The sequence below is a fragment of the Mustela lutreola genome, chromosome 5, assembly GCF_030435805.1.
Source record: "Mustela lutreola isolate mMusLut2 chromosome 5, mMusLut2.pri, whole genome shotgun sequence".
Classification (NCBI taxonomy): domain Eukaryota; kingdom Metazoa; phylum Chordata; class Mammalia; order Carnivora; family Mustelidae; genus Mustela; species Mustela lutreola.
Genome location: NC_081294.1, coordinates 42,580,694 through 42,631,792, shown reverse-complemented (window position 1 = coordinate 42,631,792; position 51,099 = coordinate 42,580,694). Strand labels below are relative to the sequence as shown.

The 51,099-nt window shown below is 38.1% G+C and overlaps 1 protein-coding gene, 1 long non-coding RNA gene and 1 other non-coding gene across 5 annotated transcripts in view; all 3 read left to right on the top strand.

Annotated features, from left to right (window-relative positions):
* The window catches only part of LOC131831783 (zinc finger protein 300), a 10,449-nt gene extending 8,434 nt beyond the window's left edge, over nucleotides 1–2,015 (top strand). For both annotated transcript variants that reach the window (XM_059174064.1, XM_059174065.1), the window contains exon 6: nucleotides 1–2,015. This exon is cut by the window's left edge. In XM_059174064.1, coding sequence (XP_059030047.1) covers nucleotides 1–1,008 — 1,008 coding nt within the window. In that variant the 3' untranslated portion in view covers nucleotides 1,009–2,015.
* Nucleotides 2,016–14,954: 12,939 nt separating this feature from the next.
* On the top strand, nucleotides 14,955–50,703 carry LOC131831782 (uncharacterized). Of its 2 annotated transcripts, none has more exons than XR_009353800.1 (3): nucleotides 14,955–17,551; nucleotides 33,139–33,415; nucleotides 49,858–50,703. It is a non-coding gene; the product is annotated as an uncharacterized LOC131831782 (long non-coding RNA). The 2 variants fall into 2 exon arrangements; XR_009353799.1 differs by lacking the exon at nucleotides 14,955–17,551 and adding an exon at nucleotides 31,625–32,222.
* On the top strand, nucleotides 32,631–32,735 carry LOC131832838 (U6 spliceosomal RNA). The gene has a single exon (XR_009354200.1). It is a non-coding gene; the product is annotated as a U6 spliceosomal RNA (small nuclear RNA).
* Nucleotides 50,704–51,099: the final 396 nt, after the last annotated feature.

The window sequence follows — 51,099 nt, the reverse complement described above, 5'->3', positions numbered from 1 at the left end:
ACCTGTGGAAAAGCCTTTGCTAAGAAGTCACAGCTCATTGTACATCAACGAATTCATACTGGAAAGAAACCATATGATTGTGGTGCATGTGGGAAAGCCTTCAGTGAGAAGTTTCATCTCATTGTACATCAGAGAACTCATACTGGGGAGAAACCTTATGAATGTTCTGAATGTGGAAAAGCTTTCTCTCAAAAATCATCCCTCATTATACATCAGAGAGTTCACACCGGGGAAAAACCGTATCAATGTAGTGAATGTGGGAAAGCCTTCTCCCAGAAATCCCCCCTTATTATACATCAGAGAATTCACACTGGAGAGAAACCTTACGAATGTAGAGAGTGTGGGAAGGCCTTCTCCCAGAAGTCACAGCTGATTATACATCATAGAGCTCATACTGGAGAGAAGCCATATGAATGTACTGAATGTGGGAAAGCCTTCTGTGAGAAGTCCCACCTCATTATACATAAAAGAATTCACACTGGGGAGAAACCCTACAAATGTGCTCAATGTGAGGAAGCCTTCAGCAGGAAGACAGAACTCATTACACATCAGTTAATTCATACTGGGGAGAAACCTTATGAATGTACTGAATGTGGAAAGACCTTCTCCCGGAAGTCACAGCTCATCATACATCAGAGAACACATACTGGAGAGAAACCCTATAAATGCAGTGAATGCGGAAAAGCCTTCTGTCAGAAATCACATCTCATTGGACATCAGAGAATTCACACAGGAGAAAAACCTTATATATGCAGTGAATGTGGGAAAGCCTTCTCTCAGAAGTCCCACCTCCCAGGGCATCAGCGCATTCATACAGGAGAGAAACCTTACGTGTGTGCTGAGTGTGGAAAGGCCTTTTCCCAGAAGTCAGACCTTGTTTTACATCGGAGAATTCATACCGGGGAAAGACCCTATCGGTGCACTGTATGTGGGAAAGCGTTCATCCAGAAGTCACAACTCACTGTACACCAGAGAATTCATAACGGTGGTAAAATCATAATGAACTGAACACAGAAAAGCCTTCTCAGTATTAGCTCAAGCCTTAATAAATACTAGGAACCTGATTGATACTTATGAGACATCTTTATAGATAAAATTTAATAAGAGAATTCATGTCTATAGTGAGATGATACCTAGCTCAGCAAAGATGATGGAAAATAATCTTAAATGAAGAACATTTTCAACATGGTATGTAAAAATTTTTAAAGTCATGGTCTGTAGAACAAGTTATGTATATAGACTATTGACAAGTGACATATTCTTTATTATACCACATTAACAATAACCAGACATTGTGAAGTTGCTAATATTAGCTTGGCATAATTTTGGTCATACAGTAAGTCCCAACAAAGGACATGAAGAAAGCTTGAGAAAAAAAAAAAAAATCCATTCCTAGAAACTACATCATATGGAGGGCTTAGCATGACCCCTAAAGATATATATAAAATTCTTGTACAAAGATGGAAATATGGGTGAGTCAGATTCAATACAGGTGATGTTTATGCATTTTCCCATTTCAAGCATATAAGTTGACCTGTCTCTCTAGAAGGATCCTGTACTTTGAAATTGATGCACCTTGACCAGGTCTCCATTTTATTCTTCTTCCCTGAGAGTTTGATATTGTGGAAACGGTTAGGTACTGAGCCAGATGGCCTTGTGTTTTACTCCTGGCTCAACTGTTCACAGATTGTGTGACTTCAAGCAAGCCTATTTCGCCAATCTGAATATTTTTTCTTATCATTAAAAAAAAAAGTATAATATAGAGCACGTTTTCAGTTAATATTGGTTCTTTTTAACTTTCTATCCTGCAACTGGATGCTAAGACTAATGTGTAAAAGCTGCATCTAAACTTCTTTGCATTTCAGATACTCTGCTTTTGATATCCCATTCCCATGACTGTTCATTTGACTGTCTTTGACCCTGGTGGCCTTGATTTTTGGCATGTTAAAGTGACATTTTATTATACTTTTATTATTTTTTACATACATTTATATAAACTGTGGTCATTACACAGATAGAGTCTGTCTAATGTTTCTTCAGTTCTTTTCTGACTCCCACCCTATAGCCCCAACTGTTTTCCCTGGGAACAAAGGACACTTGCAGAGCAAAACTCCTGGGATGAGAAATTATGCCTGCCACAGGTTTGAGAACTTGGTATTGCTGAAATATCTCCTGCTCTCCTCCCGTGCTTCTGCCTGTTGCTCCATGAGCAGCTTTAGATGAGGACCCTTGTTGGAGGTGTCTACAGAAGAGCAATACTTGGCAAGAATGAGGGCGAATCTGTATACTTGTGTTCACATAGTTCTTCATATAGTTCCCACTTGGTTCCTTCACATTTCCTGCCCACCGGATCCTCTTCCTGAATGGCTGACCTGTCTCTGGTGAAAAGATGGGGATCCTCTGGGTGAGAACCTCTGCAGGGGAGAGGGCACGCCTAATAGGGATGTGGGAAATCCTTAGTCTGTGTGGACAAATTCTTGGTTTCATTATGAACAGTGAGCTGAGAACACTGATGTCAGATGTAAATTGACCATTCAGACTTGGGAAAGGAGGCCTAGGTGTACATCTTTTAGGTTGAGCTACTCTGAGGTTTTCTCATGGAAGATGTCCCTACTGATCCTGATGAATGCATGAGAAGGACAAAGAAAGGAAAAGGGAAAAAAAAAGATAATTGTGTGAACACAGAAATTTAGGGAAGAGTGAGTTCTATGTAGTGACAGCTATGGAACTAATGTAGATATAACAAAGATTCATAATTCCTACTTTACAGGCCTCCCATTTGGTTTTCCACTGTCACAAACCTCCAGGCAACCTTGATCTGATGCTGAGCTTCTATAAGTATCCCAGTTTAGACTTAGCACCTACTGATTTAATACTTCACTTCTTTTTTGAGCATTTTATTAAAGGAGCTGATCAGTGCAATGAAGCAAGAATAGGAAAATGGGCATAAGGATTAGAAAGGAAACAGTACTATGGACATTGTAGGTTATGGAATTCTAAGAAAAGCAAGAATATATTGATTAAGTATTAGAGATAAAGGAGTTTAGTTGCTTTATACAGTTTTAATACTGAAAAACTAATTCTACATACTAGCAGCAGACTGAAAATTTAAAGAAAATTTTACACTAGCATCAAAAATATGAAACACCTGAAATAAATCTAATCACATAGTGTAGGATCTAGGACCACTATATACAAATTATAAAATATTACTGAATAAATTAAGGCTTAAATCAATTGAGAGATTCATCAAGGCTGAAAGACTCAATATTAAAGATGCCTATTTCCCCTTAAAGTGATTTATACATTGGGGAGTCAAGGAAAAGAATTAAAATCCAAAGGAATAAGCCTATCATAAATACAGAGTTAGCTTATTTTATTATTGAGCAGCAATATATACCATATAGCATGCAGGTAACCAGCAACTGGCTACAAATTTCTGTGTGAATTTTTAGCTCTATTATATGGAATTAAAGCTACACTTGTTATGAATCATCCTACTGTTAGTAAATGGCAGATATTCCATTTTTACCAGTAGTTAAAATTCTGTATCAGGCTTATTTTGATAGTCTATTCTTCATAATTTTAATGGTACCTCTTCCTATTGGTTGCCCATGGCACTGGATGTAGCACATGTGATTATTCGTATGCTTTGGCATTCCTCAATAAAGATCAATTTCCCACAATATTCAATGCATTTCATATCAAAACCTCTTTTTGGGGAGGTTTTACAATTTAATTTTAAAATCACATATGGAGATGCTAAAAGGCCAGAACAGCCAAGATACTTTTGAAGAGCAAATTTGGAGAATTTACCAGAATAAGATTTCCCATAAACTAATAATAATTAAGACAATGTGATATTGCTCATGGGTAGTCAAATAGACCAATGGTAAGAATCTAGAAACAGACAGTTACCTGTAGATCTTGAGTTATGACAAAGGTGGCAATGTAGAATAGTAGGAGAAAAGTGGTACTTCAATAAATGTTTCTGGTTAAGTTATTCATACAGGTAAAACGAAAAATGAAAACTTAAATTACTGCAAACTATTCACAAAATCAGTTCCACCCAAACCAGTGATAGAAGGAAATGTATTACAATAAGTGTAGATCAGGCAAGAAGAAAGCCTGAAAATATCTAAGCATCCCACGCAATAGGTTAGAATAAAAATATTGTGAACTAAACTCCAAGAAAGTAAAAAAGGAAGTGAAAAAAAGAAGATTAAAAATAGAGGGGGAGGGGCAACAATGTTGTTTTGTCCTTCCTATTTTATGGGTGCCCCTCTGCCTTTGGCTCAGGTCATGAAAGGAAACAGCATCGCTTCAGAAACCAATTGGTGTACTTCATCATGTCAGTAGCCTAAATAAATAAATAAATAAATAAATAACTATATGATCATTTCAATAGATCCAGGAAAATTATTTGACAAAATTCTACATCTACTTAGAATAAAAACTCAGCAAGCTATAAATAAAGGACAGCTTCCTCCTATTGCTACAAGGCATCTGTAAAAAAAAAAAATCTAGTCATCATATTTAATGGTGAAAGACTAAATGCCCCCAAGCATTTTTTTCTTTTTTCCAAAAGTCAAAGCTGTATGCTTTGTTCTTCCTAGTGAACTCCGTGCTGGTGATCTTAGCTACTGCAGTAGGGAAAACAAAAAAGGAAGTTGGGCCGGGGTGGGGGGGGGGGGGAAGGGGGGGAGTAGTGCATACATTTGGGAAAGGAAGAAATGGAATTGTCTCTATTTGCAGACAACACGGTCTTCTACACATAAGATCTCAAAAACTACAGAAACCCTAATAGACCTAGTAAGTGGCCTTTGTGGGGAATTTAAGAAATGAGCAAAGGATGAAAAAAAGAAAGAGGCAAACTAAAAAACAGACTCCTAACTATAGAGAACAAACTGAAAAAATAAACCCAAAGTGGGTGGGGGGGGGGTCGAAATAGGTGAAACAGGTGATGGAGATTAAGGAGTGAACTTGTGATGAGCACCAAGTGATGTATGGAAATGCTGAATCACTATATTGTACATCTGAAACTAATGTTACACTGTATGTTAACTAACTGGAATTAATTTAAAAAAAAACTTGTTAAAAAGTGGCTCTTGCAAAATATCTAAGTAAATGGAAAGAGACACTGTGTTTATGGATGGAAAGACTCAGTGTTAAAACATTAATTCCCCTCAAATTGATGTGTGTATTCAATCTCATCACCCACAAAAAATTCCAGGATGAATTTTTGTAGAAATTGACAAGCTGACTCAAAAATTTATATGGAAATGCAAAAGACCTAGAATAAACAGAAAACCTTTAGGGGAAAAAAGAGAAAAGATTCATATTACCTTATTTCAAGGCTTATAAAGTTAGAATAATCAAGCCTGTGGTATTGGTATAGGAATAGATATGTCAATGGAACAAGATAGAGAGTCTAGAAACCAAACCATGCATATATGGGCAACAGATTTTCAACAAAGTCGTCAAGGTAATTCAATGAACAAATGTTAGTCTTTTCAACAAATAACTGGAATAATTGGAAATCCATATGCAAACAACAACAAGAAGAACTTTAATCCATAGTTCACACCATATACAAACATCAACTTGAAATAGGTCATGGACATACATGTAAAAGTAGAAACTATAAAATTCTAGAAGGAACAGAAGATAACCGATTTTTGTTATGCAAAGGTTTTTCAGGCAGGACACACAAAAAGGCATTAAATTAAAAACTGGTAAATTAGAGTTCATTATAATGATAACTTGTGCTTTAAATGGATTAGAGAGGTTCTAATACTTTTCTGCCACAGGGAAATAATGTTTTTCTGAGTTGATGGGACTAAAAATCACAGATTTCTCTAGGAATTCACTCAGTTACTGTCCAACACTTATTCATGCAAATCTGGATTTGTGAGAGATCTCAGGTAATCCCTGAGACGGTTATATGGAATCTTCTCCAGTTTCCTGAAGGACTATACCTCTTTCACTCCACGAGGAGTTTCATAACTTTGTTGACAATAGACTGCAAACCCGTCATGACTTATACCTTCACCACATCGATGCATCCCATGTCACCACACCCTCTTGGACTCTTTTCACTGACTAAGACAGCATCTTCATACAAAGGCTGATATCAATATTTTAAAGCAGGAGAGCTGTTTTGAAGCACATATTTTTCTATCCTCAAAACAAAACAAAAAGGTGTTTTTAACTTCTTTGTTTTATACCTAAAAGAAAGCCAAAATATCTAACAAACAAAAGAGCTACTTAGTTTTAATTCATAACTCAAAAGTCATAACTCAAAAGTTCATAACTCAGAAGTCATAACTCAAGCCCAGGTATTCTGATTTCAGAGTCCACACGTAAAACCACTGTGTTGTGCTGCCCTTCCTGCTTGGCTCTCCCTTCTAAACTGTTCTTTGAGCTAGTTCATGATTTGTGATGCCTGCAGAAAGGCAGTATATAATTGCCTTCTATTTAACCAACTTACATTTTTGACAAAAAAAAAAGTCTGCACTAAAAAAAAAACCAACTTTTTAAATCACTATTTTAAACAAATCAAAATTTTATCTTAACCCTTAATTTTGGGTGTTCGAAAGGACCCATCCTATGTCCTGGCAATGAGAGCTGATTGGAAACACATAAACGTGGAAATAGGGCTGGATTTTTAAATAAGCTAAGAGAATCAGTGCATAAAGAACATTGGGGAAGCCATTGATGCTGCATATTCAGTGAACCCCCTTAAGCATGGGCTTCGAAGACTGGACCATCTAGAAACATAGTCCTTTGGGAGGTATGGAGGTATGATTAATGATACTCTTTTTGTTTCAGGGGGTGCCAAAAAATTACCAGCAGACACTGGCTCTGGATTTTGTTGATGTGACCAAGAGGAAGCCTTATTGAATGTCTCATATTGCTTTGAGATTGCTTATCTAAGGAAATCCTTGGTGAGCTCCTGGATATGGCTGTTTGAAGAAGGTCATACCATCCATAATTATACCTGTGAAAGGTAGGCCAAGCCAGTCACTGGAGGGACCATAAGGCATAATATTAAAATATTAAAATATAATACATATAATATTAAATATAATATTATTAATATAAGTAAAATATATTAAAAATAATATTTTTCGTAATTATGAATATATTGTAAGGCTCTCATACTGCACATGAAGTGTTATATTACTTGCAGGTAGATTGGGACAAACTAAAAGTATATAGTAGAAATGTTAAATAATACACTAAAATAACAAAACAGTTATCACTTATGGTCCAAAACTGGATAAAATGAAATCACAACAAATATACAACTAACCCAATTGAAATCAGAAAAAGGGAAAAGATAACAAAAAATAGATAGGACACATAGAAAATAAAATTGAGATGATAGGCTTAATTTAACAATGTAAAACAATTGTATTAACTATAAATGATCTAAACACCAGTTAAAAGAATAGATTGTCATATTGGATAAAAAAGCACAGCCCAACTTTATACTACCTACAAGAAACATGCTTTAAATATAAAGACACAAATAGGTTAAAAGAATGAAAAAAGATATAGCAGACTAACACAATTAAAAATGAAACTGAAGGAACTATAATAATATTAGACAAAATATATTTCAGAACTAAGAATAATTACAAGGAATAAAGAAAAACACTTCATAATGCTAAAGGGGTCAGTATATTAAGAGGATGTAATCCTAAAAGTTTACATACCCAGTAGCTGAAATTCAAAATGTATGAAGCAAAAACTGATAGAACTATAAGGAGAACTAGACAAATTCACAATTGTAGTTGGAAATTTCAGTCCTATCTCTTAGTAATTAATTGAATAAAGACATAAGCAATCAGCCAGAATATAGTAGATAGATTTGAACATCATCACTACCAACCAACTTAACCTATTTCGCATTTGTAGAACATTCCACCCAAAGATGACAGGACATATTCTTTCTAAGTGCATGTAAAATATTTACCAAGGAAGGTCATATTCAGGGGTCATAAAACAAGTCTCAATAAATTTAAAAGATTAAGTTGTGTTTTCTGAGCACAACAGCACTGAGTTAGAAATTAGTAACAAAAGTTATCTGGACAATCCCCCAATATTTGGAAATACAGCCTTTAAATAATCCACTGGTCAAAGAAAAAAATCAAAAGGGAAATAAAGTATTATGAACTGCATGAAAATGAAAATGTAACATACCTAAATTTATGGATTGCCTCTAAAATAGTACTTAGAGGGAAATATGAGGCACTAAATACCTTTATTGGAAAGGATGAAAGGTCGTAAGTCAATAACTCACTTTCCATCTTAAGAAACTAGAAAAAGGAAAAAGAACTCATGGCAAACAGAAGAAAGGAAACAATCATTCAGAGAAGAAATCAAATGGAAAAAAAATAGAGAAAATAGAGTTGACTGTTTAACCTTGTGGGGTTCAGAGGTGCCAATCCCCCATGCAGCTGAAAATCTGCATATAACTTTTGACTCCACCAAAACTTAACCACTAATAGCCTGCTGTTGACTGAAAACCTTACTGATAACATAGGCAATTAACACAATTTTTAACACATATTTTGTATAGGTATTATATACTGTATTCTTCCAATAAAGTAAGTTAGGGAAAAGAAAATATTTTAAAGAAAATCACAAGGAACAGAAAATATAACTAGAGTGCTGTACTGCATTCACTGAAAAAAATAAATGTATAAAGAGACCCGCACAGTTCAAATCCATGCTGTTAAAGGATCACCTGTAATGGAACGCAAAAGCAGGCTTTCTGGGGAGACTGATGTGAGTCACAGTCTCATCAGGATACAAGAGAGAAGACAAATAATCACAATCAGAATGAGAGAAATGATGTAACTACAGGATTTGCAGATATCCAGATAATAATAAGAAAATATTATGGATATCCTAATGCCAGGAAACTTGATAACTTAGATTAAATGGGCAATTCCCTCGAAAGATCAAAATACAAAAATCAAATGTACATCCACATACTAACAACAATCATAAAACTGAAATGAAAAAACAGTAATAATAATAGCATAGATATATCTAATAAAATATATGCAAAATCTATACACCAAATATTGTAGAACATTGTTGAAAGAAAAAGAACCAAAATAAATGGAAAACGTATCTGGTAGGTTGGACAGTAGACTCAAGATATCAATTCTCCTTTAATTGATCTATATATTTGACATATCTTAACAGGCAATTTTTGTTCATTTTTGTAGAATTTGATGGACTGATCCTAAAATTCATATGGAAACATGAAAAACCTAAAATATCCCAAAAATTATTGAAAAGGAAATATAAATTTGGAGAGCTTACTATACAAGTTCAATACTTTGTGTAAAATTACAAAATTACAGTATGAGGACAGCATGGTACTAGTTTAAAGTTCGTAAGATATGTATGGCCCCACTTCAATAAGGCCGTGGAATAGGCTAAATTAATCTATTGTATAAGATATCAGAATTGTACATCTGAAACTAGTAGATCACTGTATGTTAACCATACTGGAATTAAAAAAAAAAGTGACCATAGTGGTTACCTCAGTGAGTGGATTAACTGGGAAGGGACAGGAAGGAACATTTTCGTTTGATGAAAATGTGCTGGTATGCACAATACGAGCATAATTGGGTATACATTTCTTAAAATCCATCAGTGACAGTGACAAAGTATTCTGGAATGTGAGAGGGCCAAAAATGAGGGAGGTGAACCTAATCCCTATCCCCCAAGATCCAGTCTAGCAAAACCTTCCTGGCCACTAGATCCCTCCTGGTTCTTTCCATTTTCTACCTACAACCTACAATTTTATTTTCTACCTAAAATTTGGCATATCCTATGTATGTTTATATACACCTTAGTACAAGTTTCTCTTTACTCCCATCTCTAACCCAGATATTAGTGGTTTCTGGTTCCTCCCTGGACATATAGGCTTGGACCTTACTAATTCCACAGCCTTTGGAGGTCTGCAGACCTCCCAGGAGTTTTTACTAATTTCCAGGCTCTATTTTTAAAGATATATTTTTAAGAAATATAATGCACAGAAACTGAAAATATATTCAGCAGGCAGTATGATGAATCTTCACACATTAAATATACTGTGAAACTAGCACCTATATTAAAAGACAGATTTTTTCTTTCAGGCCTAAAGTCCTCAGGTCTGTGCTCCCCTCCTCACCTCTCCTCTTGTGTGCTGAGGGTAACCCCTACTGAGCACTCTAACATAACCAGTACTTTTGCCAGGCACACTTTTATGCCCTTCATGTATATTTACTCATCTAATCTTTACAATAACCATATGACTTAAATATTATTATTGTCCTCATATTACTTATGAGGAAACTAGGAGCATAGGATTTAAGCTATTTGCCAAGATTGCGCAGGTAGTAAATAGCAGAGCCAATATCTAATCTGGGAACTCTGGCTCCGGGGTCAAGTTCTTTACCACCAAGCTGTGTCATGTAACCTATCATGCAGGTGGGATCAACAGTCCACATCAGTGTAATTGGATGTGTTGAAGATTTACCACTTACCTCCATTTAGCACTTAGCACATGATTTCAAATATACCCTTTTTAAAAAAGATTTATTTATTTGAGAGAAGTGGGGGAGGGACAGAGAGAGAGTGAGAGAGAATCTCCAGTAGACTCCCCACTGAGCAAGGAGCCCAGTGCAGGGATCTATGACCCTGAGATCATGACCCAAGTCAGAATGAAGAGTCGAGTACTTAACCTACTGAGCCACATGGGTGCCCTTCAAACACACTCTTAATTGACACAGTTAGATTTGTGGCTCAGGATACTGTGGGAAACATGAGACTCTGAGAAAGGGACTTGCCCAAGGGTCACAATTGTTAAAGAGCGGACAGATCTGAGCCCTCAATAGATTAGGGTGCATTATTTTCTTCTCTATTTCTCAGAGGACAGGAGCAAACTGAGGCCAAGAGAGGTTGAAGGAGTGATAGTGCCCTGTCTCTAACTTGTCCAGCTCAGCACTCTGCATGTGGTTGTTGCTAAACTTGTATAAAGTCTCTCTTAGCCCTGGTGTCTGTCCTGAATATTTATTTATTTAAAGATTTTATTTATTTATTTGAGAGAGAGACAGTGAGAGAGAACATGAGCGAGGAGGTCAGAGGGAGAAGCAGACTCCCCATGGAGCTGGGAGCCCGATGTGGGACTCAATCCTGGGACTCCAGGATCATGACCTGAGCTGAAGGCAGTCGTCCAACCAACTGAGCCACCCAGGTGCCCTGTCCTGAATATTTAGATGAAGCTTGACCTTTGGGGAAATCTGGGTTCTTGACAGCATTTATGCAGATAATAGATTTTCCTCCCTGTCCACACAGATACTGCAGAAAGATGAAAGGAGAATTAGGGATATAAAGAAGGCAGAGAGTGAGCAGGATATAGCATCTCTGTGAATTTGGGGATCCAGTAGGAGTGACTTGCGGGCACTTGGCCTGTCTTTATAGCTACAACCACTTTTGGAAAGGAGTGAACAGTAACTACTTAAGGTTGTGGGGCATTGGGGCTTCCATCAGTACACCTGGGCTGACATCCTAGCTCTGCAAGTCACTAGTTGTATACCCTGGATGGATCATTCCATCCCTCAGGGTCCTGCTTTCTTCATTTTTAAAGTAGTGTTGATAGTATGACTGCTCACTAATACGACAGTTGGATTAAATAAGGTCATCTGTTATTTACCTTATAGATGGCACAAAAGAGGCCGTCAGTACATTTTGTTTCTCTTCCCCATGTCCTGTCTTTGTTGAACTCTCTTCCCTTGATACTGATTTAGGGTAAGTATTGATGACATCTTACTCCCTTGCAAAAGAGAAATGAAGTGAAAAATAATGTTTGTTTTTTTAAAGACCACTTTATTGAGGTATGATTGACATACAAAAATTGTACACATCTAATGTATACAACTTGATGAGTTTGGAGATAATAATAAGGCTTTCTTTAATATCTTTTCTTTTTTAAGATTTACTTATTAGAAAGAGAGAGTGCATGTGTGAATTGGGGGAGGGACAGAAGAAGAAAATCTTCAAGCAGACCCCCTTCTGAGTGCGTACCCCAATGTGGAGCTCGATCTCACAACCCATGAGGTCATGACCTGACTCAGCTGAAACCAAGAGTCAGACACTCAACCCATTGAGTCACCCTGGTACCCCATCTTTAATGTCTTCTTAGTGTTGGGTGTTTTCATCAATCTTACAAATGACTGGCAACAAGGCCTAATTTAGATATATTGAGTGGGGAGAAAAAAACATTGGATATACAGAGAACACTGTGAAAGAGAAAGATGTGTTACGTACCACTGAGCAAGGAAAAGAATGACAGGAAACCTGTCAGTGGAAATAATACCAGCCAGAAGGTAGTGAGGTAACTTCTTTAAAGTAGTGAGATTTGAAAAGAAAAGGAAGAGAGAGGAAGGAAGGGAGGAAGGAAGGGAAAAGGGGAGGAAGAAAGGAGAGATGGGGAGGAAGGAAGGGAGGGAGGAAAGAAAGAAGGAAGGGAGGGGAAGGGAGAGATAGGGAGGAAGGAGAGGAAGAAGGAAGGAAGTGGGGGAAGGAGGGAGGGGAAAAGGAAAGAAAGAAAGAAGGAAGAGAGGGAGGGGGAGGGGAAGGAAAGAAGGAAGGGAAAAAAAGAGCAAGAAAGAAACTGTTGATCTAGAATTCTTCATTCAGCAAAAAATATTTAAGAAACAAAAGTGAGATGAAGATGTCTTCAGACCTACAAAAACTGTAAGATTTTATCACCAACAGATGTGCACTACAAGAAAGGTTGGAAAAGTCTTACAATCACAAGGGGCATGCAGCAGATTCAAATCTGGATCTATTTGAGGAATGAAAAGCATATAAATATAACACTTTCTCCCTTTACTTAAAAATCTCTTCAGAAGATAATTGCAAAAGTAATAATTGGCAAAAGTAATAAGATGTAGCAAAAATAATGACATGTAGTCAGTAACAACACAAGATGTATGAGGGTTTCTTAGCATATGTGTAAGTAATATGCATAACAAGAATAGTACAAAGGGAAGGAAGAGCTATTAAATGGAAGTATATTACTGTATGATTCTTAATCTGTACCTAAAATGGTATATTTCTTGAATATAGTTTGAAACACATTAAAGATGTACACTATAAATGTTTGGCTAAGCATACATCAAGAAATAAAACAGAATTATGAAAACTACTGAATTCAAAATTAAGACCAAACAAGACCTCCCCAAAAGGCCCCCAAAAATATAGCAGGCTGGTAGATTTAAATACAAACGTATCATTAGTAACAGTCCAAATGATTGAATTAAAAGCCAGAGATTTTCAAATTGAATATAAAAACCACACCCAACATTACAAATATAAAAAAGAAAAAATTGACTAAAAGCAACAAAATGAAAAAAATATGCCATACAAAAACTAATTTAAAGAATGAGTAGCTATGTTACTATCAGGCAAATTAGATTAGAGTGTAAAATACAATCAAGGATAAAAAGGGTCATTTCATAATGATAATGGGACCAATTTATCGAGATGAAGAAACAATACTAAATTTTTATGCACCAAACAACAGAGTATCCAAATACATGATGTAAAACTGATAGATCTGAAAGAAGAAATAGACAAATCCACAATTACAGTGAGAGAATTTAATACCAATCTCTTAGTAATTGACAGAACAAGTAGAAAGAAATCCTGTGAAAATGTAGCAGAATTAAAAACTTTCAACTACCTTGACCTAATTGACAGGTCACACTACCAAATAATGGCAACATACCATTTTTTATCATGTGTGCATGGAACATTTACAAAGATAAATCACATTTTGTGCCGTAAAATTAAGAGACATGGGGCGCTGGGTGGCTCAGTGAGTTAAAGCCTCTGCCTTTGGCTCAGGTCATGATCTCAGGGTCCTGGGATCAAGCCCCGCATCGGGCTCTCTGCTCAGCAGGGAACCTGCTTCCCACGCCCCCTTCCTGCCTCTCTGCCTACTTGTGATCTCTGTCAAGTAAATAAATACAATCTTTAAAAAAAAAATTAAGAGACATAATCAAATATAAGGTGTGGACCTTATTTGTATCCTGGTTAGTATGAACTTACTGAAAAAAAAAAAAAAAGAGGAAAGTGAGAAAGGTACTAAAACAATAATATTAAATAATGATTGTTAACTTCACATCTTCCTCTATTTATTTTGGTGTCTTGTCCTTCATCATTGACCCTGCTCAGAACCAATTCTTTTCTTCTTTCTTTTCCTATGTTATATATTTCAGGAGAATTTTAGCCACAGTTAAAATATTAGGTCAAATTATCACAAATCTACTAAGCAACATTATAATTTCATGTAAGATAAGCAATTCAGATGGTGGTTTCATGTGAATTTTTTTAAAGTTGACACATCTGTTCAACTGAGTTATATTGACACAGTATGTATTTTATCTTTTTTTGAATACTTATTTTAGAGAGCGCATGAGTGGGAGAAGAGCAGAGGGAGAGAATCCTCAAGCAGCCTCTCCACTGAGCATGGAGCCTGGCCTGGGGCTTTATCTCATAACCCATGAGACCATGACCTGAGCTGAAACCAAGAGTTGGACACTTAACTAAGCAACCCAGGTACGCCACAATATATATTTTCTTAATGTTCTTTGAATTAAGACATTGATTTGTTGTCCAAAAGTGATCTTTACATATGACTTATCAATACAGGTTAAGAGGTACAATTAAATCATAAAAATGAATTTTGAAAGTTAAGTATTAAAATGTTCTTCTAACTACCTAGCTATGCAAATTTTGTACACCAGAAAAAAAACTTATATTAAAAATTGTGAAGCAAAATACATATGCTGTTTTCTGTATCTTTTAGAATTCTCTCTTCAAAAAAAGGCTATTTTCCAAATATACATTCTTTTTTTTTTTTTTTTTTAAGTAGGCTCCATGCCCAGAGTGGAGTCCAATATGGGGCTTGAACTCAAGACCTGAGCTGAGATCAAGAGATCAAGATCATTTAACCAACTGAGCCACTCACATGCACCCAAATATATATCCTTAATCAATACATTTTATAATGATAATTTTATAGTAACCATGATACCAGAAATTACTGAATTAAATTATTTATTTTAAGGCTTTACAATCTATTTTTCAAGCTAACTGGCTAAATATTAACATTTACCTACAATGTATGGATTCATTTTGCACACACTATTTTCTAAATTTTCTAATCAAATTCCATTCATTCAGGACTGGTTCTTCTTCAGGTACAGCAATGTCTATATTTACACTTTCAATTTCTTTTTGGTATTTATTACTTGTCTGAGTTACTAATGTCTCACTTTGGAGTAATTCATCTTTACAAAACAGAATTACTTATACAGAATATAACATTGTCTTTCTCTAGTGAGATATTCCTTCTCCAGACTTCTAATAATCCCCAAACAATAAATGTTACTAATAATCTTGTATATTTCTTTTCTGGAGAGTTTTAAGGGGTGAAGAACTGGTTGTCTTTGTGTTCACTCACATGGCATAATGGTGTGTAGATGCTGTATGTAGAATGGTTAAGAGATTTATGTTTAAGGAAATTGAAAGCTTCAAAAAAGTGAGTTGAGTTTAAAGTAGTATTTTCCAACTGTGTGCTACTGCTATTTCCTAAGCAAAATCACTAAGAGTCCTTGAGGAAAAAAAATAGATTTCTGGGCCTGACCTAGAAATTAAAATCAGAACTTCTGGAATTACGATCATCAAAGTCTGAGAATTAGTAGTAAAAACCATGGTTCAGGATGGGCTTTAAAGAGTTCAGAGATCAAATTTGGACTTAGCACTTGAGCTAACCTCTGGTTAGGACTAGCTTAGAATGAGAAAAATCTCCATTTCTAGAGAATCACATTCTCAATATGTAGCCTTTTCTCTCTCCCCCTTCTCAGTCATGGGCCCAAGGAAGGGATGGGTTTTCTGCTGGGTTAGGGTGGCCCTGTGAGATTGGGGGCAAAGAATTGCAAAGAGTAGAGCCACAAGTAGGACAGGGTTCACTTTCCATGGGGGAGGGGGACCCGACATCTAGAGAAATGTCTGCCCCAAGTTTCTGACAAGCTGGGCCTTTTAAGGGGTTCTTAAGGGTAGGAGAGGGTTACAGCTGCACCCATGGCTGGGTGTGGGGTGGGGGTCAATGTTTGGCCAGGTCAACCAGAAGGCAGCAGGTTTTTTGACAGGACTCTGTCTGTGGCTCATCTGGGATGTGGGTTGCAGTCAGGCTAGAAAAGAATAGGTTTTGTGGCTGGGGTTAGAAAAACAAAGAGATAGGCCCAAGTAAAGACACCTGTGAGTTTTGTATGAAAGTGACTGGGGAGGGGTGGTGCTTTGAATAGATTCCTTTCGTGCTGGAAGTAAACCCAGGTGCTAATTTCAGACATGAGAGTGGAGGAGAGGCGCCATCATGCAGAGAACTCCAAGCAGTTTTCCAGACTCAGGCTTCTCTTAACAGAGGAGGATGGACTTATCGTTTAGTGCTAGAAATACTCCCCGGGGCCTGTGGGAGAAGAGCCTTCTGAATTTTCTTGATTCCTGATTCAAATCTCCCATAAGATGGGAACCGGAAGTTCCAATTGTTGATGAACAATTTGGGCCAGTTTGGGCGCAGTGTATGGACTCCTGCAGGAAGGCAGACAGAGCCCCTCAACAGAGAGTACGTTGCTGGGCCACAGACCAGGCAGAGAAAAGGGTCTAAGAGTACCTGCAGCTTTCCATGGTTCTGTCACCTGGGAATCCCACACAGAAGACCAGTGCCCGGAGAAATAATCCTCCAGGAAGGGAAAGAAGAAAACTATTAGTGAGGACCATTTATTATTTTTTAGTTTATGGCTGTTTAGAAAAGGACTATTACACTGGAGAAGAATAATTTTATATTCTGATCATAGTTCTATTTTGTAAAAATATATTACTCCAAAGTGAGATATTAGTGCCTCAAACAAGTACACGTAAGATTTTCGCATTTCATTGTGTGTTAATTATATGTCAATGAGAGAAATAAGAAACAACAAAAATCATAGAGAAAAAGCAAAAATTTTTAAAGTATCACCAGTAATGGAAATTATTCCAATGAGAAAGGATAATAGAAAGGCTCAACTATTTCATATTTCTAAAGGACAGTTCAAGGTGTTCTCCCTAATATGCTTACCTCTTAGAAAATGATAAAAGAATGTGATTAATGATGATTCATATTAATGATTATAATTCAAAGCAACAGAAATATTTGGAAATAAGAGCTTGTGGGGTTATATCTTGCTTTAGTATATTTATGCAGATATTTCTGTTTTTTTCCTGTGTACAATTTTGACTTATGTTTTCAAATTTATAGTCCCTTTTTTATTAGTTTGCATCAGAGAGGTTCTTTGAATTATATATCATTACCAAGAAAGATAATGGTTTTTCCCCTGTCTTCATAATTTCAGATTGTCTCATCCATCTTTATTGACACTCTTCAACAATGACATCCTCATTCAAGATAAGATCACTACAGTTGTGGGAATAAAAGGTACAGCATAGAGAATAGTAGTCAGTGGTATTGTACCAGTGATGTATGGGGACACGTGGGAGCTCTACTTGTGGTGAGCATGGCATAATGTATAGAATTGTTGAATAGCTAGCTGTATACCTGAGACTAATGTAACCTTGGGTGTCAACCACACTTGAAAAAAAAAAAAAAAAAGTCAACCAGCAGGTGAACTCCCCCATCTCCAGTAACTTCCCACGGGCTGTTTCAATTCAGTTTTAAATTAGGATATGCTGGGACGCCTGGGTGGCTCAGTTGGTTAAGCAGCTGCCTTCAGCTCAGGTCATCATCCCAGCATCATGGGATTGAGTCCCACATCGGGCTCCTTGCTCCGCAGGGAGCCTGCTTCTCCCTCTGACTCTGCCTGCCACTCTGTCTGCCTGTGCTTGCTCTCGCTCGCTCTCTCTCTGACAAATAAATAAATAAAATCTTTAAATTAGGATATATTGATGCCTGGACTAAACAATTGCATTGGCTTTTCTGTTTTTACTAAATTTGGTCACTTTAATACCTTTTAGGTATGCTGCTTGCTACTTTGAAGTCACATTCTTTTCTCTGCCATGCCCCATACCAATCTAACCAAAACACCTGCCACAGGATTTTCCATTTAGAACAGTGAAAATGGCTTTACCTTCTCCATAAGACCATGGAAACTCAGAATCATTGAAACAGATAATCTTGGAACTAAGTGCACAAGAGAGCTCACATAGTGTAATTTCTTACCTTGAGGTTGAAAAGACATCCTTTTCTGATAACGGAGAATATTTTGCCTTATACAGACCCTTAGTTTAGAAAACAGGGAGTAATGTACATCTCACCATTTCACGTAGATGACAAACATGCTAATATATCTTTGTTGCTCATATTTAAATTGAAATAATAGTTATATATTCTGATCAATTTCCCCTCCTTATTGCTAGTAACCTCCCCTTCCTTTTAAGGAGGTCTGTTGTCCAGTGTAGAGTGATATAACAGCTTTCTCTTTATTAGTGTTTGAATGATACACATTTCCTCATCTTAAAATATGTCTAATAGGAGCATATAGTTCCTTAAAAAAAAACTCACTCTATTCATCTTTTTATCATCTTATTATGCCTTTTTGCATAATATGTAGTCTAGTTACAATTAATTAGATTTTGATATATTTGGGTATACATGTAACATCTTACAATATGTTGTCCATTTCTCCTGTTTTTGTTTTGTATATATTTTTATACACTTTAATTTTTATATACATTTAAATAGCCTGAATATTTTTTAATATTTTATTTTTCCTTCCTCTTATTTTATTAGTTATGCATTCCTCTACTAATCCTTTTCTGGTTACCCTACACAAAAGAACATGTAATTTATATTTATTCAGATCTAATATATATCAATACTGCTACCACTTTCTAGTCAAATGCAGATACTTAGAACAATTTGACTCTATTTACTCCCCTCCAATTTATGTTCTCATGTTTCTGTATTTGTATATGTATATTATTTTATGTGTTTATATGCATTGTAGACAGAGAGAGAAAAGGTGTGCAGCTGTATTCCTCCTACTCTTTATAGCCCTGGTTTCTGGGATTTTTGTGAAGCACAGGATACTCCATACACAAAATTGATCATTTGTCTCTCATTTACATTTATCTCATCTGCCGGCCCTCTGTTTCCTCTGTTCCATGCTTATCATTGGCTGTTCCACCACACTAACCTGCTTCCTTCAGCAAACAACCATTGAAATTGTATTTACAAAGATAGTTTCCACTCTTTTTTTTTTTTTTAAGAGTTGGGGCAAAAGGAGAGAGAATCTTAAGCATGCTCCAAAACCAGCACAGAGCTGGATGTGGGGCTCGATCTCACAGCCCGAGATCATGACCTGAGCTGAAATCAAGAGTCAGACACTCGGGACGCCTGGGTGGCTCAGTTGGTTAAGCAGCTGCCTTCGGCTCAGGTCATGATCCCGGCGTCCTGGGATCGAGTCCCACATCGGGCTCCGCAGGGAGCCTGCTTCTCCCTCTGACTCTGCCTTCCACTCTGTCTGCCTGTGCTTGCTCTCGCTCGCTCTCTCTCTGACAAATAAATAAATAAAATCTAAAAAAAAAAAAAAAAAAAAAAAAAAAAGAGTCAGACACTCAACCAACTGAGCCGCCCCGTGGTTTCTATTCTTAAATGGATATGCCAGGATTGGCTACTGCCAATATATACAATTGGAGTTTGGATGGATCAGGACAGATCTGCGAGTAGGCCCAACTTTGTGACAGGAGAAAAGCAGACTGTCAGATATTGTGACTTGGTGTCTGCCATTTGCCCAGTCTGAGGACCAGAGAGCTCAGCTCAGCCCACCAGGGTATGATGCAAGAAGACAAGATGATGCAAGAAGACAAGACCTTCAGATGAGGAGACTAAAGTGTGAAGATATTTGAGAGGGTTGACTAGTAATGAGGGAAAGATTCAGAAGTTAGGAAGGAGTCTGGAATGTATGAAAGAGAGGAAAATAAGAAATACAGGGTTTGGGGGAAAAGAGTTATAAGAGCTGAAAAGAAGGAAATCCACATGGAAGGACAACTTGGGAGGCAAATGGGATGCAGGCACATGACCATCTGGAACATTGCTAGTCACGGGGGCAAGGGCAGTGAGGGTGGCAGACCACACGGTAATTCTAAAAGCTCCTATCACTTTTGCTTCCATTCCATTGTCTTAAATTAGGTTGTATGTTCAGGTCTGAAATATATGGTACAAAAATTCCTTCAACGAGGGGCCTGGTGTGTCAGACAGACTCTAAGATTGACTCTAATTACCTCCACATCTTTTTTTTTTTTTTTAAATTTCCACATCTTGATACTCTCCCCTTGTGTAACTCCTTCTTATGTGGCAAGACCTGTGACTTACCTCTAACCTATAGACTATGACAAAGGTGTCACCTCTGTTATTACATAACAAAAAATGAAAAGGCAATACTAGTGGATGTTCTTCCTTGCTGAGGTGGATGAAGTGTTCTGTTCATTTGAGGGGAGTAATATGGAGAGAGTGCCACTTGACAAGGTGGCTTACGCTAAAAACCAGCCAGGAAAAAAAGAAAAATCCATAGGAAAATGAATTCTGCCAATTACCTGCATGAGCCTGGAAGCATCTCCTTTTCCAGGTGAGCATTCAAATGACACCTCAGCTCTGGCTGACAACTTCTTTATAGCCTGTGAGAATCGCTGAAGCTAAAGACCCAGTTAAATTGTGCCTGGGCTCCTGATTTCAAAATCTGTGAATTAATACACAAGTATTTTTTAAACTACTAGTTTGTGGTAATTTATTATGCAACAATAATTAACTGATATGCCAATATTTGAGGGGTTTGACAGGAAAGAATAGAAAATATTTTTGAAAAATAATTTAATCAGCCATGGTCTACTTTTCAGATCACAAATATTTACCCCGTTTAACTTAGCATGCATAGTATCCTCACCCCCTCCCAAAAGGAGGCAAAAATTTCTGTCATTTCATCCTGAGGTTCAAAGTCCAGGATCTCATGTTTGTTTCTATGTAGGTTTCAGATATACCCTCTCTTAATTCAGAGACTTGTGAACTAAAAACCACAAGTTATCTGCCTCCACATCCAAAAGCCAATGAAAGAACAGAGATAGGATAACCACAATGAACATTCCCATTTGGAAAGAGAAAGATGGGAGACTGCAGTAATGTCTTACATCGATGGCTACCAGTGAACAATTCCTTCTGGTGTTTCTCTCATTTGGTGCCCCCACTTGAATTTCAGCTGGCCTTGCAACTTGTTTAAATATAAAATGTTGCAGAACATTAGTTTGTGCTAATTCATATCCTAAGCTTTAAAAAAGGCCTAAGAGCTTCCAATTTTGTACTCCAAGGATCCAACCACTCTAGAGAAGAGTGTGATTATCAATGAACCATGATAGGCTTTTAAGGAAGCCTAAGTGAGCCAGCTGAAGAGGCCACATGGAGGAGAACCAAAGTGCTCTAGATGATAGCCCCACAGGAGATCTCAGCCTTCAGCAAAGGCCCAGCTGCCACCATTGTGGACATTATGAATCAGCTGAACCTCCAGTGAACCATCTTGGACATCCCGAACCTACGGACCCGTCAGATGACTGCTGTCACAGTACATACCACTTAGAGAAGAACTACCCAGGTGAACCCAGCTACCCCACAGACTGTGAGCAGCGATCATTGCTGTTGAGTGAAACCAGTAAGCAAGGCATGTGGCCCAGGTCCTGAGCAACTGGCCTCATGCCTGTGTCTGAATGTGCACAGGGATCACTAAGGTGGGAGCTGCAGAAGCGATAGTGGTGACAATAGTGGGTACAGCCACAGGAGAGAAGAGGGGCTCCATGTGGAACAGCAAGCACAGGGACCTGACTGGCTTCCTGACCATTCCGAGACCCCACCACTATAGTGACTATAATTGTTAACTCTCTGGCCTGAGACTAGGACAGTTACTGTAGATGCCCAGGCAGTAAACTTTGTCAGCAAATTATTATAAAATAACAGCATACCCATGGACATTGCAATAAAGTATATCAAAAAGTTGTTAGAATTCTTCAGAGTTCAGAGTCTCTGAAAATTTGAAAATTGCTGGGTCAAGGCAAATACCCACAGGCTTAGAAATACCACTTACATTTAAAGACCACCCAATTCGACAGAAAAAACTCCACTGGTTTTTATATGAAGCTTTGCATAAACCAGTTATCAACAAGACAATTGGAAAATTAATGTTTCCTTTTAATTGAACATACAGAGAGACAATACATAAATAGGTGTTTTGCACTATTTCTTGAAGGCACTTTTGGTTTCTTGCATGACCACAAATTACAGAAAATGTTATAGCTTACATTAAATTATCACTGCATAACCTTTAAAGTTAAATTCGGACAGGAAGCTCAAGTATATGAAGAGCTAAATCTTTTTAGAAGAGGTGTTGTGAAATTCATCAACTGTAAATGTACTATAATTTATACTTCAAGATAACTTATCAGAAATACATCCCAGTATTGTCACAGTCTATAAAATACTCTTAACAGTTCATCAATGGAAATAGTCTTCTCAAAATTAAAAATTATTAAAAATTAGTTGCAGTCTTGGGTTTGCCAAGAGCAACTCATTTTGCTTTCAGTTATATTAATTTGATAATGAAGTTACTAGAAGTATGAACTTTGAAGACATAAAGCCAAGCCAAAAATATCTGTTCAATCAAGTTATCACATAATAAAGGGTTTTATCCCTTATTTTATATAATCATGATGCCAAAATATTTTTCACAATTTTAAAATTTATATTCTGATACATAACTACTATCTCTATTATATTTATAAGTAGTAAAATATTTTTAAAGATAATATCTATATATTTTAGTATCCTTAGTAGTCCTTTCTTTTAGATTTTTGAACAAGGGTCCCCATATGTTCATTTTGTAGTGGGCCCTCACATAATACAATATATGTTGTACACACTCCTATTTACTCAATAATTTTTGTTTTATGATAAGAATTTTTCATTTGTAGGACAAATATGATTTGCTTTGATAGTCTTTCAGTTAGTTTTTATGTTGATGCATTTTATGAAATCATATACCCTTAAGAGAATTTTGATATTTAACATGACGCTCGGAGGGCCCTGAAGTTGTATCTCATCTGTACTTCAAAGAACACAAATAGTGATTTCTGTTATATGAGAATATAACAGAAGTAGCAGGAGTTCCAATCACTAGCCTAGTTTTGATCACACAGCTCCAGCTACTCTGGTCTCATTGCTCTTCCTGGAAATATCCCAAAAGCTTAGAACAAGGTCTGTCACAGAGTAGGTATCCTGTAAATACTTGCTCAGTGAGTTGAATAAAAAATGTCTTGACTCTGTGCATGGGAAAATAGAGGTTTAAGTAACTGCATCTCTTTAGCTTAGTAAGTGTTATTTAATACATATTTTGTAGGGATAGAGAACATATGATCTAGGATTGCCTTTAGCTGAAAATGTGGTTGTTGGAGGAAGGGTAGCCCTGGGAGCTTAGAGATGATAATGTAAGAGTCAGTGAGCATCAGCTGAGATTGTGAGAAATGAGGTAGACTCTATGATAAGCTAGCAGCAATTGGTTAAAGACTAAATCACTCAGTAATTAGGACAGGTTACTTCATATGGATGATGACTTCTTTGTGTTCATGGTACCTACACCCCTTATGGGCCAGGAAGGTCCATGAATTACATCTTCTATTTCTGGCCTGAGCATGGTGGCTCTTGTGACATTGGTCACAGTATTTTTTTGGCATCTGATTCAAATGACAGAGTCTGTAGAGAGAAGTCCAGATAAGTTCTTAAGTTGCCATTGCCATGATTAAGACACCGGGAAATGCTTTGAAAAACAAAGAAACATCAAAGCTCTCAAAATCGTCACTTAAATAAACCCTGTGGCTTAAAGTTAAAGACTGGAAGGAAACATTTAAGTAACAGTATAAGTGACCTACTTGACAACTCTTTCTTCTACATTTGAGTTAATTTTCTGGATATGTGTTGCTTCATATTATTTTTAAAGTATTCACATAGGATAGAAATATAAAATTTATTTATCTAAAATGCTTATGAACTCACTGTAATTATGTATTATATGTAGATAGAGATGATTCATTCTAATTGAATTATTCTCTTTATCCCAAATAGTTTTCTTTCTAATGCTGAATCCCCTCAGATTTTTTTTTTTTTTTGATGATTTTTTTTTTTTTTTTTATAAACATATATTTTTTATATACATATATTTTTATCCCCAGGTCTGTGAATCACCAGGTTTACACACTTCACAGCACTCACCAAATCACATACCCTCCCCAATGTCCATAATCCCACCCCCTTCTCCCCAACCCCCTCCCCCCGGCAACCCTCAGTTTGTTTTGTGAGATTAAGAGTCACTTATGGTTTGTCTCCCTCCCAATCCCATCTTGTTTCATTTATTCTTCTACCCACTTAAGCCTCCATGTTGCATCACCACTTCCTCATATCAGGGAGATCATATGATAGTTGTCTTTCTCTGCTTGACTTATTTCGCTAAGCATGATACGCTCTAGTTCCATCCATGTTGTTGCAAATGGCAAGATTTCATTTCTTTTGATGGCTGCATAGTATTCCATTGTGTATATATACCACATCTTCTTGATCCATTCATCTGTTGATGGACATCTAGGTTCTTTCCATAGTTTGGCTATTGTGGACATTGCTGCTATAAACATTCGGGTGCATGTGTCCCTTTGGATCACTACATTTGTATCTTTAGGGTAAATACCCAATAGTGCAATTGCTGGGTCATAGGGCAGTTCTATTTTCAACATTTTGAGGAACCTCCATGCTGTTTTCCAGAGTGGCTGCACCAGCTTGCATTCCCACCAACAGTGTAGGAGGGTTCCCCTTTCTCCGCATCCTCGCCAGCATCTGTCATTTCCTGACTTGTTGATTTTAGCCATTCTGACTGGTGTGAGGTGATATCTCATTGTGGTTTTGATTTGTATTTCCCTGATGCCAAGTGATATGGAGCACTTTTTCATGTGTCTGTTGGCCATCTGGATGTCTTCTTTGCAGAAATGTCTGTTCATGTCTTCTGCCCATTTCTTGATTGGATTATTTGTTCTTTGGGTGTTGAGTTTGCTAAGTTCTTTATAGATTCTGGACACTAGTCCTTTATCTGATATGTCGTTTGCAAATATCTTCTCCCATTCTGTCAGTTGTCTTTTGATTTTGTTAACTGTTTCCTTTGCTGTGCAAAAGCTTTTGATCTTGATGAAATCCCAGTAGTTCATTTTTTCCCTTGCTTCCCTTGCCTTTTGCGTTGTTCCTAGGAAGATGTTGCTGCGGCAGAGGTCGAAGAGGTTGCTGCCCGTGTTCTCCTCAAGGATTTTGATGGATTCCTTTCGTACATTGAGGTCCTTCATCCATTTTGAGTCTATTTTTGTGTGTGGTGTAAGGAAATGGTCCAATTTCATTTTTCTGCATGTGGCTGTCCAATTTTCCCAGCACCATTTATTGAAAAGGCTGTCTTTTTTCCATTGGACATTCTTTCCTGCTTTGTCGAAGATTAGTTGACCATAGAGTTGAGGGTCTATTTCTGGGCTCTCTATTCTGTTCCATTGATCTATGTGTCTGTTTTTGTGCCAGTACCATGCTGTCTTGATGATGACAGCTTTGTAATAGAGCTTGAAGTCCGGAATTGTGATGCCACCAACGTTGGCTTTCTTTTTCAATATCCCTTTGGCTATTCGAGGTCTTTTCTGGTTCCATATAAATTTTAGAATTATTTGTTCCATTTCTTTGAAAAAGATGGATGGTACTTTGATAGGAATTGCATTAAATGTGTAGATTGCTTTAGGTAGCATAGACATTTTCACAATATTTATTCTTCCAATCCAGGAGCATGGAACATTTTTCCATTTCTTTGTGTCTTCCTCAATTTCTTTCATGAGTACTTTATAGTTTTCTGAGTATAGATTCTGTGTCTCTTTGGTTAGGTTTATTCCTAGGTATCTTATGGTTTTGGATGCAATTGTAAATGGGATTGACTCCTTAATATCTCTTTCTTCTGTCTTGCTGTTGGTGTAGAGAAATGCAACTGATTTCTGTGCATTGATTTTATATCCTGACACTTTACTGAATTCCTGTATAAGTTCTAGCAGTTTTGGAGTGGAGTCTTTTGGGTTTTCCACATATAGTATCATATCATCTGCGAAGAGTGATAATTTGACTTCTTCTTTGCCGATTTGGATGCCTTTAATTTCCTTTTGTTGTCTGATTGCTGAGGCTAGGACCTCTAGTACGATGTTGAATAGCAGTGGTGATAATGGACATCCCTGCCGTGTTCCTGACCTTAGCGGAAAAGCTTTCAGTTTTTCTCCATTGAGAATGATATTTGCGGTGGGTTTTTCATAGATGGCTTTGATGATATTGAGGTATGTGCCCTCTATCCCTACACTTTGAAGAGTTTTGATCAGGAAGGGATGTTGTACTTTGTCAAATGCTTTTTCAGCATCTATTGAGAGTATCATATGGTTCTTGTTCTTACTTTTATTGATGTGTTGTATCACATTGACTGATTTGCGGATGTTGAACCAACCTTGCAGCCCTGGAATAAATCCCACTTGGTCGTGGTGAATAATCTTTTTAATGTACTGTTGAATCCGATTGGCTAGTATTTTGTTGAGTATTTTCGCATCTGTGTTCATCAAGGATATCGGTCTATAGCTCTCTTTTTTGGTGGGATCCTTGTCTGGTTTTGGGATCAAGGTGATGCTGGCCTCATAAAATGAGTTTGGAAGTTTTCCTTCCATTTCTATTTTTTGGAACAGTTTCAGGAGAATAGGAATTAGTTCTTCTTTAAATGTTTGGTAGAATTCCCCCGGGAAGCCGTCTGGCCCTGGGCTTTTGTTTGTTTGGAGATTTTTAATGACTGTTTCAATCTCCTTACTGGTTATGGGTCTGTTCAGGCTTTCTATTTCTTCATGGTTCAGTTGTGGTAGTTTATATGTTTCTAGGAATGCATCCATTTCTTCCAGATTGTCAAATTTATTGCCGTAGAGTTGCTCATAGTATGTTCTTATAATAGTTTGTATTTCCTTGGTGTTAGTTGTGATCTCTCCTCTTTCATTCATGATTTTATTTATTTGGGTCCTTTCTCTTTTCTTTTTGATAAGTCGGGCCAGGGGTTTATCAATTTTATTAATTCTTTCAAAGAACCAGCTCCTAGTTTCGTTGATTTGTTCTATTGTTTTTTTGGTTTCTATTTCATTGATTTCTGCTCTGATCTTTATGATTTCTCTTCTCCTGCTGGGCTTAGGGTTTCTTTCTTGTTCCTTCTCCAGCTCCTTTAGGTGTAGGGTTAGGTTGTGTACCTGAGACCTTTCTTGTTTCTTGAGAAAGGCTTGTACCGCTATATATTTTCCTCTCAGGACTGCCTTTGTTGTGTCCCACAGATTTTGAACCGTTGTATTTTCATTATCATTTGTTTCCATGATTTTTTTCAATTCTTCTTTAATTTCCCGGTTGACCCATTCATTCTTTAGAAGGATACTCTTTAGTCTCCATGTATTTGGGTTCTTTCCAAACTTCCTTTTGTGGTTGAGTTCTAGCTTTAGAGCATTGTGGTCTGAAAATATGCAGGGAATGATCCCAATCTTTTGATACCGGTTGAGTCCTGATTTAGGACTGAGGATGTGATCTATTCTGGAGAATGTACCATGTGCACTAGAGAAGAATGTGTATTCTGTTGCTTTGGGATGAAATATTCTGAATATATCTGTGATGTCCATCTGGTCCAGTGTGTCATTTAAGGCCTTTATTTCCTTGCTGATCTTTTGCTTGGATGACCTGTCCATTTCAGTGAGGGGAATATTAAAGTCCCCTACTATTATTGTATTGTTGTTTATGTGTTTCTTTGATTTTGTTATTAATTGGTTTATATAGTTGGCTGCTCCCACGTTGGGGGCATAGATATTTAAAATTGTTAAATCTTCTTGTTGGACAGACCCTTTGAGTATGATATAGTGTCCTTCCTCATCTCTTATTACAGTCTTTGGCTTAAAATCTAATTGATCTGATATAAGGATTGCCACTCCTGCTTTCTTCTGATGTCCATTAGCATGGTAAATTCTTTTCCACCCCCTCACTTTAAATCTGGAGGTGTCTTCGGGCTTAAAATGTGTTTCTTGGAGGCAACATATAGATGGGTTTTGTTTTTTTATCCATTCTGATACCCTGTGTCTTTTGACAGGGGCATTTAGCCCATTCACATTCAGGGTAACTATTGAGAGATATGAATTTAGTGCCATTGTATTGCCTGTAAGGTGACTGTTACTGTATATGGTCTCTGTTCCTTTCTGATCTACCACTTGTAGGCTCTCTCTTTGCTTAGAGGACCCCTTTCAATATTTCCTGTAGAGCTGGTTTGGTATTTGCAAATTCTTTCAGTTGTTGTTTGTCCTGGAAGCTTTTAATCTCTCCTTCTATTTTCAATGATAGCCTAGCTGGATATAGTATTCTTGGCTGCATGTTTTTCTCGTTTAGTGCTCTGAAAATATCATGCCAGCTCTTTCTGGCCTGCCAGGTCTCTGTGGATAAGTCAGCTGCCAATCTAATATTTTTACCATTGTATGTTACAGACTTCTTTTCCCGGGCTGCTTTCAGGATTTTCTCTTTGTCATTGAGACTTGTAAATTTTACTATTATGTGACGGGGTGTGGGCCTATTCTTATTTATTTTGAGGGGCATTCTCTGAACCTCCTGAATTTTGATGCTTGTTCCCTTTGCCATATTGGGGAAATTCTCCCCAATAATTCTCTCCAGTATACCTTCTGCTCCCCTCTCACTTTCTTCTTCTTCTGGAATCCCAATTATTCTAATGTTGTTTCGTCTTATGGTGTCACTTATTTCTCGAATTCTCCCCTCGTGGTCCAGTAGCTGTTTGTCCCTCTTTTGATCAGCTTCTTTATTCTCTGTCATTTGGTCTTCTATATCACTAATTCTTTCTTCTGCCTCATTTATCCTAGCAGTGAGAGCCTCCATTTTTGATTGCACCTCATTAATAGCTTTTTTGATTTCAACTTGGTTAGATTTTAGTTCTTTTATTTCTCCAGAAAGGGCTTTTATATCTCTCGAGAGGGTTTCTCTAATATCTTCCATGCCTTTTTCGAGCCCGGCTAGAACCTTGAGAATTGTCATTCTGAACTCTAGATCTGACATATTACCGATGTCTGTATTGATTAGGTCCCTAGCCTTCGGTACTGCCTCTTGTTCTTTTTTTTGTGGTGAATTTTTACGTCTTGTCATTTTGTCCAGATAAGAGTAAATGAAGGGGCAAGTAAAATACTAAAAGGGTGGCAACAACCCCAGGAAAATATGCTTTAGCCAAATTAGAAGAGATCCAAAATCGTGAGTGGGGAGAAAGGGGATAAAAAGAGGTTCAAAAAGGAAGAAAGAAAAAAGAAAAAAAAAAAAAAAAAAAAAGAATTTTTTTTTTAAAAAAGAAAACACCTAAGAAAAATGTAAAAAAATATATATATATATTAGATAAACTAGTAAAAAATCGTTAAAAAAGAAAAAGGTAACAGTTAAAAAAAAAAAAATTTTACCCGAAGGCGAGAAAAAAAAAAAAAAAAAAATGAAAAAGAAAAAATTAAATTAACTGCAAGACTAAAAAAAATCACAGGAAAAAAGCCATGAGTTCCGTGCTTGGCTTTCTCCTCCTCTGGAATTCTGCTGCTCTCCTTGGTATTGAAACCGCACTCCTTGGTAGGTGAGCTTGGTCTAGGCTGGATTTCTTGTTGATCTTCTGGGGGAGGGGCCTGTTGTAGTGATTTTCAAGTGTCTTTGCCCCAGGCGGAATTACACCGCCCTTACCCGGGGCCGGGGTGAGTAATCCGCTCGGGTTTGCTTTCAGGAGCTTTTGTTCCCTGAGCGCTTTCCGTAGAGTTCCAGAGGACGGGAATACAAATGGCGGCCTCCTGGTCTCCGGCCCGGAGGAGCCGAGAGCCCAGGGCCCCACTCCTCAGTGCGCCCTCAGAGAACAGCGCCCAGTTACTCCCGTCTGCCTGACCTCCGGCCGCGCTCCGAGCTCACCGAGCCTGCGACCGGTTCAAGGTAACACGGAGCTGCGAGCTTACTGTCGGCTCTGTCTCTGTAGCCGGCTTTCCCGTTCCAATACCCGCAAGCTCTGCGACACTCAGACACCCCCGATCCTTCTGTGACCCTGCGGGACCTGAGGCCACGCTGACCCCGCGTGGGCTTCGCTCCGGTTTAGCCTCTGGAGCGATGTCCCTCCGCGGAACAGACTTTTAAAAGTCCTGATTTTGTGCGCGGTTGCTCCGCCGCTTGCCGGGAGCCGGCCCCTCCCCCCGGGGTCTATCTTCCCGTCGCTTTGGATTCACTTCTCCGCCGGTCCTACCTTTCAGAAAGTGGTTGTTTTTCTGTTTCCAGAATTGCTGTTCTTCTTCTCTTCGATCTGCCGATGGATTTTCAGGTGTTTGCAATCTTTAGATAAGCTATCTAGCTGATCTCCGGCTAGCTGAAGCAGTCTCAGCTTGCTACTTCTCCGCCATCTTGACTCCTCCCCCCCCCTCAGATTTTAAATGCAAAACCTAAACAATATCACACCATATTTGATGCATAAGTTATATCCCCATGGAAAATTAAGTCAAGTATCATGGGCTTCATAATAAAATATCTGGCTCATAAACAAGAGCCAGATTAATCATAATACGGAGTAATTTTTGTCTTCTAGTTATTGCAAAGCTGAGATTATCATTTAGACATAGAATCCTCAAAGTTTAGTGTGCATTATAATTACTAGGTTTACTCCAGTCCAGCTGAATGTTTGGAGCTATGTAAACATGGATTCAGAAATGAAAAATGGGGCACCTGGGTGGCCCAGTGGGTTGAGTCTCTGACTCTTGGTTTTGGCTCAGGTGATGATCTCAAGGTCCTGAGATGCAGCCGGCTCAGGCTCTGCATCCCACCTCGGGCTCTGAGCTCAGGGTGGAGGCTGCTTAGGACTGTCTCTCCCTCCCTCTCTACTCCTCCCAAGCCATGCTCCCACTCAAACAAGTTTTTCTCTCTCTCAATAAATAAATAAATAAATATCTTTTAAAAAAAACAATGTTTTCTAAGCTCTAGCTACTGGAAAAGAAGCTTGACATATGGTAATGTGGAGATGTGGTAATGTGGTAATGTGGAAATATCAGTTGATCCTCTTTCCAGTTATACTGGATTCAACAAGTACCAGGAGTTTTGACTCCCATCTTTCCCAGGCACCGCACAAGACCCCGAGAATACTCAACACATATGCTGTTCGGACTTTGAGTGTTGAGTAAATTATGGGATTTCCTGAAATGAACAGAAGAGGAAAAGTAGGTTCATAATTACTTGATGGTTTTGGCCAATCTTTTTTATGCTGATACTAATCACCAACTTTATAATGTTTAAAATTTATGTATACGACGGAGCTTATTGCTTTGTTCTTTTGAGAAGGTAATATACAAAACCCAAGTTTGGAAATTTGGATCTCAAGAACCTTTGGAACGTCTGCATATCTCTGAATCCTTCCTCTAATCATCTTCATTGCTCCTGCTCTTCTGGCCTCACTGAAGACTGATGTACTGCACATGTTGAAACATGCTTGAACTTCATCAGACGCAAACTGATCAATGTACCATTTCTATTTCTAATTTACTCTAAGTATGTTCATTCCATCTGTCATCCTACTGTCTTTGGCCTTGCTTCCTGCTTTGCACTGCCTGCCCCCACGGATCCTCACTGTGGACAGAGACGGAAAGCTGGAAAATATATCAAAAGAATTTTTAGACTATGAAGAATTATGAACCCAGATGATGGCTAAGAGAGGTAGGGGTCAGAGACATTCTCCTTGGAGCCCAATGTCCGTTTCATGCATACTCAGAAATATGTCACTGTCTTCCAACAGGTGCCTTAAGAGAAGCCACATTTCACAATGCACAGTATGGTGTCTGGGGAGCACAGGATGAAACTAGCATATCCTAATTCACTCTCCTACTCCTTGCCACTCTCTGTACTGTGATTCCTGCATTGCCACTCTCTGTACTGTGATTCCTGCAGGTCCCTGCAAAAAGAGAAGAATTGACAAAGGCTCTGTAACTCCCTCCTCCAGGTAAACATTCTGCTGGAATTTACAAGTAGGAAGATCACCAAAGAAGTTCTCATCTGAGAATGTTCTTAGCAGAATTTTTGCTTTGCTTATTATAAACGAATCTGGAATTTATGGAGTAGGGGGCACAATTGAGAGAACAGAAGTCAGTCAGGTAGGTTCCCTGTGTAACTGATGGGATGTAAAAACAAAGCTCTGAACTTACATAGTTTCCTAGGGCAACATGTACAACACACACCATGAACATTCATCTCTTCACCTGAAAATAAAATATATCCCAGTGCAAAAATCTATTTTTTTGGAGGTACGGATGATAGTTTGGACCCTTCCAGAGACAAATATTGCTATCTTTGTGCTTGTTTTTTGCTTGTATCTTTCACTGATTATTGGTAAAATTTGCTCTTAAATACAGTAGTCACTTGGGCAACACATACTAAAATTGGAACAATACAGAGAAGATTAGCGTGGCCCCTGCATGAGGATGACAAGCTATTAAGTTAAGTGCATACTTTACAAGGCTCTGCTTTGACAATTTGACCTCGTGGGTAGAGTGTAAGGACTTTTAGTTGGAACTGCACCATTCTACCAGCTTTTAGTGTGCTTCTGCAATTGCTATAAATTCTTGTGCTAAGCTTCTCATTATTATCTTACTTTCTTCACAATTTTCGATTATTTCAGGTCTTTAAATGTTCTTGTTCTTGTCTTTTTCTGCTATGTTTGATTCCTTGGGGGTAATCGTTAATTTTGATGAAATTATTCATAATTTCCTTATAAATATAAATTCATATCATTGTTTCCTCCCTAAGTTGTACAAGAGATCACAGTCCTTCTGTTTGGTTCATCATATTCAAAACACTCAAACTAGAATCAAAACACTTGATTTCTTAGTTGAGCTGCTTGTTCCCTTCTCATTTTGCAGGAATAGAAAATTCCTCTCATGTTCTCATCAAGAACAGTGATGTCAAAGTAGTCCCTCTGGTGTGTAAGGCTGCAGGGTGGTACCCAGAGCCTGAGGCAAGCCGGAAAGCTCTAAGGACATAACTTAAAGCCATACTCTGAAAATGACACCCCAAATGGGAAAAGCCTATTCTCCAACGAATCTTCAATCCTGGTAACTGAACCCAAAAAGACTGTGCTCTGTTCCATCCTCAACTCCAGGCTAAACCAGCAAAAGGAGACAACTATTTCTGTTTCAGGTTAGTGTCTATAATTGTATCTCATTGGCTGTAGGAGTGTTTTAAAACTGAATGCATACTGTTGAATTTGTAACAGAAAGGAAAATGATACTAAGCTCCCATACTGTACTTGTTAGGCAACCTTACCAAATATACTACATCATTCTCTGATCTTTACTATTTTCTTCTTTTTGCCAGCTTTGAGTTTATGTTTCTGTTCTTTTTCTAGTTCTCTAAGGTGTACGGTTAGGTTGTTGAATTGAAATCTTTCTTTTTTCTTTTTTTTTTTTTTAAGATTTTATTTATTTATTTGACAGACAGAGATCACAAGTAGGCAGAGAGGCAGGCAGAGAGAGAGGAGGAAGCAGGTTCCCCGCTGAGCAGAGAGCCTGAGGTGGGGCTCGATCCCAGGACCCTGAGATCATGACCTGAGCTGAAGGCAGAAGCTTTAACCCACTGAGCCACCCAGGCGCCCCAGAAATCTTTCTTTTTTAATGTAAAGGTTTACAGCTATAAATTGTCTCTTTAGTACTTTTATTCTATTCTATAAATTTTAGCATGTTGTGCTTTGTTTTCATTTGTATCAAAATATTTTCTGGGGCACCTGGGTGGCTCACTGGGTTAAGCCTCTGCCTTCAGCTCAGGTCATGGTCTCAGGGTCCTGGGATTGAGCCCCGCATTGGGCTCTCTGCTCAGTGGGGAGCCTGCTCTCTCTCTCTCTGCCTGCCTCTCTGCCTACTCATGATCTCTTTCTGTCAAATAAATAAATAAAATCTTTTTAAAAATATATTTTCTACTATCCCTTGCAATTTCTTTGGCCTATTAGTTTCTTAGAAGTATGTTTAATTTCCACATATTTGTGAATTTTTTGCTTTCCCCTCTACTATTTTTATTTTCATTCCATTGTGATTGGAAAGATACTTTGTGTGATTTTAGTCTTTTAAAACTTATTAACAGTTGTTTTGTGGTCTAACACATTGTCTATCCTGAAGAAAGTTCCATGCGCACTTAAGAAAAATACTTTCTGCTGTTGTTGGGAGGAATGTTTTGTATGTGTCTGTTAGGTGTGTTTGGCCCTTTGGTGGTATTCAAGTCCTTTTTCCTTATTGATATCCTGTCTGGTTGTTTCAGACATTATTGAAAGTGGGGGACTGAAGTGTCCTACTGTTGTTGTAGATCTATTTCTGTCTCCAGTTCTAACCATGTTAGCTTCACACAGTTTGGAGATATGTTTGGTTCATATATGTGTATAATTGTTATATCTTCTTGGTGAACTGATTCTTTTATCAATATATAATGCCCTTCTTTGTCTCTTATAACAGTTTCTGACTTAAAGTCTATTTTATCTGATATTAGTATAGCCACCCTGCTCTCTTTTAATTATGTGCATGAATATATTTTTCGTATCCTTTCACTTAAACATTATGGTGTCCTTAGATCTAAAGTGAGTCCTCTTATAGACAGCATATAGTTGGATCATTTTTAAATCTATTTTGTCAGTCTCTACCTTTTGATTGTGGATTTTAATCCATTTACATTTAAAGTAATTGCTGATAAGGTAGGACTTATTTCTGCCATCTTGTCATTTGTTTTTTCTGTGTCTTATAGCTTTTGTGCCTCACTTCCTTCATTACTACTTTTCTTTGCATTTAGTTAATTTTTTGTATTTATGTGTTTTTATTTCCTTCTCACTTCCTTTGGTGTATTTTTTATACATACGTTTTTTTGTGGTTACCATGGGGATTACATAAAACATCCTAAAGTTATAACAATCTGTCTTGAATTTATACCAATTTACTTTCAGTCATATCCAAAAACTCTATGTCTTTATAGGTCTATCTCTCCTTTGTTATTGATGTTATAAATTAAACTTTATATATTGTGAACCTATTATATATAATTTTATGCATTTGTCTTTTAAATACTATAGAAAATAAAAAGTGGAGTTCAACAAGCCCAAAGTTCAATACAAACATACCTCAGAGGTATTGCATGTTCAGTTCCAGACCACTGCAATAAAGCAAGTCAAATAAATTTTTTGTATCCCAGTGCATATAAAAGTTAGTTTCTAATTAAACAACCATTCCCTCCCTCCCACCCTCTTTGTCTTTCCTCTTCTAACCTGCCTCTCATCTGTAGCCATCTCTGGTATCACAGGCTGGGGTGAATATGAAAAAGCCAACTTCATATTGAGTTGGATAAACATCACATACAATTTATGGCCATCTGTTCCTCATGAACAGTGTCACCATTTTGACCTGTATTCACAATCTCATAATTTTTAAGACATGGCCAAAATAAATTTCTCTGTGGAACTGACTGGGACCACTTCCTGGAATTCACAGCATATGTTCCATTTTCTTTGTTAATTATAGTGGCAGACACATAGTAATTATTCATACTTGTGTGCCAAATGTTTACCATCCCTTCCTTCTTTATGTCTTCTGAAATTCCATGGTCTTTACTAAAACTGTTTTCATCACAATTGACCTTAGTTTGAAGATCAGAAACTTTGTCTTCTTATTCTTCATTAATCTGTGGAATATGTTTTTTTTTTTTTAACTAGAGGAAAATTACAGACATTTTAGTACAATAAGTTTCTACCATGTTGACCCTAGGGTAATAAATCATCCAGATTTGTTTGGGACTAGACCAGCTTAGTTATGAAAGTTATGTGTCCCAAGGAGCCCCTTTTCACAATACAAAAACTCCCAGTTTTCTGTAATGGGTGCAGAAGTTTAGAGGAAAACTCTGAAGCCAACATAGCAGTCCTCAAAAATAGATCTGAAGAGCACTCATGTTAATATCAAATGAGTACAGCATAAATTAGCTGCCATCTTTAGTCACTGCCACTCGAGTCACTGCCACTGTCTTCAGCCCTGACATTAGTAGTCTCAATTTACAGTTCATAGGAACAAATTACCCATTGTTGCATCAGTCTGAGTGATCCAACTTAAGGGTGCAAATTAATTGCATCGTAGTCATGAGCATTACCCACCCACCTCTGACTTTCTTGTAGATTAATACTATGCATTGTATTGAGATAGTGCTAAAATTTTTTGTGAAAAAAAATTTTTTGAAAATTTCCCAAATGTGATGAATAGTACAAACTCAACAGGTCTAAGAAGCTCAGTGAACCCAAGGTATAAGAATCATGAAGAAAACTATACAAAGTCACACCATAATCAAATTGTTTAAATCCAGTGATAAAGGGAAAATATAAAAAGCAGAAAGAAAAAAAGATACATTATTCTTATTGTATAATAAGAATTACAGCAGACTTGTCAGAGGGAAAAAATGCAATAGAAGATAGTAAATGTTTAAAACATTAAAAAAATTTTAAATTGGGGCGCCTGGGTGGCTCAGTGGGTTAAGCCGCTGCCTTCAGCTCAGGTCATGATCTCAGGGTCCTGGGATCGAGTCCTGCATCGGGCTCTCTGCTCAGCAGGGAGCCTGCTTCCTTCTCTCTCTCTCTCTGCCTGCCTCTCAGTGTACTTGTAATTTCTCTCTGTCAAATAAATAAATAAAATCTTTAAAAAAATTTTAAATTGTCGATCTATAATTTACCCATCAAAAATAAATTTGAGAAGCAAAAATATTGTTTTGAATTATTTTGAATTATTCACTTACTACTTTCACCTACAAAAGGTGAAGGGATTCATTACCAACAGAGCTGCACTGCAAATGTTCAAGGAAGTCCTGTATTTACAAGGAAGCGATAGCAGGTGGAAATCTGAAAAATGATAAATATAGAGACAAATGTAAGAGTTTCATCCCTTAATATTTAAGTATCTTAAGAAGATGATTGACTGCTAAAAGCAAAAATAAAATAAGATTTTATTTGTAGGTTTTATAACATATGTAGAAGTAAAATGGGTGACAAGATAGGCACCAAGCAAGGATGGGGTAATTGAAAGTGTGTTTTTCTAGGATTTTGATAGATTCCTGCCTCATGTTGCGGTCTTTTATCCATTTCGAGTTTATCTTTGTGTATGGTTGCAAGAGAATGATTGAGTTTCTTTCTTCTATACATAGCTGTCCAATTTTCCCAGCACCATTTATTGAAGAGAATATCTTTTTTCCACTGTATATTTTTTTTCTGTTTTGTTGAAGATTATTTGATGATAGAGTTGCAGGTCCATATCGGGGCTCTCTATTCTCTATTCTGTTTCTGTGCCAGTAGCATGCTGTCTTGGTTGATCACAGCTTTGTAGTAAAGCTTGAAATCAGGCAACGTGATGTCCCCAGTTTTTTCTTTTTCAACATTTCCTTAGCAATTCGGGGTCTCCTCTGCTTCCATACAAATTTTAGGATTGTCTGTTTCAGCTCTTTGAAAAATGCTGGTGGAGTTTTGATTGGGATGGCATCAAAAGTATAGATTGCTCTAGGCAGTATAGACATTTTAATGTTTATTCTTCTGATCCATGAGCATGGAGTAGTTCCTCGAGTACAGATCCTTTACCTCTTTGGTTAGGTTTATTCCCAGGTATCTTATGGTTCTTGGTACTATAGTAAATGGAATTGATTCTCTAATTTCCCTTTCTATATTTTCATTGTTAGTGTATAAGAAAGCAGCTGATTTCTGTACTTTGATTTTGTACTGCCACATTACTGAATTGCTGTACAAGCTCTAGTAGTTTGGAAGTGGAGTCTTTTGGGTTTTCCATATAAAGTATCATGTCATCTGTGAAGAGAGAGAGTTTGACTTCTTCTCTGCCAATATGAATACATTTTATTTCTTTTTGTTGTCTGATTGCAGTTGCTAAGACTTCCAGTACTAGCAGTGGCAAGAGTGGGCATCATTGTCATGTTCCTGATCTCAAAGGGAAGGCTGTCAGCTTTTCCCCATTGAGGATGATATTTGCTGTGAGTTTCTCATAGATAGATTTTGTGAAGTTGAGGAATGTCCCTCTATCCCTATACTTTGAAGGGTTTTAATCAGGAACGGATGCTGTATCTTGTCAAATGCTTTTTCTGCATCAATTGAGAGGACCATGTGGTTCTTCTCTCTTCTCTTATTGATTTGTTCTATCATATTGATTACTTTGCAAATGTTGAACCACTCTTGCATCCTATGAATAAATCCCACCTGGTCATGGTGGATAATCTTTTTAATGTACTGTTGGATCATATTAGCTAGAATCTTGTTGAGAATCATGGCATCCATATTCATCAGGGATATTGGTCTGAAATTCTCCTTTTTGATGGGATCTTTGCCTGGTTTGGGAATCAGGGTAATGCTAGCTTCATAAAAAGAATCTGCAAGTTTTCCTTCTGTTTCTATTTTTTGAAACAGCTTCAGAAGAATAGGTATTATTTCTTTTTTGAGTGCTTGGTAGAATTCTCCAGGGAATCCATCACGTCCTGGGCTCTTGTTTTGGGGGAGGTTTTTTTTTTTTAATTTTTAAATTATTATTATTTTTTTATTTGACAGACGGAGATCACAAGCAGACAGAGAGGCAGGCAGAGAGAGAGAGGGAAGCAGGCTCCCGGCTGAGCAGAGAGCCCGCTGTGGGGCTCGATCCCAGGACCTTGGGATCATGACCTGAGCCGAAGGCAGAGGCCTTAACCCACTGAGCCACCCAGGTGCCCCTTGGGGGAGGTTTTTCATCACTGGTTCAATCTCATTACTAGATATTGGTCTATTCAGGCTGTCAATTTCTTACTGATTCAGTTTTGGAAGTTTATAGGTTTCCAGAAATGCATCCATTTCATCTACATTGCTTAACTTATTGGCATATAACTGTTGATAATAATTTCTGATGATTGTTTCTATTTCCTTGGTGTTAGTCATGATCCCTCCCTTTTCCTTCATAATTTTATTAATTTGGGTTCTCCCTCTCTCTCTCGGATTAGTTTGACCAGTGGTTTATCAATCTTACTGATTCTTTCAAAAAACCAGCTTCTAGTTTCATTGAAAGAATATTTTCTGTATGGTTTTTAAACTGCTATGAGTATAGTATAATAACCATAGTTATTATTATAGTAATATTATTTATATTATTAATATAGAATTATTAACATATTAATAATATTATATATTAATATATTAATAACCGTTATTATTATAAACTATGGTATGTTAAAAATGTTTATTATACATGTTTAGCTAAGAATTCACCAGGATCTGAAGCAAAGTCATAAACATAATTAAAGTATAATCAGAAGGAAAACGAAAGTTATATGCTTTTCCTAGAAATGACCATTGTTCATAGGCTGGAGGATGTGCTGAGGATGGAGTTAGCAAGTGTCAAGCCACAGAGGGTTTTAAAGGCCAGAGGGCACCCTGGAAAAATTTTAAAACAAGGCTGTGACGACAAGTGACATTTAGGTTTTAGGGAAAGTATTCCAAAAACTTCTTGGCAGATGACTTTAAGATGAATATCTGAGGAATCTGACTAGTTAGGAGGCTTTTCTAACAGTCTGGGCAAGAGATGGTGACCTGAATTGAGATGCTAGATTCAGGAATCATGAAGGGATTAAGTCAACAAGACATGGTGGTGAATGAGATGGGGGTAATGAGAGCATGGATCTTAGAGCATGGGCTCTTGGAAGATGGTATTGCTATGAACCAAGGCAGACAATGTGGAAGAGTAGGTTTGTGGGGCAATGGCCAAGTTCAGGAGAAGATAGGTTGAGTCAGTGGTGCTAAGATGCATTGCATAGAGGTGGTCAGCTGTGCAGATGATTCTAAAGCTCTAAAAGAAGCTGGGCTGGTGGCAGAAACTGGGAAGTCCTCAGCACAGAGACAGGTGAAACCACAGATGGATGAGTTCACCAGAGGTGGGAGAAGAAATGGAACCCAGGAAGGAGGCAGAGAAGGAACAGTCAAGGAAGTGTGAGGGAAACCAGGAGTGCACATTGTCATGGAGCCTAGGAGGAGTTTCTAGATGGAAGAAGTGATCAGCCTATAAGTACAGCAAGAAAGTTATGATTATACAAAGGCTGGAAAAATTGGCTTCCCTTTGGGCAATGCCAAAGTCACAATGACCCCAGGATCACATCACACAACATCATCCAGATGCCAAATGCTTTTATTCAAATGGTTTACATTTAGGTAATTACCCACAGTCATTCTCATATTTCCCCTCTCTCTTCAAAGTTTAAACTGTTCTATTTGCTGGTGTCCTAGTTGACTCTGAAATTATGGATGCTCAAGGAATGTTTTCCATATTCACTCTTTCTATTCACCACTGTCACCTCGGAGTCAGTGTGAGCCAGGGCAAAGGTGGGTGCAGGCATCCGCCAGTGACAAAAATAGGTTATCTTGTTGCAGGGTTTACCTCCCTGGGTTTGGGACCACCTTGTCTTCCTCTCTTCCCTGGATGAGGCCACTGCAGTATCATTCAGTAATGTTGCTTCTTGGTTGCTTCTGGCGTGATGCCCCTGCCATCGACCCTCAGCTCACCTTTAGTGCTTGTATCTCCATGATGTCCACGCACAAACTATTGGGTGTCTCTTGTTTGCAAAGGTTTTGATGGCTCTATATGTTGGAACACAGCTGTATGACAGAAATTAGGGACTGCTCAAAGGCACAAAGTTCCCTGGGAAGTGGGATGGCCTGGGAACCAGAAAAGAGAGAAAGTGAAGCCCAAAGAGGAATTTTCTCCTCTGATAGAGGAGGGAAAGGATGGGGTGGGCAGAAACAAGAGAGGAAGCCTCCATCTAATGTCCTCCATTTGTTCTAGACATAGGAATTTTTACCCTGGGACCCACAGAGCCCTTGGCAGTCTGTGGGTAGAACTCAGAGAATCCATGGAATTGGATGAAGGCGGGGAGGAATCATATTTTTATTTTCTCTTTTTGGTGTCAATATAAATTATTTATTTAACAAGAACATAATGCTTGCTATATTTTGGTCACACTGTTCTTTATCCTTTAAAGTCCTCTAAAATATTCTTTAGTCTTTATAATAAGTTTATGAGGCAGGTGACTACTGCTGCCTCCTTTTTACATAAGAGGGAAATGTATTAGTCATCTCTTGCTGTGTGGAAAATTACCAAAACTTCCCAGCTTTAGACACATTTATTACTTCCCAGCTGAGGGGATCAGGAATCTGGGCCTGGCTCACGGTCTCGCACAGGGCTACCATCAAGGCATCAGCCAGTTCCAAGGACTTGTCTGAAGATTCAACTGGGGAAGGATCTGCATAATGTAGATTTAGTTCCCTAAGGGCTACTGGATTGAGGGCCTCTATCCCTTGCTGGCTGTTGGCTAGCTGCCACCCTCTGTTCCTGGCCACATGAACCTCTCCAACACATCAACTCTCTTCATCAAAGCCAGAGAGAGAAAGTTTTCCAGCAAGATAAAAATCATGGAAGCGATATCCCCCATATCATTATTTCTACTGGTTAGAAGCAAGTTACACAAAAGGATGGGATTATATAATCTGTGAAGAGCAGGAGGTACTAATCATGGGGGACCATTTTAGAGCCTTTCCACCACAGGAACAGAGAGGCCCAGAGGGGCTAGTACTTACCAAAGTTCACACAATTAGTAACAGGGTCAGGAATTCCAAGTCAGGCAATGTCACTGCAGAGCCTATGCTCCCCCTGCACTATGCTGCTTTCTGTGATGGGAATCAGATAAACCAGTACATACACAGAATTTTCTGGAAGTTTGCACTAGAAACCACGGATAAAAGTTTCCTGAGAAAAGAAGGACAAAGTGTGAGTACCATATTAACTCCTTATCAGATACATGACATGCAAATATTTTCTCCCAGTCAGTAGATTGCCTTTTTGTTTTGTTGGTGGTCTCTGCTCTGTGGAAGCTTTTTAGTTGATGTAGTCCTGCTTGTTTATTTTTGCTTGAGTTGCCTTTGCTTCTGGCGTCAAATCTAAACTACATGCATGTAGTTCGGTATTCTATCCAGTCGAACACTCTTGATTTTTTTTCTTTCTTCTTTTCCTTCCTTCCTCCCTCCCTCCCTCCTGTTATGCCCTAGTTTTCCCATCCGAGAGACCACCAAGGAACCAAGCACTGATGCAATCGCACGAGGGTTTATTTGACAAGCTTAAGCTTGGGCCCAAGTATACCTGACACAGCGGAGTAGGGACTTGGACCCTGAGCTTAGTTAAGGTGGGGGTATTTATGGGTTCCTGTTACTAAAGCAAAGTGGGGGCTTCTGGCACCAAAGCAGGGTGGGGGTTTCTGGAACCAAAGCAGGGTGGGGGTCTCTGGAACTAAAGCAGGGTGGGGCTTACTAAAGCAGGGTGGGGATTCCTGTTACTAAATCAGGGTGGGGGAAAGTTCAGCCCTTGGGCACAGGGTTCTAAGATGGCTGCTGGAACTAAGATGGCTGTACTTATGCTAAGGCTAAACCTGAGGTGGGATGGCCTTGATTTTTCTCAGCCTCGACACCTTCCTTCCTTCCTTCCTTCCTTCCTTCCTTCCTTCCTTCCTTCCTTCCTTCCTTCTTTTTATAGAGAAGGAGAGAGAGCCCAAAGGGGAGGGAAGGGCAGAGGGAGAGAGTGAAAATCTTAAGCAGGCTCCACACCCAGCATGGAGCCGGATATGGGAACTTGATCTCAAGACCCTGAGATCAGACCGATAAGATCATGATCTGAGCCAATCAAAAGTCAGATGCTTAACCCATGTGCCCCAACACTCTTGACTTCTGATTAGAATAGCTGTTTACATTCAGTGGACTCAATGGTGTATTTTGGTTAATATTTGTTTTCTGTTTCACTTAGCTGTTTGTAGTTTTAATTTGGAACATTAAACCGTAGTATAGCATTGTGGATAAGAGGACCAGTTCTGGAGTCAGGCTGTGTGAGCATTTCTTAGTTCCACTACTTACTAGGCATGACTTAGTCATGTTTCTGAACATTTTTAAGTTTCATTAACTGTAAAATGGGAAGATAATAGCAACCATAACAATTCAATTGGGCTGTTGTGAGAATTAGTTTTTAAATATCACAGGTAAAAAACAGTAGTAGTGTTTATACAATATGCTTTGTATCCATCTTAACCACTATTTTATTAACAAAATCATGATTTCTAAAGCTAATATATTTCCATATCTGACCAAAAAGTAGGAGCTGCATCTGCTACCCCTTGCCACCTTTCAAATCCATGTTTTCTAATAATTGAGATTGACATTTGTATGTGTTTTTTACAAGGAAAAATTAGTTAACTCTTAAATTTTTTTAAAACATTTTATTTACTTATTTGACAGAAAGAGATAGCAAAAGCAGGGACACAAGCAGGGGGAGTGGGAGAGGAAGAAGCAGGCTTCCCGCCAAGCAGGGAGCCTGATGTGGGGCTCCATCCCAGGACCCTGGGATCGTGACCTGAGCAGAAGGCAGACGCTTATGGACTGAGCCACCCAGGCACCCCAAGTCTTAAAATTTTTAACCAAATTTTTGTGCATGCCTTTTTTTCATCTCTTACCTTATCTTCTTGGATTCTGTAGCGTGGGTTTTAATGCCCTGCCCCATGCTCCCCTTGTCCCTCCTGAGTTCAGTAGTAACTATGATAGGTATTTTCCCTGGAAGCTTCTACCTGGAGCCTGGATCTCTCTCTCCTGCCTGCGAGCTTTCTCAAGCACCTGGGAGCTTGCTGCGCTGCTGGGAGAAGCATCCCGGAAATGCAAGCCGGGACAGTCAGGGGATCAATGTCCTAGCACCCCTGTCCTCTGCTAGTGATTCTGAGGCATTTTTCTCCCCATCGTTCCGAGTCCTTAGCGAGCTTGTCCAATTTCTCACGGCAGCCTGCTCACTAGTGCAGGCCTCTTGGCTTTCCTTCCACCCTCGTCTTACTGGCCTGCTGTTCTCACTTGTGTTTCCTGGGCTCGTCTTCCAAGTAAATACATGCACTCAGACTCCTTCAAATGTGCTTTCAGTACATACTGAGATTATCATGTGCTTTTTCTCCTTTGTGTCTTACAGTGTGGTGGTTTTCAATAATTTGTTTTCAAAAGCTAGTTAACATTGCTTTCTGAAAATAAAGTTAATACCGTTGTGATATACCGTTAGATAGATAAGGTGAGATGAGAGAAGTTTGGTAGATAGAGAGATGGATGGATAGATAGATGTAAAGACACATAGATAGATAAATAGATAAGAAAGAAAGGAAGAAAGAAAGAAAGAAAGAAAAAGGAAGGAAGGGAGGGAGGGAGGAAGGAAGAAAGAAAAAAAAGAAAAGAAAAGAAAAGAGACTCTATTTGTTTTTGGTTTTTTAAAAATTGTTTATTTTTTAAATTTCTTTTCACAGTTCCAGAATTCATTGTTTATGCACCACACCCAGTGCTCCATGCAATCCGTGCCCTCCATAATACCCACCACCTGGCTCACCCAACCTCCCACCTCCTACCCCTCCAATACCCTCAGATTGTTTTTCAGAGTCCACAGTCTCTCATAGTTCAAGACTCTATTTGTTAACATGGTATACTATAGTTTTCATTTCTTATAATGTCCTTACCAGGTTTGGGCATCAAAGTTATGCAGCCCTTATAAAATGAGGTGGGGAGTATACCCTCTTTTTATATTCTCTGGAAGAATTTGTGGGAATTTTATTTCTTCCTTAAATGTTTAGAATTCCTCATGAAAGTCATCTGGACCTGTAGCTTTCTTTATGGCATGGTTTTAAATTCTTTATTCAATTACTTTTTTTCTAAAGATTTTATTTTATTTATTTATTTGAGAGAGAGAGAGAGAGAAGGAGAGCATGAGCAAGGAGGAGGGGAGAAAGAGGGAGAAGAAGCTCCCCACTGAGCAGGGAGCCTGATGTGGGGCTGGATCTCAGGACCCTGGGATCATAATCTGAGCCGAAGACAGATGCTTAACTGACTGAGCCACCCAGGTGCCCCTCAATTACTGTAGTAAATTACATCTGCTCAGATTTTCTGTTTCTTCATGGATCAGTTTTGGCAAATTGTGTTTTCTAGATATTAGTACATTTCATCTAAGTTGTCAAATATATTGTCATAAAGTAGTTCATAATATCTTCATATGAACTTTGTAATCTTTATGGGATACTTTCTATGTTTTCTTATTCTTCTAAAGATTTATTCCTATTTTTAAATTTATTTCATATCATTGGTATTTTGAACATGAAAAGAGGTGAACATTGTCTTATTGTGCCCTATTTAATTATAAATTCTATTTAAAACTAGTCTGAATTTGAGCAGAAAAAAATTGAAAAATTCCTCAAAGAGATTATCTTTCATGAAGGCTATAGATCACCTTTGATAGCTTTTGAAGTGAAATTTTCTGAAGCTCTCATTCTGGACTTTTCTCCCCCATCTTGCATTGGAGAGAGACTCACACTCAGACTCTTTTTTGGAGCCAGAATTCATATCGGGCTTAATTTTCTTTTTATTACGCTCACCAAACCTCCCTACTGTGTCTAGATTGAACCCCTCCACTGCCAGCAAAAACCGTCCCAGTTCACTGGGAGCTACTCCAGCCTTACATTCCTTAAATGGCAACAAAAACCACAACTCGGAGTTGCAGTAGAGAAGGAACAAGCACAGTACTTGATTCACAGTTGTACCATATGTGGGAGCTACCATTTTTGCTTTCTGTGTTCGACCTGCCAACGTGCACAGGGATAGCAGCCCATAATGAGATGGGTGATTCTTCATTCACCTAGGTGAATTTTTCACTGTGGTCAATAACAGGCGTATAATGGGTCCAAAATAGGTAGTTTTTGTTTGAGAACCTGAACTGAAGTCCTGATCTTCCAGTACAAATCTTGTCCCTCCGATTCCTGGAACCACTATGAAATGTCACAGTTTGATAAAGGCACCAGAGCTCTTTCCTATAGTATATAAGAGGGCACGGTCAAGTGATAAGGCACAGATGCATCACCAGCACAGTGTACGGTGCCTAACACAAGGGAGTTAAAATTTTTTAGTGACCTACAGAATCTGGGCTATTTTTACGTATATGCTTAACTAGCACTATGCCTGGCCTGTAAGGATGTTCATTGTTTTTAAAATAGAGTATTACTTTTGTATTTTGTAAACAGCACATACAAATCTACAGATTTTTGCTTATGAGTAAAGATGGGCAGGCTAAAAGACAATCAGAAAAGAAAAACTAAGTTTGCAAAATGCATATTTGAATATTCAACATAACTAGTATTCAAAAACTACAAACTTACAGAAGAGGATATATACTCACATACAGACAAACTCAAATAGGCAAAGAAATGGCTTAAAGATCTTCTGCAGAGTTGGTGAGGTTGCAGAATAAGATGCCCTTAGAAAATGCTGGTGGACTGGCGGGCTGGCACAATGTTTCTGGGAAGGACAGCTGGAAAATGCATGTCGAAAACTTCAAAACCAAACAATACTCTTGGACACAACATCTCCTTTCTTAGGAAATTACTGCAAAGAAATTACCAGATAATTTTAAGAGGATGCAGACACAAAAACATTGTTACTTGGATAAATAAAAGTAAATGCACTGGAGAAAAAATGTTGTCAACAAATTAAGGAAACTTTTATCTTAATTACTGCTGGATATTAGGGGGATTTTTTTCAAACACTCAAAAACCAGCGAGTAAAAGAGAATAATTGTTATCATCACCAGGTGGCAATGTGGCTCTTTTTCTCAAATGGAACATTTTCCCATTTTCTCCAGGTTTGCCCTATGGAACTTTCCTAGCAAATGCATTTACGTTTCCATAATTAGAGTCCTGGAACCAAAACTGAGAGTTGCAAGGGAATTTGATAGCTTACCTAGCTCTGACTCCTCACATTCTTTCCACACCTAACTAGAGCGTTATCCACTAGGGTTAACCCCTGCACATTGAAACACCTCTTACCGAAGCTGCATTAGAGATGTTAGGGATCTTTGTACTTTAAAGTACTTAAGGGGTGCCCGGTTGTCTCAGTTGGTGAAGCATACAATTCTTGATCTCAGACTTGTAAGTTCGACCCCCCATGTTGAATGCAGAGATCACTTAAAAACAAAATCTTGAATAAATAAATAAATAAGAGTTATTTAAACAAAAATTTACTTCCGTTCACCCCAGCTAACTATGCTCTCTGGTGCCACATAGAGCATGTCTCCTCTCCCGCCCAGACCTCAAAAAAAGGTAAAGATAACTAGCACTCTTTCCCCATATTTAATCTTACTATTTTTTCCAGTTTTCTGTTCTTGTACCATTTTCTGCCTTGTTTTGGTTTTCTCTTGGTGTTTTGCTGCCATTCCCACATTTTCCAAGCAAGCTCGTAGCCGGTGCTTAGAGCCTGGGGCTTTGCGACCCTGATACCCCGCCTTTCTAGTTGTATGAGCTTGGGTGCATTCCTTATATACTCCGAGTTTCAAATTTTTCAACAAGTGAGGGAAATAGTAGACTCCATGACCTGGTAAGTGGTAGCGAGGACTGAATAACAGTGTGAAAAGCAAACAGCACCATGCCTGACACATAAGCGCTTCTCAGTTTGTGTGAGCAAGAGCTAAACTTCTGTCTTCTGTAAAGTAACACTCAGCTCCTAAGTCATTGTGGGAACCTCATCAGAATGTCAGTAAACTGGCTCCCACAGTGCCTTGCGCTCACGAACACTGCATGCGGGAGCCACTGCGCAGAGGTGCCCGAGGCCTCAGTGACTCAAGACTGCTCAACACATAAATGAGGGAAAGAGTGGTAGTTTGGTTTTTCAATTGTCGTTTGTGAGACTTTTTTTTTTTTTTTTTTTTTTTTTTTTTTTTTTTTTTTAGAGTAGTTCTATGTTCAAAGCAAAATTTAGAGGAAGATAGAGAAATTTCTCCCCGCTCCCACACATGCACAGCCTCTGCCATTTTCCACCTTCCCCGCCAGTGAGGTCCATTTGTTGTCAACTGACGAAATGACATTGAATGTCGTAATCACCCAAGTTTACCTCTTCTCCTCCACTCCCAGCCCTGACTAGATATACTTCAGGTAGAGCCCAAAGCCACCAGGAGAGTTCATCTTACCAAAAATGTTGAGGGAAAAGAAGATCGTCTTTGGTGTCCCCAGGCTACAATTTTTGGTGTTATGTACTTTTTCTACTTCATAGTTATCTGAGAATGCCTTCTATTTTTAGGGAGTTGTTATCTTATTTTCTCCCTCAGTTTCCTATCTAAACCCACCCTTAGATCTTCCATTCCATTTAAAGTCCTTTAATCTGTAATGATTTTTAGGGTAATCGTCACAAGAGAGAGTCCTAATTTTTTATAAAGTTATCCCTTCAAACAAGATTTATCTAACTGATTTGGTAGACTATTATTAGTCCATTCATTGGGAGTTTTTTTGTTTGTTTGAAAGAGAGAGAGTGTGTGTGCACGTGTGCCTGCACAAGCGGGAGGAGGGGCAGAAGGAGAGGGAGAGAGAGAATCTTAAGCAGGCTACAAGCCCAGTGCAGGGAGACTTGATCTCAGGATCCTGAGATCATGACCTGAGCCAAAATACAGTCGGATGCTCAACCAACCCAGCCACTCAGGCACCCCAACAACTTCCTCACATTCAAGATTGTCCTGGTGTAAATGATGCCAAAGAGTAAGACTTAATTCTATCTACTCATATCACATATCTTACACTTCTCAGGTTCAATATTCCTGGTTGTCACTCTCTCCCCTGAGCTGTTCTATTGCCAGGGACAGTTGAACCAATAAACAAAAGATGACTCTTCACCCACTCTAGTTATATTATATTGGTGACCAAAGGATCAGATTTCTCCAGAACCTTACTTGTCTCATTGGAAAACTCCTTCAGTGGACATGGGACACAAAGCAGCAGAAGGTCTCCCCTTCTGGGGCAGTTTTTCTGAACCCAGGGCCACAGCTCTAAGAACAGTGAGAGACAGGAGTCTGGACAGAAATTGGAGAGTAGTGTTCAGGGAGGATCTGAATATTAATTTCAGATGAGGGGGTAAAGAGTGAACTAGAAAAAATGTGAAACTGTATACAATACATAAAGAAAAAAGTTATCACAATCAACAAAGAGAAAAGGCAAAACCTATGGAAAGGGGCAATATTTGCAAACCATATATCTGATCAGGAGTTTATTTCCAAAATATATATGGAACTCCTAGAACTCAAAGGCAAAAAGGCACAGATAATTTGATTGAAAAATGAGCAGAGGAACTGAATAGACATTTTCCCCCAAGAAAATACACAAGTGGCCAATAGATATAGGAACAGTTGCTCAACATCACTCATCATTAGGGAAATGCAAATCAAAACCACAGCGAGCTATCACCCCACACCTGGTAGAATGGTTGTCATCAAAAGGGCAAGAAATAACAAGTGCTGGCGGGGAGACAAAGGGAAGGACCCTCGCGCACTGTTTGTGGGAATTCGAAGGAGTGCCGCCATTGTGGAAAACAGTATGAAGTTTCCTTGACAAATTTTTTTAAAAAATATATATTTTTTGAAATTCAAAAATATAAAAAAATAGAACTACCAGCTATCGCACTTCTGGGTATTTATCCAAAGGAAATGAAATCACCATCTCATAGAAATATTTGCAACCTCATATTCATGCAGTGTTATTCACAACAACCAAGACATGGAAATGACCTATGTGTTCATCGATATAGGAATGGATAAAGAAAACATGGTTCTTCAGAAGATCATATTAAATATATCGAAGGAAAGGAACAAACTCAACAGTGTCATCAATACAGTCTACACTTAAACAGGGGAGCGTTATTTTGTATAGCATTTCGTGAATTTTCAGTATTTGTGGTCTGTTGTTTTAGAATATTGTGATTTATCCTTTCTTTATTAACAAAATTGCTTTTCTATGGAAAAAACAAAATGTGATTATATACACACACATGCACATACATGGAGATGCAATGGAATATTAGTCAGTCATTAAAAAAAAAAAAAAAGAAAAGAAAGTCCTGCCCTATTCAACAACAAGGATGGACCTTGAGGGCATTATGCTAAGTGAAATAAGTCAGAGAAAGAAAAACATGTTCTCACTTATATGTGGAGTCGAAAAAAGCTGAACTCCTAGAAACAAAGAGTAGATTGCTGATTGCCAAGGGCTTGAGAGTACAGGAAATGAGGAGGCATTAACCAACGGGTACAAGCATTCCTTCCATACAGGAATAAGTTCCAGAGATCTAACATACAGCATGGTGATTATAGTTAACAATGGTGTGTTGTGAACTTGAAAGCCACAGAGAGAGTAGATCTTAAATGTTCTCACCATAACAGCAACAAAAATGGCAATTATGTGAGCTAAAGGAGGGGTTACCTAACTTTATTGCGGAAATCGTTTCTCATTATACACATGCATCACATCATGACACTGTACCCCTAAACTTATGCGTTGTTGTATGTCAATTATATCTCGGAAAAGCTGATGGAAAAAAATTTACGTGTTCACTAAAAAAAAATAATAAAACCTTAAAAAAGTTAATATGTATATTGTGATTTTATAACAAACAGTAAGGCGTTAACTTCTTGGCATGCATACAGACATAATCTCTGATATCTGCTTATATTGGTCTTATGTTTTATAATACATTAAGGTGCCACATATTCCAAAATTTTGAACAACTTTCTTCAATACCTTTTTTCTTTAAATGCAAGTGGCTTCCTTTGAAATAAAGTAATTTTATTCATGTGGACGGTGTGCAGGTTTAGCTAAAGATGCTGAGAATTATTGGTGTTATCTCTCACTCTTCTTGCTATGGCAATTTATATCAATTCTGACCTTTTTCTTGCAAATCAGTATCCGCTCTATCACCTCATCACATATGATAATTCTTGACC